This window comes from Physeter macrocephalus, chromosome 7 (genome assembly GCF_002837175.3).
Source record: "Physeter macrocephalus isolate SW-GA chromosome 7, ASM283717v5, whole genome shotgun sequence".
Classification (NCBI taxonomy): Eukaryota; Metazoa; Chordata; class Mammalia; order Artiodactyla; family Physeteridae; genus Physeter; species Physeter macrocephalus.
In genome coordinates, this window is record NC_041220.1 from 136026470 (window position 1) to 136098558 (window position 72089).

Here is a 72089-nt window from a genome sequence, read left to right on the forward strand (position 1 = left end):
ATACAATATGCAATGAACAAAATGTTCAACAAATTGGATAAAGAACTGAGGTACAATCTTCAACATATTATTAGGTATTCATACATAACTATCTTTTTAAAAATAAACCAAATAATCACTAATGCAAATCATCAATTCTAAGTCCTTTTTTACTAAAAAGTTTTTTGAAAAGGCAGCATGTAAATTAAGAAATAATATATTTCTAACCCAATAGATTTCAAAATGATTGAGAATTATCACTATTTCTTCTTTGTTAATAATTATTTTTGTTCTATCAAATCTCATTTAAAGTTACTATACTGTTTTTCTACTGGATTCATTCCATATGTTTAACAAATAACTTATTTTAATATAGAGCAAGATTTCCACAAACAAACCAATGAATTTATTTTGATAACTTTCTTTGTCAGAAACATCATAATGAAAAAATGTGAATATCATGAATGAAATGGAAGTGCATTTTATGAAGTCAAAGTCAAAATGGAAGGATACTGTGATGGTTAGTTTTGTGTGTCAACTTGTCTGGATTGGTAATTATTTATTTGGTCAAACAATAGTCTAGATGTTCCTGTAAAGATACCTTTTAGATACGATTAGCATTTTCAATCAGTTGACTTGAGTAAAGCAGATTATCCTCCATAATGTGGATGAGCCTTATTCAATCAGTGAAGAACTTACGAACAAAGAATGAGGTTTCTCAAGGAAGGAATTCTGCTTCTAGACTGCAGCACAGAAATCCTGAGTTTTCAGTTTTCAGACTTAGGACTGCAAGCTCTTACCTGAATCTGTACCCTGTCAACTTGCCATATAAACTTTAGACTTGCCAGCCTCCATATTTGCATGCACCAATTCCTTAAAACAAACCTCTCCTATATAAATATATGTATTATATATAATGTAGACATAATGTAATATATGCATATGTCAAATATATGCATATAATATATACTATTAATATACATATATATTAGATCTCCTATTGGTTCTCATTCTCTGAAGAACCCCAACATAAGAATTATGAAAAAGATATTTATCATTTCTTAAACACTAATACATACAGCTAAATTTCAGGGATGCCTTAGTGTAAAATTAAAAAGAAATCATAGTAACATCTTTTATCTTTTGCCTAGCTGTTTTCATGTATTTAATCCTAAATTAATAGAAGTTCACACTGATTTTGGCTACCAATACGTTCCCTGCCCTCTGCCTTCTTGTGAAACAAAGATCCCTCTCAGGAACTCCAAAAGGAACAGCTGATACTTAAGCATTTATATTTTATTACTTTGGTAATAAGCATGAATAAGTTATGAAAAAAGAATGGTCTTTTCTACAATGCTTAGATAATGCCAAAGCAAGATCTTTTGAGTAAATTTCTCAGAGGAAGGTCATTGCATGAAGGGAGAAGCATGAGGCCTACCTGTATGTTGCTTTGCTAACTGTGAGGTAAAAGAGTCTGAATGGAGAATTCAGGACAGAAACACCAAACTCTCAGGGTGGGTACCCACCAAATGGCAGCATCACAAGCCTGTTTCACCTGTCAAAGAAAAGAGAATGAAAGAGAGAATGGAAGAAATGTCCAGAGGTAGAAAGAGACAGCATCCAAGTTGTTTACTCCTTCTCCATTTCATCATACAAGGAAAGTCCAAAGACAGGAAATAAGAGGAAAAGAAAGAAAGAAAGAAAGAAAGAAAGAAAGAAAGAAAGAGAGAAAGGAAGAAAAAGAAAGGAAGGAAGGAAGGGAGGGAGGGAGGAAGGAAGGAAGAAGAAAGAAAGAAAAGAAAGAAAAGAAAGAAAGAAAGAAAAGGGGGGAGGGAGGGAGGGAGGGAGGAAGGAAGGGAGAAAGAAAGAAAGTGTGTGGGCCAAGGTCTCCTCTACAGAAGCAACAAATAAGCTCATTTATATATCCAGGCCCATTTGAAGAAATAAGTCTTAAGAAACAAATTCCATACAGAAAAACAGACCACATTGCAAAAGCTACAGTACAGTGAAGGACTTTGTTCTTGATTAAATGTACAATAAGGGTTTGAAGAAAAGTAGGGAAAGCCTTGCAATTCCTCAAGAGGCTCTCAGAGGGAAAAAAAAAATCAAGTTCCTTGACTTTCCCAATTAAACATCTTCTGAATCCACAACCTCATGCTTATAAAATATTTATCAATTTGTAAACACAGAAGAACACAAATCATAACAATTGCTTAGTTTCTTGCTACTAACCTGAGTTTTTAATGCTGTAGTACATATCATTATTTGAAAGCCAATATATTTCAGAAGAATGATGTTTGGCAACATTTCCCACAATGTATTCTGAGATGCTCTATCATGATAATAGATAGTCTGTGGTAAAAGAAGAAAAAGAAGGAGAAGACGAAGAGTAAGGGAAGGGAGAGGACAAAGAGGAGAAGGAGGAGGAGGAGGGAGAGGACCATTTCTGTTCCAAAATATATTCTTAAACTAAATGCAACGATGAAAGTGATATTCATTCATCCATCCAACAGATATGTGCCAGTTACAATGTGACAGCACTGTTCTAGACCCTGGAGAATATATAAGAGTGAAAGACAATTATTTCTATCTCTGTACAAATATGCTTCTTCTGAACACAAAGTGGCTTCTATGTCCACTACCCATGATTGGGTTGGCCTTATGACTTGCTGAGCCAATAGAATAAAATCAAAGTGGTACTATGTGGTTCCAGACTGAGGCAGCTTATGATTTTTTCTCTTGGAAGCCAGCTGCCATTTAAAAAAAGCCCACTCCTCTGTTGGAGAAAGATGCCAGGTGGCTACAGAGAGGCTTTGCTTTGGAAAATAAGAGACAAGAGGGGAGATGAGAAGTCCGACCAGCTCTCTGTCATTCTACTACTGTCACCAGATGAGGCACTGGATATGCAAGTGAAGCCATCTTGGTTTCTCACATCCCATTCAAATTGCCTAAGCCAACACAAAGTAATCCCAGAGAAGGTGGGAAAAATTCAGAATAAATTTTCCCATGTCATCCAAAAGTAAGCATAATATCTAGACAAATTTATCCACATTAGGTTAAATTAAAATGAAATAAATGGCCTGAAAATTGTTCTATTGTGCAAAGACAATAGGAAAACCACCAAAAGATAATAAATAGCATGCAAAAGGCAGATGAAAAATTCAGGTTGGAAGAGAACATTTTCTAAAGGATTGAAATTGATTACCTATTCATGCTTTGAAGAATTTAGTACTAATAGTAGTCCTATCATACATAAGCTCAACAAGGAGATGATAAAACAGTAGAATGAGATAATAAAGTAGTTGAAATAGAGAAATAGACTGAGAACAATATACTGAATCATTGCTTACCTTCTAAACAAATTTGATAAATAACAATAATATCTAATATTTATTAACTACTATATGCCAGAAACTCATAATCCCATTACTTGTGTTATCTCTTTTAATACTCACAAAAACATTTTTAGGTAGAAAATTCAAGTTTCTACATTTAAAAAGTAATAAACTTTAGACAGATTGGCTAAGCAACTTGTCTAAGGTCACAAGGCTAGTACCCTGTAAAGCTAGGATGCAGACACTTGCTATGTGTCTCCAGAGAGCCTGCTTAACAAAATATCACCATGCCACCCAGCCTCAAAAGAATAAAATCAAATTAATGTCATGGAGAAAACAGAGGAAAATTCCCCAAAATTATTAAAGTTGAGAAAAAATTATATATAAGGAGAATAGATATCACTGGTTCAACATAAAGATAATTAGTAACTAGTGGTTAAAAAAAATCAATAAATGGAATAGAAATTCAAACACATAAGAGCAAGCTTTCTATAAAATGAAAGATTAAAGGATATTTTGATTGAAATGAAAATTATAAGGGAAGAATTTGATACAAAATTACTAGCATCAAGGCACATTTTTTTTGTTTGTTTTTGTTTTTGTTTTGTCTTTTGTGGTACGCAGGCCTCTCACTGTTGTGGCCTCTCCTTTTGCAGAGCACAGGCTCCGGATGCACAGGCTCAGCGGCCATGGCTCACGGGCCCAGCCGCTCCACAGCATGTGGGATCTTCCCGGACCGGGGCACGAACCCGCGTCCCCTGCATCAGCAAGCGGACTCTCAACCACTGCACCACCAGGGAAGCCCAAGGCACATTTTTATTACATTATTCAACTGTAAAGATAATTCTTTTAAGGGGCCCAAATAAGAAAAAAAAAAAAAGCATATAGAAACTAACATTAGAATCAGAGGACAAATGCAAACTGGCCATGAAATACTATAAGGAAATATAGTATAAGAATAAGGAAAAGATCCAGAGTATTAAAATCATGTAATTTGTCCTTCTAAAATAAAGATAAAAGGCAGAAATTCTCAAAAATCAATGAATCAAGGAAATGCATCCTCCACAAGAATTTCTCTTAAAAGCTAAATGATTAAGGTTGAAAAAGATGTGTTGAAATACCAACTCTAAGTTACAGAAGGCATGGTAAAAGGACTGGTTTGGGACAATGAGTTTATTTATTATAAAACTCGAGACAAAAGAGTGAGAAGACTTATGGTTAAAGAACAATATATAAAACAATGAAAATTGAGATAGAGGAGAGACGAAAAGTGCAAATCAGCTCCTCTTTTTAACTGTCTAACCTGTGGCTTATAAAATAACAACTACAACTTCTTGATGATTTTTAATGACCTTCTTATCATACTTAAAGTGATCTTTTAGTCACTAATATATCACGTTGAAGGTATAATTATTGGAAATATAGGAATTTCTTCCATTTCACATGATTGTTTCTCCTTCTCCTAAATTAAAATTAAAAAAAGTTATTTGTCTTTAAATAATACAACTTTATTCTTATAAAGCTATGTGGACTATTTATGTAAAATATAAGTGTGTATGTATTTACTTATCAAGACATGGATGTCTGCAAGCCTATTAACTAAATCTTAACACTCTTACCGAGTGGTGGACTATGTTCTTTTTCTTTATTTTTATTGCTCGAAAATAGGCATAAAATAGCACAGCAAGCAAACCTATAATATTAGTACATAAAATAACAACATTAACTGAATACATATATATGCGTAGTGTGTATTAAATAACTGCACATACTGTGTACCTCTTAATTCTGAAGTACGCTCAAGGTGTTTTTTACTATTTATTTTACATTAAGTATTTAAAACTGCAGAAAATCATTCATAATGCACCTGTGGCTGGAAGAGGTAAAATTTTAAAAGGGAGAAACAAAGCAGAGCTGTGTTGTTCTCCCAGAGTCTCAGAAACATACAAGAAACATGTAAGAATAACTCATATTTTAATTTTTAAAAACAGTATTTAATTTCTTAGGAGTTGATATTGTTCCAAATAGTCATGAATTTTCCTTCCCAAATACCTATAACTATTTGACATTCAACCCAAACTAGAAATTCTCTCTCTAGGAATTGGAATTTGAAACTGTTAATCAGGGAAGCTGGGAGCGTGTGGGCTAATTTTCAGAATCAGCAGTGTTTCCATAGAGAAAATCCAAAAAATTCCTATTATTGAGGTTCTTGTCTGGAGCTCTGCTCCTTAAATTCTGTTCCTTAAATTCTGTCATTTTTACAATATCCTGCCAATCCTTTCCCTTGTTTGGCTTAAGCTAAAAACGATGGTTTCTATCACTTACTTCAAACAGAATCTAAATTATCGTACTGGGACTTTCCTAAAACACTGCAAATAATACAAGCTTTAGTAGACCAGATGCTGCACTTGGTAGGATTCCCTTCTACAAGATCAGTCCTAATATTAAGGAGATAGGGCTTCCCTGGTGGTGCAGTGGTTGAGAGTCCGCCTGCCGATGCAGGAGACACGGGTTCGTGCCCCGGTCCGGGAAGATCCCACATGCTGCGGAGCGGCTGGGCCCGTGAGCCATGGCCGCTGAGCCTGCGCGTCGTACCTCAAAAAAAAAAAAAAAAAAAAAAAAAAGGAGATAGTCATTTTATTGAATATATTATGCTTATTTAAAATTGTTGACTGCAGAACATAGAGAAAAATGGAAAATATTTTTAAAGCAGATGTAATGACAGAATAAAGTAGTGTTATTGAAACAATTACACTGAAAGAAGCCATTCAGTGGGTATATTCCCCACAACAAGGAATTCTTACTGGCATATCATCTACAATCTTTACAGTATAGTCTAATCCAATTTTGTTTCTCAGTAGGAATTATAAGCAGGTGGTATCACTTACTGTTACAGAAGGACATAAAGTGTCCTCTTATTCATCTCTAGATTACATAATTCCAAATGTAGAGTTGCTCTAGTTATTCTATATTTCCTCTTAAATGAAAATACTTATGATTTTTATATTTCTTAATTCATTCCCCATTGCAATTGCCTGTCTGCTTATTTGTTTAGGCTTTTTGAAAAGCCAGTATTACTAACTGTATTTTTAAAAATACAAAAAAAAAAAAAAAACCTGAAAATTAAGAAACATAAGAGGAAGTTTGGTTTAGAGGATTGGATTTGTTTTGCTTTTTAACATGCTGAATGATGCATTGTTTTGTTTCATCCTTACCCCAGATAACAAGTGTAGTGAAGAATAGTTTTTTAGAAAAATGGTGAGAATTCATAAATACTCCTGTAAACTTTGTGCTTGTATGAATAAATGAATTATTTTTCAAATTTATATTTCACTTGCATTAAGTAGCAGAAGGAACTTTTGATGCACATTTCAGAAGTTCTAAAAAGGACTCATAAAAAAATAAAAAGGACTCATCAATCTAAAAAATCTCATAAATTAAAAAAATATTAATTTCAACACAATTCTGATCAATAATAAAGACATATTATATTGAAGATTACATCATATCTGAATGTTTACATATGGTATCAATTCTCTCTGGAAAGCTCTCCCTAAACACCACAACATAACCCATGTGTCTTCATTTATATCCTTTTTGTTTTAATTTTCAGATTAAACTATCATTTTTTGAAACTTAGATACATTTTAATAAATTCTCGTATTTGTAATAGGTCAGCTTTCTGTTTTTTTAACATACAATATAACAGCAGATCATCATTTATTAACAGCAGATCATCCTCGTGGGCCAAGTGGTCGACCCAGACATCCAGGACACAGTCACTTGTTCCGCGCAGCCTCTGAGCCTCTGGCTCTGACACCAGCTGGGTGAGCACGTTGCCCTCGCGCCCGGGGCTTTTCACGTTTCCCAACAGGGAGCGGCTCCTGTGGTCCATGAATTCTACGTGCACCTGAGTGCACTGTCCCTGCGAACCAGTCCTGCGCGGCACCTTGGTGACCTTGGCAAAGATGGGCTGCACACAGCTCGTGTCTGTGATGGCGGCCTGGCAGCGGTTGGGTGGAGAGCTGGGCTAGCTTTTTGATATGTGCCTTCCCAATAGAAAATCCACTCCAAGAAGGGAGGATATGCCTATTTTGTTCAGTGTTAGAGCACCAGTTTCTAGCGCAAGAATTGTATATTGTAAGTCATCAGTGTATAGTTCTCTAATACATTGAATTAAATCATACTAACAAAAATAAAAGCAAAAAATAAAATTATTTTCAGTAATATGAGTTGGAGGATTATGTTTCTTCTATTTCTTTCCTTAAAGAAAATGATTAATTCTCACTTAATCATATGCACCCCAACTAAATTAAATATATATTTTAAAACATCTTTTGTACAAGTAAAAGTTTTGAGTTTTTAGTCAGAATGTCTCTTTTTTAAAAAATTTCAAGTGATTGAGAGTAAAAATTTATTGTAGTAACATATTCCTGAATTTTACTACATCATGAAAACTGTGACATTGAAGTCTTGTAAAGGATAAGAGGATATTTTTCCTAATTTATTTATCATTCTAACAATAATTTTGCATCTGCATCTGAAGTAAAACTATAGGAGGACATGATATTTGAGAACCAATTGGGAAAGAAGATATTTTAACCATAATTGTATAGAATTAAAAGCAATAAATTCTGTCCTCTATTTATTTCAATTTTAATAGGTGATAATGCCAATTTTAATAGTTGATAATGTTAATTGTATACAATTAAAAGCAATAAATTCTGTCCTCTATTTCAATTTTAATAGTTGATAAATAATTCAGTGGTGGATTTTTTAAAGATTAAAGTTCATATTTTTCCTTTCAATGTAGAACAAAACAGTCTTTTGTTGTGTTAGTCACCTGGCATTTGACTATTCTTGGCAGTAAATATTACTTGACTATGAAAAGAAGAATGAATGAATGAATGAGGTTAATACAGGAATAGTGGAAGCATTTACTATCTATATTTTTAAAAAATTGGCAGTTTCTTACATACTTCCGTTACCTGGTATTTTCTCAAAATAAGGAAATATGGAAATAATATGCAAATCCAGCCCAATAGATGAACCAAAACTGCCAGTATCCACACCCTCCTAGAGTCCCTCCCTTTGAATCAGGGCTACTCTTATGTTATGGGTTGAAATTATGTTTTCCACCCCTCCAGTTCAAATGTTAATGTTCTAACCCCCAGTATTTCAGAATGTGTCTTTATTTGGAGATAAGATCTTTACCGAGATAATTAAGTTAAAATGTGATCATTAGGGTGGGTTCTAATCCCATATGACTAGTGTACTTTTAAAATGGGGAAATTTGAAGGAAAGATACATCCTGAAAGAGTGAAAGCAGACATCTACAAGCCAAGGGACTCCAAAGATTGCCAAAAACTACCAGAAGCAGAGAACAGATTCTTCCCGCAGCCCTCAAGAGGAAGCAACCCAGTCAAGCTTATCAACCCACAGAGCCATAAAATCTTATTAAAAAATTGTTTTAGGTCACTAAGTTTTGAAGGGTTTGTTATGTAGCAATAGATAAGTGGGATACTACAGTTCTTCAGTTATTTTTGAGTTTTGGTGATTCTCAAAGTGTTCTCACCAGATCAGCAGCATGGACATCACCAGGAACTTTTAAAAAATGCAAATTCTCAGGCCTGAATCATAAAGTCCAGGGCTAATTCTCCACAGTTTATGTTTAAACAGACCAAAGGTGATTCTGATGCACACACCAGTTTGAGAAGCACTTTAAATGCTTTCTCAGTAAATCCTCTACACTTTTAGTTTTATGGAGACTAACCACAGGCAAGCAATAGACTTTAACGTGGCCTACAGGTGCTTGTCTCAGCTGCCCAGTACCTGCCTTTCAGCGCCCCCCACTGCTAAATCTTGCCATGAGTCAAATGCTCCACCCATGGGCTTCCTTCAGCCTGTTTCCTACATGTTCTGCTCCCCACAAGTCCATGCAAAAGCCACTGCCTCCTCTGAATTTCTTTTCATTTTTCTTTTCCACTCTTTTTATTAACCTTTATATCTCAGCTAAACTTCACTTCCTCATGGGAGACTTTGCTGAGTTTCTTGACTAGGCCAACTTTCCTGTTAATAGAACTTCAGTGTGCTATGTACCTGTTTTGTAAATCACATCACAGTTGAAACTGTACACGTGTTTGTGTAATCATTTAGCATTATGCCTCTCCCCACAATAGACTGTAAACTCTATTAGAGTAGGAACATTATTAGTGAGTGTGCAAGATGAAGATTAGGAAACTGATTTTTCAATAAAGTAGTAATATTTGTGTAAACCCTTGTTAGGACTCTTTGTACAGGCATATATAATTAGCCAGTAATCTCATTTAATACAGCTTTGGAAATGACAGTGATAAGGTTAGTCCACAAGTTTTAGTTTAAAGCAAAATTTATTTTTGTCTCTATTTTATGCTTATCACACCTTTTCCAAAAGCAATGAAACCTGTTCAAACATGGAATGTATTTTGAACCTTCAAGCTGACATTTTTCTAATTACAAAGTAACAATATTTTACAAGAAGGGTGCTTTAAAAATTTTTGAGGAGGGCTCTTCCTATGTTTTCCTCTAAGAGTTTTATAGGATCCAGTCTTACATTATGTCTTTAATCCATTTTGAGTTTAATTTTGTGTATGATGTAAGAGAATGTTCTAGACTCATTCTTTTACATGCAGCTGTCCAGTTTTCCCAGCACCACTTATTGAAGAGACTGTTTTTTCTCCATTGTATATTCTTGTCTTCTTTGTCATTGATTAATTGACCATAGGTGTGTGTGTGTTTTTTTTTTCCTCCTCTGGGCTTTCTATCCTGTTCCATTGATGTATAAGTCTGTCTTTGTGCAAGTACCATACTGTTTTGATTACTGGAGCTTTATAGTATAGTCTGAAGTCAGGGAGCTTGATTCTTCCAGCTCTGTTTTTCTTTCTCCAGATTGCTTTGGCTATTCGAGGTTTTTGTGTTTCCAAACAAATTTTAAGATTTTTGTTTTAGATCCACAAAAAATGCCATTGGCAATTTGATAGAGATCACATTGAAACCGTATATTGCCATAAATTGCAGCAATATCTTTTTGAATCCCCCCTCCTATAGTAATGAAAATAAAAACAAAAATAAAGAAATGGGACCAACTTAAACTTAAAGCTTTTGAACAGCAAAGGAAACCATAAACCAAAATAAAAAAGATAACCCTCAGAATGGGAGAAAATATTTGCAAATGATGAAATCGACTAGGAATTAATCTCCAAAACATACAAACAGCTCATGCAGCTCAATATCAAAAAAACAAACAACCCAATAAAAAAAATGGGCAGAAGATCAAAAGAGACATTTCTCCAAAGAAGATGTACAGATGGCCAAAAAGCCCATGAAAAGATGCTCAACATCACTAATTATTGGAGAAATGCAAATCAAAACTACAATGAGTTATCACCTCACAGCAGTCAGAATGGCTGTCATCACAAAGTCTACAAACAATAAATGCTGGAGAGGGTGTGGAGAAAAGAGAACCCTCTTGCACTGTTGGTGGGAATGTAAATTGATACAGCCACTATGGAGAACAGTATGGAGGTTTCTTAAAAAAACTAAAAATAGTTTTAGTGTTCATTGCAGCACTATTTACAATAGCCAAGACATGGAAGCAACCTAAATGTCCATCGACAGATGAATGGATAAAGAAGGTGTGGTACATATATACAATGGAATGTTACTCAGCCATAAAAATGAACGAAAGTGGGTCATTTGTAGAGATATGGATGGACCTAGAGTGTGTCATACAGAGTGAAGTAAGTCAGAAATAGAAAAACATATATTGTATATTAACACATATATGTGGAATCTAGAAAAATGGTATAGATGATCTTATTTGCGAAGCAGAAATAGACACAGACATAGAGAACAAAGGTATGGATACCAAGGGGGAAAGGGGGTTTGGGAGGAATTGGGATATTGGGGTTGACATATATACACTATTGATACTATGTATAAAAGTGATAACGAATGAGAACATATTGTATAGTACAGGGAATTTTACTTAATGCACTGCCGTGACCTAAATGGGAAGGAAATCCAACAAAAAGGGGATATATGTATATGTATAGCTGATTCATTTTGTTGTACAGTAGAAACTAACACAACATTGTAAAGCAACTATACTCTGATAAAAATTAATTTTAAAAAATGCATACAGACTTTTAGCTATAAGATGGATAAGATCTGAGGAGCTAATGTATAACAAAAAAAAGAAGATAAATATGTGAGGTGATGGATGTGAGGAATGGAGAAAGAAGATGCGGTACATATATACAGTGAAATATTACTCAGCCATAAAAAAGAATGAAATAATACCATTTGCAGCAACATGGATGGACCTAGAGATTATCATACTAAGTAAAGTAAATCAGACAAAGATAAATATCATATGGTATCACTTACATGTGGAATCTAAAAAATGATACAAATGAACTTATTTATAAAACAGAAACAGACTCATAGAGTTAGAAAACAAACTGATGGTTACCAAAGGGGAAAGGTGGTGTGGGAGGATAAATTCGGATGTTGGGATTAACCAACACTACTATGTATAAATTATATAATCAACAAGGACCTACTGTATAGCACAGAGAACTCTACTCAATACTCTGTAATAACCTATATGGGAAAAGAATCTGAAAAAGAATAGATATATGTATATGTATAACTGAATCACTTTGCTGTACACCTGAAACTAACACAATATTGTAAATCAACTATACTCCAATATAAAATAAAAATTTTAAAATATATATGGAAGGCAAAATAGGAAATAAAAACGCTTAGAGATTTACCCATATTGATCCATATAGATATATTTCTTCTCATTCTTTTTAATGGCTGCATAGTACTACACTGTATGGCATAACTTATTAAATTGATTCCTTATAGATGGATTAAAAAATATTTGAGGATTTTTATTTAATAATAACTACATTCGCATGCTTTATACACAAATTTTATAATTATGTTAAGATAATTATATAGCACATATTTGAGCAACAATTATTTTCAATTATTAAAGTGGTCTTGTTTAAATTATACTGTCCCCTTAATTCCATAATATTATAATTATCTTCATTAATTCAATCTCTCCGTCAACTTGCTTGTGTTTATGAAGTTTGGCTACTAAAAACCCATTTAACTAACAGTGAGTTACAACTGTGCCTAGGAACAACTGCTTATTTCTCAGAATGTAAGCTCTTTGGTTTTATTCAGGATGAAGAAAATTATATGGAACAAGAAAAACTTTGTCCATGTAGCATTTTGCCTTTTGTCACTATTTCTTTTATTTTTTACATTGTTTAGTCTGCAAACTAATAAGCCTTTAGTTATATACTATTTACTTTGGCTAGTATCTTAAAGTTAGATTTAAGATATTTCCTCAAGAAATGACCTCCTCTACATTTATTTATTCACTCAAGATTTATTGACTGCAAATCACCTGTCAAAACTATGTTAAGTGCTTTGAGAACTAAAAATAAGCTGTGAGTTTCAAACAAAAGTGGCTTTAGGGTACTTTTAAACAGTGAATAAATAAGAGAAATTAAGAAAAGATATGATTTTATATTGTTGCATTCTTTTTTTTTTTTTTTTTTTTTTTTTTTGCTGCTTGGGTGCAGACCTGAAATAGTGGAGAGCTGGATGCAACCAACTTTGCATTCTTTTTTTTTTTTTTTTTGGCGGTACGCAGGCCTCTCACTGCTGTGGCCTCTCCCGTTGTGGAGCACAGGCTCCAGACGAGTATTTCCAGAGGCCATGGCTCACAGGCCCAGCCGCTCCGCGGCATGTGGGATCCTCCCGGACCAGGGCACAAACTCGTGTCCCCTGCATCGGCAGGCGGACTCTCAATCACTGCGCCACCAGGGAAGCCCAGTTGCATTCTTGAAGAATCTAATACTGGAAATACTTTTACATTTCTTACAAACTGTTCTTTATTTTTAAAAATTCAATTTTCTTAACTACATAAATTCAGATGAAGGGTATTTATATTCTATCAATAATCCCACAAAGTAAGGATGAAATCTTCTGTAGCTGGAGTGACACTGAATTTAGTGTCTAAATGAGTACAGTTTGAGACTGAAAAGAACATTATTAATAATTTTGCCAAAAGCGGGCTTGAACTGGGCTGCTCATGGTAAATCTGTACTTGTAGTCTCTATAAGTAGAGTATTTTCAGAGCTGGAATAGGGATTTTTAATTAGCTTTGTCTGATTCTAACCAACGCAAGACATACAGCCAAAGAGATACATAAAAACAAACAAGAGTGAAGACAAAATTATGTAGCTATTCATTTTGAAGTAAGTCAGGTGAAGGAGAGAAACAGAATAAAAGTCATTTTATAGTACTTAGAAGGAATGCAGTCTCATCTTGTCCTGGAGGATTCTAGGTACTACAGCCCACTTCCTATCTTTGCTGTCATTAAAATGGAAAGCTTGGACTTCTGTGACTCACGGACCTCTTTCAATCATCAATTATTCACCAGAAAATGATGGTTATTCCTCTTTTTCTTATAGATTGTTTGAAAACCTCTAGATCCTAGAATTTCTGTAAAATGTTCAGATTTATTGGTGTTAATTCCATGAAAACTTTTTTGTCTTCCTCCTCACCAAGGGGTGAAATGGCTTCCTTCCAGCTCTCACGGCCAAGGGAAAATGCTTCCTAAACCACTCTGCCACACCCTATCCCACATCACAGCACAAGCTCTATTTTATTTTCTGAAGTCATATTGTATTTTCTCCTTGGTAATAACCAGTAGATAAATTGATATTATTAATTTAATTTGATGTTTGTTTATTGATTCTTTTGTTTCTCTAAAATGTAAGCTATATGAGGGCTGGGGTTTTATCTGTCATTACTTTGTCCCTAGTGACTAGGAGAATGCCTGGAATAATAGGTGCTCAACAAATATTTGTAGGTTTAATAAAATATTTGTTTCTAAAATGAAACAATATTGGAAAGTTCACCAACTCAGTTGGTTTTGGAAAATTTTGTAAAACAAAGATTTTGACCAGAATACAGATGGGAAACAGGAGCCAAAGTTACTTTTACCAATCAAATATGTCATAGCTAGAAAATATTGGAGCATTAAAACTGGCCAGTAATGTACTTTTTTTTAAAAGAAAAAAATGAAATATAACAGATACATCTGTAAGTTAGGCAATTTTAATAACTATTAAAACTAATAAAGCACACTTGCTGTTTGTGAAAATCTGAAAAGTGTATATATATATATAAAATGCTGATTTCTGAATGAGAACAAAATTAAATGTAAATCTTAATTTACATAAATGACAAACATTATTAGGATTAAGGTGTTTTGATAGTCCCACCCAAATATACTATGTATGTATGTATCTCATTTAATATATTTTATAAATATTGAGATGAGTTTCACCAGCAGTAATTTTAGACACACTGCATGTCTTTCTTCAGTCATGCATGTCATATGTTAGACATGCAATACAACTAAATTCTAGAAAGTCAGAGTAAAGAATAGGGAGGTGTATAACGCTTATTAATGTGAACACTGAATGCTAGCAGGCATTCTCAACATACACTGATATCGTGCATTTATGCCTCAGCATTAGAATTATAAAAGTTATGTTTAATAGCGTATCATCTTCTAACTTTCTTCCATGCCTTATTGTTTGTATAGCATTTTGATTCTCACATAATATCATAGCATTTATTTTATTTTGACAGAAAGAACTAAAGTGATGAGATGATTCCTCATACAAGCCATCATGAGTAAAGCAATGTATCCTTCAAATAAAATATTGTCAACATTTAGTCTCTTCATAGTGAGTTTAAAGTTGGTATTTATAACTTTGTCTATGTTCCAAAAATGGTTTTATTTTATTCATTGATCACAAGAGGAAAATAAAAACAAAAAAGAAAGTATAAAGGAATACCTAACACCATATACAAAAATAAACTCAAAATGGATTAAAGACCTAAATGTAAGACCAGACACTATAAAACTCCTAGAGGAAAACACAGACGGAACACTCTTTGACATAAATCATAGCACTGTTTTTTGGATCTATCTCCTAAAACAAAGGAAATAAAAGCAAAAATAAACAAAGGGGACCTAATTAAACTTAAAAGCTTTTGCACAGCAAAGGAAACCATCAACAAAATGAAAAGACAACCCACTGAATGGGAGAAAATATTTGCAAATGGTATGACCGATAAGGGGTTAACATCCAACATATATAAACAGCTCACAGAACTCAACATCAAAAAAATAAACAACCTGATTAAAAGAGGGGCAGAAGAACTGAATAAAGATTTTTCCAAAGAGGAAATGCAGATGGCCAACAGGAACACGAAAAGATGCTCAACATCGCTAATCATCAGGGAAATGCAAATCAGAACCACAATGAGATATCACCTCACACTTGTCAGAATGGCTGTCATCAAAAAGAACACAAATAACAAATGTCAGCCATGATGTGGAGAAAGGCAAACCCTCATACACTGTTGGTGGGAATGAAAATTGGTGCAGCCACTGTGGAAAACTGTATGGAGGTTTCTCAAAAAACTAAAAATAGAACTACCATATGACATAGCAATTCCACTCCTGGGTATATATCTGAAGAAGAAACAAAAACTCAAATTCTAAAAGATATATGCACCCTAGTGTTCATAGCAGCATTATTTACAATTGCCAAGGTATGGAAGCAACCTAAGCATCCATCAATAGATGGGTGGATAAAAACATGGTATATATACTACTCAGCCATAAAAAAGGATGACATTTTGCATTTGCAGCCACATGGATGGATAGAGGACATTATGCTAAGTGAAATAAGTCAGACAGAGAAAGACAAATACTGTATGATATCGCTTGTATCTGAAATCTAAAAAATACAACAAACTAGTGAATATAATAAAACCAAGCTGACTCACAGATATAGAGAACAAACTAGTGGTTACCAGTGGGGAGAAGCAAGGTGGGAGGGGCAATATAGGGGTAGAGGAGTAAGAGGTACCGACTACTAAATAAGCTACAAAGATATTTTGTACAACATGGGTATTATAGTAAATATTTTATAATAAGTATAAATGGAGTATAATCTTTAAAAATTTTGAATCACTATATGGTATACCTGTAAATTACATAATATTGTATATCAACTATACTTTAGTAAAAAACAAAAATAAATAATATATTTTTTTAAAGTCAAACCAACAGTAAAAAAAAAAAAAGGTGTAAAGGAATAGCACATACGAACTTTACATTTTGTTAACATTATGCATTTTTATTATTGTTATCCTCTGAAATATTAAGCTGAAATTAAAAATTTACGTAAAAGTGAATAATTTTAAAATTTTCAGAAAAGTATCAATATTTCTGAATACTAATCCTGAAGGAAGCTTTCCCTTCCTCGTGCAAAACAGCCTTCATAGTTGTTTACAACCATAAACACTTTACTCATTACTTTTTTTTTTTTTTGTGTGTGGTACGCGGGCCTCTCACTGTTGTGGCCTCTCCCGTTGCGGAACACAGGCTCCGGACGCGCAGGCTCAGCGGCCATGGCTCACGGGCCCAGCCGCTCCGCGGCATGTGGGATCTTCCCGGACCGGGGCACGAACCCGTGTCCCCTGCATTGGCAGGCGGACTCTCAACCACTGCGCCACCAGGGAAGCCCTCATTACTTTTTCATAACTAGTTTTCTCATCTGTAAAGTGGGACTAGCAATGTCTCTTGGACCTAGAGATTGGTTTGGGTTTGTATAGGGTATAACTCAAGGATCTTTAGATCTTTTGCTGGGAAAATTAGAATACCAATGCTTTCTTTTCTTCTAGACTTAGTGGAATATAAATATGAGAATTAGAAATCTCCAAATAATACATGAATTTGAAACCATGAGGGAAGTGCATAGAGCTTCAGAACAGACAGGGACTAGATAGGCTCTGCTTGTCTTCTAGCCAGCACTGTGGGATTTACTCCCATTCCTGTAAGTTAGGTTTCCAGAAACTATGTCCTTTGCTAAAGTGTCCATGGTCCTGTGATCTTACTGCTGCTGTCTTAATTACTGCTCTGCTCTATCCTTTTGAACTTAACCCCACCCCCTTCCCTGATACTTTTCCCCTTCAACACAAGCATACTGTGTAGCTGGCATTGCTATTATGTAGATTACTGTCAATCTTTTCTGAGAGATCAGGATGGCATACAATTTTCATGCTATGTTCTCTATAAATCTAAAATTGTGTGTATCAGAGAACTTAATGAGAATCCAAACTCCCCTATGACGATTTTCACTAAATTCATAAATCTTTGTTATTTTTAACTCTTAAATATAAAAGCAAAATTGACTAGCTTCTAATTATGCGACAATCTGGGACAGAATTAAAAGCAGAGTCTCTGCCGACAAGCATGTCTTCCTTCGTTCCACCATCATTTGCTGTTTGGAATCAAAGTTGGCCAAAAGCATGACCATGCATCCTCTTGAGAGAGACAGAGGAGACTGGTAAATGAATGAAAGGTGAGATTAGGCTTTAAATTTGAGTTTCTTTCATATTGTAACCATAGCTCAGGAAAAGAAGAAAAGGTCACTGCTCGAGTTCCCAATTCAAGGTAAGCATCTTCCCCACAGAGTTGGAAGTGCTTTGGGTAATATCAGATCCCTTTCCAATCCCCAAGCCTACTGTCTCCAGCTGTGAACTAAAAACAAAGAGTGCAAATAACACAGAAAGAGAAGACAGAAAAGTGAGAGTTCCAGGTTACCACGGGGCCCTGCTCTGTTTACATCTGGAATGAAATTCCCATCGCTAGAGGCACTTCTCTCAATCAAGGTGAAATAATGATCTCCAGAAAATTACTATTAAAATATACAAATGGTTCAGCCCTCATTAACACACTGTCACAGTTTACATTATCAAATTTTAAAAAACGGTGCTCTCAGGGTTCTGCAAATAAAAGAAAAAAATGTCTGTTTTGCTTGAGGAAATTGAAAATATCCCAAACATGGTGCTGCATGGAAATGGAAGGTCTACGAAGGACTTCACGGTGAAGGCTGACCTTCTGAGGGCTGTGATTGAAGTTTGAGGAACGAAGGTGCCTGAGGTAGGCAGACTGCAGTGAGTCTGCATGCAATTCTGATTTGTTTCCCTACAGTTTCACCTGGGGTTGTTTCTGATACAGTGATGCTTAGGATGTGCCAGGATGTATAAAATGTCTCCTTCTGTATTTTAGGGGCTTGAGGAAGGAGATTAGATCTGCAGACTTTACTATGCTGCGAAATTGCTACATTAATTTTGAAATTTTCTGACAGCCATAGTTGGCTAAACCTTGAAATAAGCCTTCAGAAAACATTATAAATATGCTTTTTTCCAAAAGTTTCATTTAATTAAAAAATCAGGAACAACGACTCTATTTATAGGCCTTCCTGAAGGCAAGAGATAAGATTAACAACCTTTCAAGATTCTTTCTCTCTTTAAAATGATTTCATTAGACTTTGTAAACTTGAAGATATACATATATATTTTGTGTGTGTGTGTGTGTGTGTGTGTATTCTGTGTGTGTATATATTTATTTTACATTGATATATATATATATATATATATATATCAATGTAAAATAAACTAAGAATATCTCCTTAAAAGAATTCTTTGCAATCACCTAAATCTGAGGTTAAAGTTTAAGAACAGCCCAGGCATTTCTTTGGACCAGTAGAATCATAAGCATTATAAAAATACATGCCAGTTGAAATTCTGTTTCAACGTGTAATGCAGTAATATACCCAGACTATTTGAAGGTGTCTAAGAGAGACTGGATGAATTTTTATTTTTCATTTTAACCTACCTGAGTTGGAGAATCTCTGGTAATTAGAGCAATTACTGAGCTTGTACCTTTGAGGTCATTCTTCACAGGTGACAGTGGAAGAAACAGTACATTATATCGCATTTACCTAATTACTCTGGGTGTCAATTATACAACACTATTAAAATACAATTTTTATACTTGGGGTTCTTTATTTATTTCCTGCCTTTTCATTCTCTTTCTTATTTAGAGACATAATAATAATGCTGGGGCTATGGCTAAAGTAATATTTTACTGTTTTCATTTCCTTTTGATCTTGAATTGTTTACAATATGATTAAATAAAAATCAACAATTTGTATCAATGTTATCATCACAACCCTTTAATTATGTGAGATTCCACATGAATTATTTAATGCTGAGATAAGAATGTTAAATATTGTACCAGGGCGGGAGAGTGCACATTTTGAGGAAATAAATATTTCTATACCTCTCAAATTCCTAAATTTTAAAGCTTTTCCTGATTCTCTTTTTCCCCTGTGTGAACAATTATGTAAAAATATGGTTAAATTCTAGATTCAAGTATAACATAGAGCATTTAGGATTTCTAGGTCATAATCCCATTATCAAATGTTTCCACTGAAATAGAAAGGATTTACATCACAATCCAAGTCTACATGAAGAAATTATAACTAAGTAGCCACTAGTATCTGGTCCTAAACTCTCCAGTTACCCATTTGATAAGATATTAATTAATGATTTAAGAGTTGAACAACTAATGCTTTGGGATGAAAACAAAAAATTAGCATCAACATTACACTGAACCAAAGAGATTATTTTGAGGAAATGACAATGAGAGATTTTACAAATTATTTGAAAAAGTCACACTGTTCACAGTAACTTAGTGAATGACAAAAATAAACAAGTTTCAGAGATACATGTGCCTTTTCTCTCTTTTTTCTTAGGTCACTTAAATAGATATTACCATGGTAGCAGAAAAGAACAAAATTTTTTTTTTTGTAAAGTTTACAATCAAGAAAAAGTCTGGCTATGGGCAAACATAATACCTGGGTATCTCCCATTTTATTATTTGTGCTGAATTATCTTCTTACTGTGCCCAAACATACTAATACAATAAGGTTAAATTTAAGCAGTGATTATACGTACAACTTTGACAGTTTTAATACTTAAAGACCAATCTCCAGAGTAACTGGCAATTCAACACGTACCTGTTGAAAATAGCTACAGTGGAGCTGTCATAGTCCATTCCAGCTGCTATAACAAAAATACCATAGACTCCAACAATAAATTCTGGAGTCTGGGAAGTCCAAGATCAAGGTGTAGGCAGATTCAGTGTCTGGTGGAGGCCCACTTCCTGGTTCATAGATGGCCATTGTCCCCCTGAGTTCTCATTTGGCGGAAAGGGCAAGGGAGCACTCTGGGGCCTCTTTCGTAAGGATACTAACCCATTCATAGGGCTTTATCCTTATGACTTCATTACCCCCCGAAGTCTTCACCTCCTAACACTATCACATTGGGGTTTAGGTTTCAACATATGAATCTGGGGGGAAGAGAAAGATTCAGCCTATAGCAGGAGCTGCCTACCTGGTGGTGCTACTTGTTACTACCCGTGCTATTTGTTACATCTTACCTTACCTCTTATTGTCAGATCAGAATCATGTATCTCCTTAAGAATATTTGACATTGATTTTTTTAAAGATTTTGCTAATTTGCAAATTAATCAATATATTATACCATTACCAGGATTATCTGATATTCAGTTATCTAAACTGAAAATGGTAAATGAGTCTAACTCAGCTCTTCTCACCTATGACAATTTAAACTGTAAAATACAATAAATCTCATTTCATAATGGCAGAGAAGTCACCCTAATATTCTAAAAATTAGTGTAGTTGTAAGACGTCAGCATTTTGATCTCTGTTCACCAGTGGGATCAGGCTCATCTGATCTGTGTCTTGCAGATAAATTTAATTAAAGAGTTTGATATGTTGTGATTAAGTGATGTGCACTCTTAAGACTAGATGAAGTATAGCGCTAAAACTATTTTATAAGCGGAGAAGGTTAACAAAAATGTAGGAAATTAAAGGACATTAAGTTCTAAAACTTTTTTCAAAATCATAGGTTTGATATTTAAATAGGGAAAGTTAGGGACAGGTTGGAAGGTCATTTAATTAAGAGACCTCAGGAATGCTCATATATTTCTTACTTTAAGTATTGAATAACTTGACACAATCATAGGCTTTATTTGAAATCATTCCACATATTTTTTATGAATGAAAATGAAATAATATCATGACACATCAATTAATTCCTGCCATATTTAGAGCACTGAAGAATGCTACACAACCTACAAAAGAGGAAGACAATGTGTATGGATATACATATGAAACAAGTTCATAACTGTATTGTAAAAAAGCCCAGATATCAAGTTTTATTGAATTATAAGCTATGTGTAGAAAAATTACGGATGTGGGCTGCCAATTTACCTTAGAACAGCTCTACTGGCCCAATTTTTCCTCTATGTGCTCGTATTTGGAAAACAGTTTACAGGATAGCAATAACTGCTTCTCAGCCAGTGCTAGATGTTGTGTTGTTTAATATATTTTGATTAATTGTTTTATTTGGTATTCAAAACCATTTTGCTTTTTTGGATAACATATAATAAAAGCTATAATTGTAAAAGATTACCAATACAATATCATGAAATGTAATTATGAGAATGACAAATCCATACTTCCATGTTTTTGCTAAATCCTACTCTCAAAGTTCATAAAATAATAAATTATACATGAAGTATCAATATGGTATAAAACCCAAATTTGAAAATGCTATATCCATTTCTCTACATGGAGTATCTCTTTTATGAGTGGAATAAGAAGGAGAGTCAGAGACAAGGTGAAAAGTAGGACAAATATTACATCAAAATGTCAATAAAATGAAAATAATTGAAAGCCCTAATAGTTTATTTGCCCATCCACACTACTCCTGTCCATTTAAACTTAGGCTATAATTGTTCTGATCACACTGTATAGGAAGAGATTCTGGCAAAGCGATATGACTATCAGTTTTCAGAATCCTTTAGCTAACACTGTAACCGCAATATGAGTGAGGCCACAGTAGGTTTTCATCCAAGACAGGGTCAGCTTGCAATGCAGAGAGTTCCCACTGCCAGTCAGGGATTCTGGGTAAAAGTGCTTTAAATAATGGGTGTAGTCAAAACAATTTAGATACACTGATGATTTTAGCTTTAAGAGTAAGGAATTTTACTAGAAAATGTTCTTTTCAAGCACTGAAAAAAATCTTTAAAGTGTAAATAAGCCTTGGGGAGTTATTTCAACTAATGACACAGCCTGAAAAGAACTGAAGGAGCAAAATTCCCTGTCTGAAGTTTAGATTGTCACTATAGTATAGAATTTTATGGCCTCTCTGGAACAAAGGGAATATCACCTTTAAATGTGAAGTCATAATTTAATTTTCTTAGCTGATGTAAACGATTTTGCTGACTTTTCATGAACCCAGGGAAATGCTTAATGTTTATATATGTTTTCAGACGTTATATGTGTCCATAACCTGAGACAATAAAAATGGGTTTAAGAATTGGATATAAATTAATTGGCGCTAGTTTACCCTTTCATTTTATGTATTTTAGACAAGTTATAAGTAAGGCTTGTTACAGAAAAAAGAGAAGCAAGAGTCATTGCTATTTTCTTCCAGACTACACAGAAGATGCTTGGCTGTGGCACTGTGGATACTGGTACTAGCTGATGACAAGATGTGTCTGGAAGTGGCCACTGGAGACAAGGTACCTAAAGATCTTGAGAACCATGGACTATACCATCTCCTAGGGTTGATTTCAAAGTAGTCTGTTCATTGCCACAAATATTTATATTAAAATATGTGAATGGCATAATAACAGTAGCCTTCAGAATATTCTAAATTAAAGTTTTAATTTACCACTAAAACCTTTAATTATTTTTAGCACATTTGCATAAGGTTTGAATGTATATGCAGCAAAGATATATTTTTAATATTTTCTTCCTCATATTTAAAAAGTAATTTGATAGTATCAGTTAACCTGGTTTCATCAAATACTTCCTGTTAATATCATCTATTTTAATAAATTAATCTTTAGTTTTTACATACACATATAGTTAACTTTTATATTGTCTTCTCATATGCTATACTCACAAATAATTCAGTTTTTTGTGTTCTGGTGTAAAAACTATGCAGACACATAGTAATTGAATTATTTTAATTGCAACCATGGCAGTAATAATTTTCCTTTATTTTTTAAAACCCTGTTGCCTCAACAATCTAAAACCATACTCTGCAATAGCTAAATAATATATATTATGGACCCACCAATTAGGGCCATGTTTCCTTAAAACCCTAGTTGCAAATTAGAGCACGACCACACTAAATAGGAGCAATTGTGTTTCTCACTTAGTTCAACTTCAACAAATTCTTTCTTAAAGCCTCTAGAAAAAAAGACATACAATTTAATCAGCCTTGAATCTGTAATAGTTTTCAGAAATGAACTTGGTACATTTTTAAATTAGTTTTATATGCACAACCTCAAGCTATTGCTTTGATTACCCAAGTTGCCAAGAGCCACTGAGTGTGGATGGGTACCTTGTTTACTGGTAGAGAGTAGGGTCTTCTCACTGGGTAACATAAGTGAATCATTACCTGTGGGCCATTAATACTTCAGTAGTCACAATACCTCCTTTACAAGCATGCAAAGTAAGGTAGGTAAAATCAACAAATACAGGGCTAAGTCCATAGCAACTACCCAGCAGAGAACAGAGATAATTATTTGGAAAAAGCAGTGTAACACATAAAATATTTAGGAAAAATTTGGGATTAAAAAACACACACACACACACACAGTAAATTCACCCAGTTCCCAATATTTGTCCCAAACTGTAATTAAATTACATCTACTCTTCATCCCACCATCCTTGCCTTAAAGACAGGGATATTATTTCAAATTATGATTTGTGTATATATACCCAGAACTTATTAAGAGAGAATTGGTAAAGAGCTTAGGTGAAATAAAGACTAGCCATTTTAAAAAATATTATTCACTTTTAATCACTAGAATAAAGGACTTGAAGTTCAGAATACTGTGTTTATTCTTGTTCTGTGATATATCAATATGAAAAATATGTGACAATATATTCATTAAGTGTCTGTACATCTATAAAACAGGCTCTGATGCTTCTATCTCACTCTTACATTTCTAGTAGAATGATTATACCCATGCAAAGAACCCAAAACACAAAATCCCAGTAGTGAACCCCAGAATTTCATAAAGAAAAAACAAAACAAAACTGTACATTAATTCCCTTTAGCTATCTATGACATATCTCTACAGTGACAAGCAAGCAGTGGATATAAATTAATTATGCATATAAATTAAGTGCTAGATTGACCTCTAAACAAGTAATATACTGTAAGAAAAATAAGAGAGCTGTTGCTCCAAAGAAATTTACAAGTTTAAACTGGTCATCTTAAAGCCTTGTTTCAACTATATTCCTTCATCCACAATATTGTCTTGGATTTTTTTTTTTTTTAAAAAGAGCCCCTTAACTGTCTACGTTAAATCTAAGACAATTATATCTATTCCTATCTCACTAAAAGTTAAAAGCCCTGTTGGCTAATAATGTGGAAGTTCTCATATAAGAAGGGGAAGAGACGCAAGAGAGCTCTCTCTCTGCAAGCACACAGAGGAAGGGCCATGTGAGGACATAAGGGTAAGGAGGCCATCTACAAGCCAGCAAGAGAGTCCTCACCAGAAACCAATCCTGACAGCACCTTGATATTAGACTTCTAGCCTCCAGAAATGTGAGAAAAAAATATATATATATTTTGTTATGGCAGCCCTAGGGGATTAATACATAACCTATTCAAATATATTCTTTAGTGAAATGTTTCTTCACATGTTCTTTCCATTTTCTAATTGGATTGATGATATTTTTAATGTTGAGTTTTGAGAGTTTTTATATACTCTAGATACTAGTGCTTTATTACATATGCGGTTTGCAATATTTTCTCCAAGTCTGTATCTTGTCTTTTCATTCTCTTAACAGTGTTTGGCAGAGAAAAGTTTAATATTAAGGTAGTCTAATTTATCAATTTTTCCTTGTATGGACCATGCTTTTAGTGTCAAATCTAAGTACTCTTTGCCTAAGCCCTAATTCTGAAGATTTTCCCCACGTTTTTCCTAAAAGTTTTATATCTGTGCATTTCATATGTAAGCCTGTGATCCATTTTTAGTTACTTTTTACATAACATATAAGACTTAGGTTGAGTTTCCTCTTTTTACCCATAGATGTCCAATTTTTTCTAGCACTATTTGTGGCAAAGGTTATATTACCCTCACTGGATTGCTTTTAAAGTTTTGTCAAACATCACTTGGGCATATTTATGTGGGCTTTTTCTGGGTTCTCTTATTGTTTCATTGATCTGTGTGCTCATCTGACCAATACTACACAGTATCTATATCAATAGTACAATCTTTGGTACACAATTATACCATTTTTATTCTTTATTTTTTCAAAATTGTTTTAGTGATTGAAGATCCTTTGCATTTCTATATAAATATTAGAATAATCTTGTCTGGATCTACAAAAATATTTCTGTGATTTTGATAGGAAAAATGTCAAACCTATTTTTTTTATACTCACCCTACTTCTGACACCAGATATATAGTTTTTCTATACCAAGCAATTGTCTTCTTGATGGAAATTGACTGGTGTCCTACAGTTTAACTCAATTCTGACACTATTTGCCCAGAGTTAGTGCAGATCCCACAGGTTAAGTGCTCAGTCCTACAAGACTGCCCCCAACTTCAGATGCCAATTACAAGTTCATGCCTCTGGTACTCCTAACTGGCTACAAATTGGATATTTTCATGACCCTCTTCTTGGGTTTGGTAATTTGCTAGGACTCACAAAAAACTCAGGAAAACACTTTACTTACTATTACTGGTTTATTATAAAGGATATAATTCAGGAACAGCCAAATGGAAGAGATGAATAGAGCAAGGTATGTAGGAAGGAGTGCAGAGGTCACATGCCCTCTTCAGATGCACTACGCTGCCAGCACTTCCATATGGTCACCAACCCAGAAGCCCTCCTAACCCTTTTTTTTAGGATTTTAATTAAGGTTCCATTCCACAGGCAAGGCTGAGTAAATCATTGGCCATTGGTGATTAAACTTAATTTCTAGTCCCAACTCTCTCCCAAGGTCATGAGGATAGGGCTGAAATTTCCAACCCTCTAATTACATGGTTGGCTCCCATGGCAACCAGGCCCCAACCTCCAAAAGTCACCTCATTAATATAAAGTCAGGTGTGGCTGAAAGGAGCTTATTGTGAATAACAAAAGATGCTCCTCAAACCCCTACCACTTAGGAGGTTCCAAGGGTTTATGAGCTCTGTGCCAGGAACCAGGGATGGAGACCAAATATTTATTTGTTATTATGTCACACCTCCATATCAGTTTGAGGAGAACTGATATTCTGTACTATGTTGTGTCTTGCAATCCATGAGCATGGTATTTCTCTCCATGAATTTATGTCTTCTTTGATTTTTTCATCAATGGTTTCTCATTTTCAGCATACAAGTCTTATACATTTTTGTTAGATTTATATCTAAGTATCTTTTTGAATGATAGTATTACATTTTTAATTTTGGAATTCATGTGCTCATTGCTAGTATATAGAAATACAGTTGATTTTTGAACTTTTATCTTGCATCCTGCAAAGTTGTTGAACTTGCTTGTCAGTTCTAGGAGTTTTTAAATAGGTTTCTTGGTATTTCCTACATGCACAATCATGTCATCTGCAATAAGGATAGTTTTGTTCTTTCCTTTCTTATCTTTATGACTTTTATATTTTCCTTCCTTGCATTATTGGATTGGCAAAAACTTCCAACCTAATGTTGAGTAAGAGTGATGAGAGCTGTTATTCTGGCCTTTTGCTCAGTCTTAGAGAAAAGGCATCAAATCTTTCATCATTTGTATATGTAATATTAACTTTAGTTTTTTTAAATAGATTTTCTTTATCAAAATGAGTTAGTTGCCCTCTTTTCTTATTTTTCTGAGAGTTTTTATTATGCGTAGGTATTGAATGCATGTCAAGTGCTTTTTTTCTGCATTGAGTGATATGGTCATGTAAATTTTCTTTCTGCTCTCTTTCTCTTCTTCCTCTGTGACTATAATGATACTAACGTGAGAACTTTTGTTATAGTAACAAAGGCCCCTGAGGCTTCTTTTTTTTCAGTTTATTTTTTGGTCTCTGAAATTTAAATGGTAATTTCTATCATTCTATCTTCTGACTCATTAATTCTTCCTCAGTCCTTTCCATTCTACTGACCTCATCCACTGGGTTTCTTATATCAGTTATTGTACTTTTTAGTTCTTAAGCTTCCATTGGGTTCTTCTTCATATCTTTTATTTTATTACTAATAGTTTCTATTTTTTACTGAGATTTTATATTTTTGTGTTTTAAATGTGTTGGTAATTGCTCATTTTTTGGTTTTGTTTTGTTTTTTTAACATCTTTATTGGAGTATAATTGCTTTACAATGTTGTGTTAGTTTCTGCTGTATAACAAAGTGAATCAGATATATGCATACATATATCCCCATATCCCCTCCCTTCCCTCTTGTGTCTCCCTCCCACCCTCCCTATCCCACCCCTCTAGGTGGTCACAAAGCACTGAGCTGATCTCCCTGTGCTATGCAGCTGCTTCCCACTAGCTATCTATTTTACATTTGGTAGTATATATATATGTCAGAGCTACTCTCTCACTTCGTCCCAGCTTACCCTTCCCACCCGCTGTGTCCTCAAGTCCATTCTCTATGTCTGCGTTTTTATTGCTGTCCTGCCCCTTTATTATGTCTGTCATCCCAGTTTGGCATCTACTGATTATATTTTTTCATTGGGTTTGAAATCTTCCTGGCTCTTGGTATAACGAGTGATTTTCTATTGAAATCTGCATATTTTGTGTATTATATTATCATACTCTGGATCTTGTTTAAACGTTTTTTATTATTTTGGTTGAACTGCTTCAGCAGGGTGAGGAGTGGTGCCACCTCCTCAATGGCATATGGTGTAAAAGTCCACCTTCCCCATCTGTCACTTTTAACAGCTTAAGGAGTGGGCTCCTTGTCAGTGTTAGGTAGAGGCGAGAGTGCTGACTCTCCACTAAGTCTTCATTGTCAGTTGATGGGAAGGAGTAGGAGGGTCTTATTACTGTTCTCCATATGGTTTCCACTGACACCAGGGGGAAGAGATGCTGATGGCATCTTTATTATTGGGCTATGATGAAAGTCTTATCTACCTGCTAGACCTCCTTTAACCAGTGGTAAGGGAGAGGAGCACCTTGTCTCTGCCAGTTGAGGATGGAAGTCCAGCCTCCTTACTCAGCCTTCTCTGATACTACCTTAGGACATTAGAGGTGACGTGGCACAATTTGGCAACGTTGGATGTCTGCCCTTCCAACTTGGCCTATGCTGGCACGGGTGGGTTGTGTCACAGTCTCTTCTGCTGTGTTTTTCTGGAGTATAGTGGTTATTATCTAAAAGTTTATGTTTTGCTAGGAGGCCCCTTTCATGGTCCTTTGGCTAAAAAAGAGGGTTCAGTTTAATTTCTTTTTGTCTACATCTGCTGACATTTTTGGGTTGCTGGCTTCTTTAGCCACAAGCCTGAGATATATGAAGCAAAAGTAAAACTTGTGGAACTCCTTGTTCCCTATGTCATTTCTTATATCACAAGATCTCTAGCCCAACTGTCCTCTCTCCACCTTTTAGCGTCTTCTAATGTTTGTTTTATATATTAGGATTACACTTGTTTAGTTATACTTTGCTTACACTTTTTGAGAGGAATTGGGAAAAGTATGCCTACTCTATATTCCTGGAAGCAGAAAAACTGAGTTTCCTTTTTGGGGAGTAAATTCAAGCTCCTTTATGAGACACAGAAGATAGTATCTCATTATTTATAATCACATCCAGCTTGTGAAAAAATAGCATTTTCTGATATAAGATGAGGTGATGAAAAATATTAGGATCCAAGTATGTAGCAAGGAATAGATAAGTAATTATGCTGCTCAGACAAAGGAACTGGACTGGGCATTTTAATCTGAAAGCTATTTGCATACTGTTAATTGGTCAACTGTAGAAATGACAAGAGATTGGCTAAGAAAAAAACAGACAGCAAGAAAGGGAAGACAAAATACAGAACTTTGAAGATAGCAGTGAAATGAATTGAGAAAAACAGTAAGCAAAAGAGATTTGCTATTTTTCCAAAATCTATGCAAAAATAGAAAATCTTATTATTTTAGTTTTATATTCTTCTCTAAACACAGTTTTGCAAATACATACTGAAAAATTAATAAGCACTCCTTATGATAAACTAGGATATTTGCTTCAAAAGGTATCTGTCATATTTCAGTACGTTAAAAAAAAAAGGTGTACCTTGAGCTTTAAAGAAGTTAGAGATAGGAAACATACATGCACACACGTGCACACACACAGAATTTGAGTTACTGAAACAACTCAATGAATGTATAGCCTATTTCTCAGGCTCTTTATATTATGGTGCATCATTTAAGGAGTTTGGTAATATGACATCCTGTGAAACCAGGATAGATTTATTCATTTAGGCTTAAAATCTACTTCTTTATATTCTGAAAAATGAAATGGTTACTCCTCACATCAATAGCAGATAAACACCTTTGTTCTTGAAATCAAATGTAATTCTCCTGATAGACAAATATATTGAATTGAGAGACATGTTTACTTGTTTTCTTTGTGAACTCCAGCATATTGGCACTAAAGACACACTGTTTTTTAAACCAAAAAAGACAAAAAGAATAGGAGAGAGGATGACAGTAGAAGGGAGATGTCAGTGAAATTATAGTAAAGAAGTTTAGAATGGTAAGTAATTTAGAAGAACAGGGAATGTTGAAACCTAAGTGCTAAAGGTGAAGCCAGAAAGAGTCAAGCTGAACTGCCCTGTGAAAAGCCAGAAAGGTTCAGTTCTTGGAGAAAACAAACACTTCAAGAGAAAGGGGTAAATGGTAGGGTTGGAAGCAGGACAGTTAGCCAGGACATGGAAGCAACCTAAATGTCCATTGACGGATGAATGGTTAAAGAAGATGTGGTACATATATACAATGGAATATTACTCAGCCATAAAAAAGGGTGAAATTGGGTCATTTGTAGAGATGTGGAGGGACTAGAGACTGTCATACAGAGTGAAGTAAGTCAGAAAGAGAAAAACAAATACTGTATATTAATGCATATATGTGGAATCTAGAAAAATGGTACAGATGAACCTATTTGCAAAGCAGAAATAGAGACACAGACATAGAGAACAAATGTATGGACACCAAGGGGGGTGCAGTACGATGGACTGGGAGATTGGAATTGATGTACGTACACTACTGTGTATGAAATTGATGGCTGGTGAGGGCCTGCTGTATAGCACAGGAAAAAAAAAGTCTATACTAGTCTATTCTAGAATTCCTATTCTCTCCCAGAATATCCAAGCAATTGCCAGTCTCCAATCTAAGAGAATATTTTATGATTTACACAAACATTGTCATATTCCTACCAGATTGCCTAAAAGGAAGACTTATTTACATCTAGCCTTGTTCATGCATATAAAGCTCCAAATTATACTTAAAAACTCACAAGAAAATTGAGTAAAGCCTTTTATCATAAAAGTCAAGGAGGAAAGAAATAAACAAAAAGAAAAATAATAATCCGTAAAAGCAGAAACAATTCAGGGAGCAGAAACTATATACATATATATGCAAATACATATACATTGTATTATAATTATTATCAGAAAGAGAATGTATATGTACATTTATGTGTACATATTTAAATATTATTATCCTCAGAAAGATAATAGAACTTATTGTAGCCATGATATATGAACAAGATACCATAAAATTAAGAACAATCAACTAGAAAGAGTTCATGAAAATTAAAAAAAAAATGTGATAGGGAAATTTTAACAAAATCCAATAGAACAGTTCAAAGAGAAAATACAGGAAGTCAGCAGAAACATAGTGCAAATGAAAAAGAGATTAAAAAAAGAGAGAAAACAAAAGAAAATAAAATAATTTAAAAATAAGAGTTCTAATTTCTAATAGAAGTCTTAAAAAAGCACAAAAATGGAGGAAGAAATGATCAAAGAAATAATTCAAGAAAATTTCTCAGGACTCAAGATGCATTTTTATGCAAAAGGACTTACAGAATCAGCAGATCAATGAATTTCAAAGTTCACTCCAAAGTCACATCATAAACCATTATGAAATCAAAACCCTGGAATAAAGAGAAACTCTGGAATCCTAAAAGTTTACAGAAGAAAAAAATTTTAAAAAAATAAAGAGAAAAAGAAAGAAGTGAAGAGAGAAGGGTAGAAAGAGGAAAGGAAAAACATGTCCCGTAAGAAGAATAGCATCAATCAAAATTATCTATTTATAAGTGTATAAAGATATATCTATATCTATATCTATATGTCTTTGAAGACGTATAAAATTTTAATATATACTTATATATACATATAGATAGGGAAGGCTTTAAAAAATGTATCCTCCATATACTCTTCCTCAGGAAGTTCCTATAGAAAGTACTCACAAAGGTACTTCCCTGGTAGTGCAGTGGTTAAGAATCTGCCAGCCAATGCAGGGGACACGGGTTCAAGCCCTGGTCCGGGAAGATCCCACATGCCGTGGAGCAACTAAGCCTGCGAGCCACAGCTACTGAAGCCCACATGCCTAGAGCCTGTGCTCCGCAACAAGAGAAGCCACCGCAGTGAGAAGCCCGTGCACCGTAAAGAAGAGTAGCCCCTGCTTGCCTCAACTAGAGAAAGCCTGTGCACAGCAATGAAGACCCAGTGCAGCCAAAAACAGCTAATCAAATTAATTAATTTTAAAAAAAGTGTTCACCAAAAATATTGTGTGTTGCAGGCAGGAGGGTGGGGGGTGGGGTGTAGGGGGGCAAGAGATAAAAAGAGAGAGAAATATGAGATTGAGTTAACAGAGATCCAAAACAAGAGTGAAGCAAAAAGTGGCCATATCTTATTGGTTTTTAAATAGAGAATCAATAAAACACCTAAAATGAGAAATAAATAGGAGGGAAGAAAGGCAAGGAGGCAGTCAGAGAGAGAAGGAGACAGGAGGAAGGAAGGAAAGAAGGAAGGAAGGGAGGGAGGGAGGGAGGGAGGGAGAAAGAGGGAAAGAATGGATGAAGGGAAGGAGGGAAAGAGGGAGGATGGGAGAAACATGAGAGGAAAAGAAACAATGTTTTAAAATTTGTGAAATATATTGAAAATCAGCCCTCACAGGATGATAGCTGTGCATCAGGGGTTAAGGACAATAAACATGTAAGTTGTGAATGCAAGTCACAAAAAGTCATAACAGTAATCTTACATCTAATGGGATAGCATGTGAATATCTTTATGAGTTGTGTGGCTTAAAATATGAAGTGCATGAAAAAGAAAAGTCTTAGAAATTCTGCCTGTTTCAAAGGCATTTAGGCCTAACAAACCTATTTATATCCTTAGGTATAAAGTGCCTAGCCTGGATTGGAGCTGCTCACATCCAGGATATTGAGCTATGTCAGCTTTTTAAAAAATCAGATAACCATTACTCAGGGGAATGCATAACAATTTTCCATGGGATATCAGACATGAACACTTTTCAGGAAAACAGTTCCAGATCCTCAGTTTTCATACTTATTCTTTCCTAAATTGACCCTCCTAAAAGCTTGCAGTATTAGTTGTACTTTCCCATTTGCCCTACTGCAATCTTTCTACCTCCCTTTCAAAAAGAAAAGCAAACCCCTTATCCATCCTAAATCGAGCATTGTACTAAGGTATGAAAAACTTCAAGATACTAAAAATAAGAGACAATTACAACATTGATAATAGTAGAATTGTGAAAAGTAATGGCAGAGTAACAAATCCTACTACAATGCAAGAGGGTATTTCAACAAAATTGATTAAAATTTCATTAAGTTGACAGATGGTAAATCATGAAAACTATTTTTAGGACATTGTACTATGTTATTTTGACCATAAACCTGTATGTTATAAAAAAAATAACTGAATGACATTCCTGTAAGAAAATTCTAACCAGTCCTACCCAATTTTTTATGTGAAAAAATAGTTCTTAAAACTTTCACCAAAAAAACACTACAGGTAAGAAGAAAATTAATGGTAAAACCAAATCACTCTACTAAAAGTAATATATAATCCACAGATGATGTGTAACCTATTTAGAATAAAAAGGCATTCCACACAATGTTGTTGGTTCATGCTTAAAATTTATCTGTTATGTTTCTACTTCCGGTAATGGTTCAGTAGGTGGTTCAAACCAATCTTCCCTCATTAAACAACTAGACAAGTTGGACAAAATATTTAAAGTATCTTCTTGAAGACTTTGTTTGAAGGCTTTGGAGAGCAACTAAGTCTGAGGATTTATGAATCTGAAGTCCAAGGAGGGAGAAAAATCCAGAGAAGTGAGCTTAGCTTTAGGGGTAACTTTCAACTAGAGACACTTATCTGGTTGCCATAGTGAAAGGAAAGCTATGCAAGAATCTCTGAGAAGCAAAGCAAAACTTTTAATATCCTCCCTGCATTGAGGGGACAAAACTTAGATTCCAGGGTCTGATAAGGAGAAGGTTCATTATTAACAGCAATGTCTTGAATCTCATCTCCTCTCGAACTCTTAGTTCTCTTTTTAATTTTTTTATACAGTGCTATCAACATACAAGAGAGCAGCAAGATAGGGCAGACCAGGAGACCATGTGCTAAAGACAAATGGGAAAGGTAAATGCATGGGTACAGAAGACAAATGGGAAAGGTAAATGCATGGGTACATCTAAATTAATATGTGCTCTATAAAGAAATAACAACACAATGAGTGTGAAGAGAAAAGTTTAAAATCCAAGCCAACAATAACATAAAACACTGGCCAACACTGATCATATGTTGGGTCACAAAGCAGATCTCAACAATGCCAAAGTTACAGATTATAGTAAAAATGTACTTCACACATTTTTTAATAAGGAAATTGTGTGCTAATTTTCAAATACCTTACATTAAATCTTAATATTGTTTCAGATAAAAAATGAGTATAAAATCCTTTCATTCTAGTCAGTAAACATAAATATTATAACTTGGAAAATGAAAAGAAGGATGGAAATTTATCTTTATTCCTAATAAAGAAATACTACTGTATTTACTATTAGATATGGAATAAAAGTTTCTCTTGACAATATTTTCCTTATGCTTCAACCTGTTTATAAACAAAGTATAATATTTCTTCATGCTGGAGAAATTAATCAGGATATTACAAATCTAGATCAAAGGAAAAATCTCAAAATTATCCCTAAAAATATTTATGGTGGCAATTAGTAATTTGAAGCACCAATTCCCCTACTTTTTATCTTATTAGAAGACAAACCACACTCAGGAAAAATATAACAATAAGCAAGCAAACTTATGCTCTATGATAATTAGATATTTTATGTGTATTTAGAATTTGTAATACAAATTTTGGGAGAGATATTATCTAAATCTAATGAGTATTAGCTTGTCTAAATTAGAATTGGCCTTGTTTCCCATCAAAGACTTGGGGAAAACCGGTGGAGCTGAATGCCAAAAAGAAATTAGGTCAGTCAAATTCCAAAACAGGATTTATGAAATTTGAGATTAGTGTTCACAAAGAGTCTCAGGGCACTTTATTATTAAAGTCTTAATTTCTAAAATGTAATGAAACATATTCACATATTATATTAAGAAGGGAAAACAAGAAATTAAGGTGAGGACCACTTGCTTGTTATTAATTGATAAAGAGATGTAACTAACATAATGGGTTAGAGTTGCTTGGGGAAGAATAATACATCATTTAAATATGATCCCTTCATGAAGCCTACCTCTCTCACCTTTCTCATAGGATGTGACATCATTCATGCTTATGGAGTAACACTTGTTTTGACGTTATGCTAATTGGCCACGGGGCAGTTTGACAATTCTTATCACCCCCTCTCCAAACGCACCCATCACAGTCATTATTAAAATCCTTTGGTCTTTGTATTACTCTACTATCTAGAGTCCTGTGATTGCTCCTGTGCCTCTCACACCTCCCTGTGCCTTCTGGGAGAGACTGTTTTGCCTAGAACTGAGATGGAGGGTGTCTAAAGGCACATGGATAAGGTGAACTGCCACAAAATACCTGCTGAACAAGGGTGGTCTTTACTATAATGACTATCAAAAATAACCAAGTCCTTTCTTTTATGTGTTTTGACTTTTAAAAAATCCAATTCAGAGACTACAGCAGGAAGATTGTATATATATATGTGTGTGTGTGTATGTGTGTGTGTGTGTGTGTGTGTGTGTGTGTGCGTATTTGGTAGGAGGTGTTAAGGTAGTTTAAAATGGAGGTTTTTCATTTTCTTTGTAAATTAGGAAGCACAATAATTTGAAAAGAATAAGGACAAAGTGATTGGGTCAGATATTTGAAAAGAGTAAAATATTGTAAAATAGTCAGTACACAGAACCAGAGGATAAGCCAATTTAGAGAAATCTTGTGGAATTTCTGAGCAGTTTAGTGGGCCCTGTAAAAAATAATGAGGCTAACTTTATAGTTCCCTGATTAAGTGATAATCTTTAGTAATCCTTGTCAACCTAGATACAAGTGTAGACAAAGTGGAACTAGGGAATCCTCTAGAATTTAGGTTTTAACCATATTGGAAGGACAAATGCACTAATGAATACAAGGATTTGACACATTGACAAAATAATGAACCCATGGACAACTTAATATAAGCCTAATTCTATAGGACTTTGTTGTAGGACTTGAAAAATTAGATATTGTTTCCCTCTGGAAAAAATTGTGTTTGACTTCTTTTTGCCTGAAATGAGTAAGGAATTAGAGAGCACTGAATGACACAAATCATACAAATGTCTTCAGGCTTCCTTTGCTCCCATGGTTGCATAATTCCAAGGTATTATTCCCACCACCGGTTCCAGCACTTGCTATAAAAATGAGATTCTCCAAGTTTCTCAATATTTCTAGGCCCCAGAGTTGTCGTGAATCCATCAACCACATGGCCACATGGCAGCTCTCTTCCTAAGTCTTTCAGCTAATTCTGTGTCAGCTATTAGACTCTCAGCCAAGAACAAGCTGAGCGTTCACATCTGTTTTATAGTTTCCCTCAGGGTATAAAATGTGGCTCCATGGTGATATCCTTTCAAATGCTGCAGAGTTTTTATTTCCTTAGGACACTAAGGTGTACTTTCCCTGTATTTCATAGCAACTTGAAAAGTGGGGAAGCACAATTTGTAAAAGCAAAACTTTAGGCACTGAGAGTTAAAGAACTTAGATGTTTCCCAGAGATTTTCTCAGCAAAGAAATTCACATGTATTGGTTAACTTTGCTTAAAATATATTGACAATAACTGCAGCCAGTTAACCTCATTTGAATGAGAGAGAAAAAAAAACATTACATATTTATGTCAAGTGAGTGATATTAAACTCCATGTGAGAATTTGTTTAAGGGTGCCTCATGACAGAATTGAAGACAAAAAGTGTCTAATGTGTAGGAAAAGCACACCGAGGTTAATAGACTAGATGTTTCCAAAGTCATCCCAACAGGTGACGTTGGGGTTTTGGAGCAAATAGTCTACTGGGACCTGGGAACGTCTGATGTCAGAGCTGGTACACTTTAAAGTGGTTATTACAACTTAGAGGATAGGTATGTGGGAGTTGATGGCAGATATTGAAAAAGAAAAAGTCATTGATGATAAGGAAGTCAGAGCTGAGAGGCCAGGTTTTGAATGGGTCATCCACGTCTCGAACCAATCTAGACATACGGCAGTTCTTAAGAAGAAAAGTATCTAAGCCAAAATTTTCATTGAGTCATATTCTGAAACTTCAGCTGGAGTTTTCTACTTTTTTACTTATTGAGTAACAAGAATAATTAATTATATAAACAATTCTAATAAATGGACTGACTGCAGACTTTTACCTCTTTCCAACATATTCCCCAAGCTGGCTTCGTTATTTTCATGAGGTGCTTTCTTACAAGATGAATTCCTACTTTCAAAACATAAAACACAATGGCTTTCACAATCTAGTTCCACTTTAATTTTCCATTATCATAGTCTCCCTGTCCTATCTCTCTATTAAACATCCATTACTTCTTCTCTATTCTCAGTGGACCACATAACATTTAATGTATTTTACTGCATCTGCTTTTTTGGTCCTCCCTATATTCCTGGAATATCCCTCTACATGCATCCATCCACTCATTCAAAAATTAATATTGATTGTCTATGACATTCAAGTTCTCAACAATAAAGATACGTTGGTTAACAAGATAGATATTTCCCAAGAAGTAAAGAAACAAATGAACATAAAATCATTAATTATGATGGGCCTGATTAAAACAAAAAAGAACCATGACACATGCTATTTTTACTCTTTTGGGGGAGTAGAGACCTAATCTAATTTTGGTAGAATTTTAGGAACAACTTCTCATAGAAGATGACTTGGCTGAAATATGAAGTTAAGGATATTTAAAGAATGAAAATCAGAGTTGTGAAAGGCCAAAGAAGCCTTGAAGAAGAAGGATAATCTAAAAAGTCTCCGATGACCTGACTGCAAAAGATAAATTCAGGACATAGAATGGGTTAAGGTAAGGGAGCTGGGTTTTATTAAAACTGAAATAGGAAGTATGTGAAGTGTCTTAACAAGTGACATAATCTGATTTTTACTCTTTTGCTCACAGTCACACATACAGTCACATGGATTGACAGATGCAGGAGACTTAAGGCCAGCAGTGGTAGTGTAATGGGACCTCTTCATTGTGGAGAGAAGAGCCACACATTTGGAAGAGCTCATCAATAGTGCTTGCTGTTGTCTTAAGTGTAGTGGGTTAGGAACAAGAAAGAATCAGAGATACGTAGTTTCTGACTTGACCAGCTGAATAACTAGTAGTGCCATTTAGTGAGAAAATAAGACTGATGGAGGGGAATATGTTGGAGCCATAATCAATCAAAGGCTCAGCTTTGGACCTGCTAAATCTGAGATGTCTATGAGATAGCCAAGAAAATGTCTCATGTGAGCAAATCGGCATTGAGTGGGTCTTGAATTTAGAGGGAACTCTTGATATGGAGATAGATATGGGATATGAATATGTATATAGAACTAAATATAGCTAAGTACATAGATCTGGATATGTGTGTACATATTTATGTGTATATATACTTTCATATAAATGCATATACATGTGTGTGCATATACACTATATATGTGTATGTACAGGTGCATGTATATATGTAGGTCTATACATATATATGTATGCATATGTATGAATATATTACATATGTATAATATGTGTATGAATTTACTTTGCAAGCACAATGTTATCATTCAGATGTTATTTATATCCATGACAATGAATGAGTTTACCTGTCATAATTGTATATCTCCTCCAATATTTCCACCTCTGTGCTATTCCCCATTGTAACATTTTTATAACACTAATACTTTACATCATGTATAGTTTATCATATACATATTTGTTTTCTCACATGATAACAAACTTCTTTGGGGAAAGTTGAATGTGCTATTCTTTTCTGTATCTTCTATATTGCTTAAATAGTGTGTGTGTTTGCTATGCTACATATGATTAAGTTTCCTGAAATTTTCAGTCTCCAGCACTTCTGTTAAACAATGTATACCTTTTTGACTACTAAGGTGAACTGCCACAAAATACCTGCTGAACAAGGGTGGTCTTTACTGTAATGACTATCAAAAATAACCAAGCCCTTTCTTTTATGTGTTCTGATCTTTTAAAAATCCATTTCAGAGACTACAGCAGGAAGATTGTATATATATATGTGGCTTCGTTATTTTCATGAGGTGCTTTCTTACAAGATGCTTTCTTTATATTAATTTACCCGATGTAGCTATAAATGTGGGCAATCTGGATATACACTCTATTTTTTTCTCCCCAATAGTAAGATTTTTGGTGAAAGCCTAAAAAAGCATTTGTAATCTTTACAGCTATAATACAAACAAACAAAACAACAACAACAAGAATCACTGTTTCATTCAGTGTTTTAGCGTTTCAGAAGAGGAATAGAAAGTTTAACTAAACTGTGCAAATCAAAGAACCCTAGATAGAATTATTGGCCTGGGATATGGGAAGGTAAGACATGGGACACAGTGAGATAAACGAGATATATTTTTGGAGTGAGGTGATTAGCAATAAAACAGAAGCTGTAAGTGGTTTCTTTCTGAGTAGTGTGTACATGTTTTCATCTCCTGCTTAAAAGGTCTATTCCAAGGTCAAAAAAAGTCATGGAACCTTCTGGGTTTTTTAGTTGACATCCAACTGCCTTGATTTCCACCCTCCTCCTTCATCATTCAATTATTTTCTCTTATTTTCTCATACCTGTTTATTCCCTTGGAAGGCTGTTTTTAATATAAAATAGTCTATTTTCAAGGATTCTTCAATTTGTTTTTATCAGGTTTGTAATTATGTGACATGTAGAATTTGATCATGCTTTTTCAATCAATTAAATCTTCATCTTTAACTAAATTACACAGAATATCACTATCTAGATAAATGCTTATGAGGGAAAAGAGAAGAAAAGAAAAGAAAAAGAAAACAAAAAGAAAAATAGGTTCACACCTTCAAGACCAAAAAGGTATAACAAACTGTGACCAAGAAGCTACTTATCTAAAACCCAGTAAAAATGCAGTGATTTAAGATAGATGATAACCAATTTAAAACAACCCCTCCCACTTTAAATAAGTAACACTAAACTAAAAGCTTACACAAATATCTCTATGCTCATGCCAAGCACAGGAATTATTTGAATTAGTTCAGCCATGTTCATGTATCCTACTTTCCAAATCAAGGCATAACATATTCTCTGAACTTTTCCACAAATGGAATAATAAACACCAAATCATGTGAGTAAAAATAACAGATGCGGGTTGCTTTCTTTTCTGGTTAATACCACCTGTAGATGTGTCACACACTATGTATTTAAAAGGATTTAAAAAGAAAGTGATTATTTGAAAAGGAAATGAAATCACAGTTATTAAGACATAAGCTTCTCTAATACCATATACAAAAATAAACTCAAAATTGATTAAAAGCCTAAATATAATACCAGATACTGTAAAACTCCTAAAGAAAAACAAAGGCAGAACACTCTTTGACATAAATTGCAGCAATATTTTTTTGGATCATCCTTTTAAAGTAAAGGAGATAAAAGCAAAAATAAGCAAATGGGACCTAATTAAACTTAAAAGCTTTTACACAGCAAAGGAAACCACCAACAAAATCAAAAGACAACCTAATGAATGGGAGAAAATAGTTGCAGATAATATGACTGATAAGGGATTAATATCCAACATATATAAATAGCTCATACAACTTAACATCAAAAAAACAAACAACCCGATTAGGAAATGAGAAAAAGAACTAAATAGACATTTTTGCAAAGAGGAAGTGCAGACGGCCAACAGGCATATGAGAAGATGTTCAACATCGCTAATCATCAGGGAAACGCAAATCAAAACCACAATGGGGGGGCTTCCCTGGTGGCGCAGTGGTTGAGAGTCCACCTGCCGATGCAGGGGATATGGGTTCGTGCTCCGGTCCGGGAGGATCCCACAGGCCGCGGAGTGGCTGGGCCCGTGAGCCAAGGCCGCTGAGCCTGCGTGTCCGGATCCTGTGCTCCGCAACGGGAGAGGCCACAACAGTGAGAGGACCGCGTACCACAAAAAAAAAAACAAAAAAAACAAAAAAAACCCACAATGGGGTATCACCTCACATCTGTCAGAATGGTTATTATCAAAACAAAACACAAAAAACGAATGTTGGAGAGGATGTGGAGAAAGGGAGCCCCTTTACATTGCTGTGGGAATGTAAATTGCTGCAGCCACTGTGGAAAACAGTATGGAGATTTCTCAAAGAACTAAAAATGGAGCTTCCATATGAGCCAGCAATTCTATTCCTTGGTATATATCCAAAAAAGAACCACAAACAAAAACACTAATTAGAAAAGATACAGGTACCCCAATGTTTATAACAGCATTATTTACAATTGCCAAGATATGGAAGCAACCTAGGTGCCCATCAACAGGTGAATGGATAAAGAAGAGTGGTAAATATATGCAATGGAATACTATTCAGCCATAAAAAAGAATGAAATTTTGCCATTTGCAGCAACATGGATGGACTTGGAGGGCATTATGCTAAGTGAAATAAGTCAGACAGAGAAAGAGAAATACGGTATGATATCACTTATGTGTGGAATCTAAAATATACAACAAACCAGTGAATATAACAAAAAAGAAGCAGACTCACAGATATAGAGAACAAAATAATGGTTACCAGTGGGGAGAGGGAAGGCGGGAGGAGAAATATAGGGATGGGGAGAGTAGGAGGTACAGACTACTGTGTGTAAAATAGTCTTAAAGATATATTGTAAAACACAGGGAATAGAGCCAAAATTTTGTGAGCTTGCTCTATCACTCAGCATTAACATAAAAGAAGAAAGGTAAAGAGAAAATATTAGAAAGAATGCCATGGTGGGCTAATGTTTGTCAGTTTCCTGGAAAATAGAATTATTCATAGTTGTTTAATTCTAATAAAGACTCCAGTAACAGAAAAATACTCATTGCAGTCCCAGAAGTAGTAGGTTGAATTTGCTATATATAGACTTTGCAGCATTTACTTTGTTAAACAAATGTTTATTTACTTGTTAATTTATTTGGCTGCACTGGGTCTTAGTCGTGGCACGTGGGATCTTCACTGCAGCACATGGGATCTAGTTCCCTGATCCGGGATTGAACCCGTGCCCCCTGCATTGGGAGCGGGGAGTCTTAGCCACTGGACCACCAGGGAAGTCCTGCATTTACTTTTAAAAATTTGCACCTTCTAAAAGTGACAGAAACAATGCTTGAACATGTATGTGTGATATTTTTTCCCTTAATTCATAGAGACAGAGATGAAATATCACCCTATTGGGTTGCTAGATGTGAAAGCAGCTAAGATTCATGGAAAATCATAGTAATTCTAACATTTAATGTTAGACAGTTTTCATAAAATGATATATATGTGTGATAGCTATTCCAGTGACAGGTTTTCAATAAAGTTAAATTATAAGAAAATTTTATATTAGTGAAATGATTAGAAAGATATAATTAATCAAATGAATATAAAACCTGGTGTTAATTTTTTCACTTTTTTTTCATTAAAAGTTTTTAACCTGCAGACTTGTTATGCTTCAAATATTACAATGAGGTTATTTCATAGTGAACATTACTGGAAATAATATCTTCAACTATGAAGAAAAATACATGTGGTTCACTATGGTGTTTCAGAATACATGAGAAAATATTCTTTGTCTTTAAATTTGCATCTATTTTGAATTATGCAGTGTGAGTGTGTTAAAAATCAAGATTTGATTTCTTATTTCTACCTTAACTCCTTTTATCAGATGGCATACTTCAGAGGAGAATCTAAGAGGTGCCCTTCAAGAGTCTGGCACCTCTCAGATGTCACCTTATACAGTTTTGCTATTATACCCAGAGCAATGTTTCTCTTTCATTTAATTTGCATTTGGCCCTCTATCAGGCATTGATTTTCACTTCTGCTCCCAATACAGCAGTAAGACTTGGAATGCCTAAGTTGTGTTTGATATTTCATTTGGGAGTTCTATTCTTTCACTGCTACTAAAATCCATTTTTCAGAGGACTAGAGTTAATTCTTCAGAGTAAGTCTCAGATCTCTAATGCTTTAATTTAGAGATGGAAAGTACTGTGATAGTTAACTTGGCTTATGAAACGGAAAGGGGGTCACCCAATATTTTTGATTAATAAAACGTCATCATCCTACTTCACAGAAACCTTCAAAAATTATATTTACATAAAACTGTAGAAAGTTATATCACAAAGGGACAGAGATTAAATTCTGAAAACTTATTTTTCCTTTTAAGAATAGTTTTCTTAATTTGCAAGAGTTAATAGGAAGTCTAATACATTGAGTATTAGTATTAGTCCATGAGACAATGAGTATTAGTCCATGTTTAATCTGCGCAGGGCTACACATATTATGACTATTAGTCCATGTTTAATCTGTGCAGAACTACACATATTACGAGTATTAGTCCATGTTTAATCTGTGCAGAGCTACACATATTATGAGTATTAGTCCATGTTTAATCTGTGCAGAGCTACACATATTACGAGTATTAGTCCATGTTTAATCTGTACAGAGCTACACATATTACGAGTATTAGTCCATGTTTAATCTGCGCAGAGCTACACATGAGTATTAGTCCATGTTTAATCTGCACAGAGCTACACATATTATGCAAGCACACCTAATAAGTTTCCATAAGGATGTCAGTGGTCTCCACACACGATGTATCACATAGGAGGCTGAGAAATGCTACAGCATATATCTCCATAACTTCTGCAAAAAGACGTATATGCTAATTTCTAAGGCAAAAACAAGGGACTACTCATTTTATGAGTCAGACTTTAAAGCAAGTCTTTTTCCTTTCTATTATAGATCATTTAATTTATTCTGATTTAAGTGTACAGATGTCCACTTAAACATGTATATTTCATAAAGGCTCAGACTAGATTTATAAGAAAAAACTTGCTTCTAGATTTAGAAGCAAAAATAGGTATTAGGAAGGACCATTACTCTACTCTTGAAGGCTGCTGAAAATAAGACAATAAAATAGACAGGATTAGAAACAGAGTATTTTTAAATAGATGTTTTAGAATGGTGTTTCTATATGTACTTCTAAAATCACAATGCTACTCTACTCCCACCTGCTTGGTAGAAACGTTTTAAAAGATTTATAAAACACAAATAAACTTTAAAAAAAACCTGAATAAAGTGACATACAGTTCTGATCCCCATTAGAGTCCCTAATGATCCTCATTACAACCCAAACTACATTTTAATGCTGAAATATAATGCCTCTATTCATCATCAGAATGGAATACGGATGCTGACAATTGACGAAACTTAATAATAGAAGAGTTCACAAAATTCAAAACTCTCTGTATATATTTTCAGCTTGAAATGAAATGTGTGATGGATGTTGATCAGCTCCAAGAAAAGAGAAATGACACTTCTGAAAGAGGAAATAAAGATAAAGTGCTCTGAAAAAGTTAAGCGACATCACTCACTTTATCAAATAGGCATAAGACAGAGCGAAAACCTTTCCAACAAAATTAAAAAGGAATATGAGGAATTTCTTATTAGATTCCTTTTCATTTTAAGGAGGTCATTATAAACCAGGTTTTAATAGTCCTAAATTCTCATTTTCGATCTCTTTTAGAAGCCGGCTTTGTTTATAATTTTGCGTCTCTGTGTGTCCATGTGTGTGGTTCTTTTCTTTTTTGAGAACAAAGAGCTAATTTGTTTTTTTATAGGATGTTGAGTTTTGAGACAGGATGAAGACATGTGGGTCAGTATTAGCCTCAAGCCAAGAGAAATCAAAAGGTTAGTAAAGATCAGCTATTCCATAGGGATAATTTATTTGTATTCTCTGTTCTAACAATTGAAGAATTGTTTTGAGATCCTATAACTAGGCAGAAAGCTATCACATTTTGATTCTTTCACAATTAAAAAGTGAAAATATTCAAGTTTTGTTGCTAAGTTATAATTGATAAATGTTCTTTAGAGACAATTTTGTAAATATAGAAGCTATTAAAAACAAAATAAATATCACTGGTGATCTCATGTGCAGTGATAATCCTTGCTGAGATCTAGAAGGTCTTCCCAACCTCCTTTTGGTTTGCATTGGGCTGACCTTTCTAGTCTGTCCTGTAGTGTGTTTTCCTCAACATTACAGTGTGAGCATATTTTTTCTGTTAATATGCAAATTTCACAAAAGCCTTGTAAGTTATTTGATAAGATCCTACTGAAACTAATATTAACATTCAAAATATAAAAATCCAATCCTAAATTTGTTTTTGTCAGAGCAATGTGACTGATATGTCACAGAGCCTACAGGAACTTTCTTTGGTCTTTGGAGTTTTACCAAATTCCCTCGTGAAAATATCTTGGCTTTATCCTTTATTGTGGGGCAATTTCTTCATTATTCTATTTCTTTTCCTGTGCAAATTTGCCTGCATAAGCTTTTTATGGGATAATTTTGATAAACTCTATTTCTCTAGGGAATTATTCATTTCATCTAAGTTTTCAAAACTATTTGTATAGGCCTGCAAAGTAGCATCTTGTGATTTAAAAAAAATGTTCTCTGCTTAAATGGTCATTTTCCCTTTACCATCTATTTATTCTGTCTCTCTGTCTCTATGTCTCTGTCTCTGTCCCTCTTTCTCTCTTTTCATGAACAAATTAAATAGTGATTTGGTAAAAAAAGGAAAAAAAAAAGGATTCTAAAATATAGATTTATTCGTTTTCCTTTCTCTAACTTATTAATTTCTGCTTTTTTATTATTTCCTTTCTTGTACATTCTTTCCATGTACTTTGCTGTTCTATTTCTGGTTTTTTGGAGCTGAGAATTTAACTCACTTATTTTCATTCTTTCATTTTTAATAACAAAAATACACAGAACTATAAAATACTCCTCTGTTCATTGTTTGAAATCCCATAAATTCTATTGTTTTCATAGAATTCATTAATCTAATATTTCAGTTGTATTTTTTCTTTCATCCAAGACTTTTTAATAGAATCCATTTCCATTTTTGACCTGTTTTTTTTTCCAAATATTATTTTTTCACAGTTTATCTATATTTTGTAATTCTTCCAGTGACATATTAAGGTTATCAAAGACCAAGACCCTTCATATCTAATAATTTATGAGACCAACACCACTATCATGGGAAATTCAAATAGCTTGGCTCTTGAAGTAATTTTGAATAATTCCAATGATAAAATGCTTGACTTGCTTTGGAAGGGGGTTGCTATTTTGCTTTCCATTAAATATGTTTTCTATATAAGCTGACGATTTGGGTCTAATATCTATTTTCTGTTTCTGTTGTTCTTCTATATAAAGTATTTATTAATTCCTAATATTCTGAAAACTCCAGAAGTAGTTCTCTATTTATATATTTTATTTACATTTTATACTATATATTTATATTTTAAAAACTTTCTTGCTGTCTGACCTAGGGATTTCAATTGCTGCCTTTCTCCTTTTAATCTGTCACCATGCATGTTACCTCTTGGAATTCCATCCCTGAAGAGTATCTTCTGTTTTACGCCAGACACTAGGGCACACATTATTTCAATTTCAATGATTTTACTGGTAATAAATTTGGGGAAACTTAAGTTATAAAATAACAAATCTTGGTGTATAATCAAGCTTGAAGAAATGTTATAAATGTCTTTTTTCCCTTTTTCCATATCTGTATTACTTCAGTTTTTCCATGTTTTTATTAAAAGCCATTCTGAACCTAGGTATCGGCTCACACTTATACTTGCCTCATTTCATGCAGTGAAAGGGGATTTTTTTTTAATTGGAGTATAATTGCTTTACAATGGTGTGTTAGTTTCTGCTTTATAACAAAGTGAATCAGCTATACTATATATATATCCCCATATCTCTTCCCTCTTGTGTCTCCCTCCCTCCCACCCTCCCTATCCCACCCCTCTAGGTGGTCACAAAGCACCAACCTGATCTCCCTGTGCTATGCGGCTGCTTCCCACTAGCTGTCGGTTTTACATTTGGTAGTGTATATATGTCCATGCCACCCTCTCACTTTGTCCCAGCTTACCCTTCCCCCTCCCCGTGTTCTCAAGTCCATTCTCTAGTAGGTCTGCGTCTTTATTCCCATCCTGCCCCTAGGTTCTTCATGACCCTTTTTCTTTTTAAATATTCCATATATGTGTGTTTTGAACTAATTCAGAAAGAGAAAAACAAATACCGTATGCTAACACATATATATGGAAAGGGGATTTGATACTATTAAATAGGTAGAATCAAACCTACAGAGTGTAAAATAAGATCTGATTTTAAAATTCTATATTTGTTGACTACTTTGTTTTTTACTTTGGTCTATAAAGATACTATAGCTCTGAATATCCATTCTATACCATTTTCTTAAGCAATAAATTCACTTACAATGAAAAGTAGTATAATATAGCAGTTGGAGGTACAAAACACTTCAGTTAAAGTGAAGATTTTAAATTAGTTTAAAAATATTGATTAAATTTTACTCAGCTATAGAAACATATAATTATAGTTTTTTTAGACTAAGTATGATATATGATATTGTAATAACAGATTTTTCCTCCATTTGCCAAGTTACAAAAAATAATTTGGATCACTGAAAAATACATAGGAGACATTTCAACATATAAATTACTATTAATAAATGATATTAGAGGCAGCGTTTTTTTAAAAAAAATGTTACCTGTAAATTAACGTAGCAGGTCTTGAAGTAACAGCCAAGAAGGTAAATGATTCTGTTAATCTCAATAGGAAAATATGAAATATAAATTGCTTATGAGAAAACAGAACATTGTAATTTTTCTTCTGTATGTTCTTTTGTTTCCTAGACACGAAAATGCTACCCTCTTAAAAAAACTGCTAGGTAAAAGAATTGGGGAATTATATATAACTACATACAGTAAAACTATATATAAAAACTAAGTTAGCATTTTGCATTAGAATCACCATTATTTAAGAAAAGTCCATTAAAATTCACAACCCATTAAAGTTTATTTCAAGGTAACACGTTTTTTCCAGAACAGATTGTTTTCCCAATTTTATCCATATTCTTGGTAAATTTATTACAATAAACATGCTTCTACTTCTTTACCTTCTTTGCCTAATTACCTTCAGATTTTAAGAGAGATCTGTAATATAGAGCTTGATAATATACTCCAGATGTCTTCCATCTGACGATATTATTCTGAATGTATAACAGACTTAACAGTTCTCTGTTACCTCTCAAAGAGAAGTTTCATAAAGTGACGTACTACTCCCTCTGGTATTATACAATAGCCATAGATTGGAAGGAACTGAAAAATATTCATAATAATATGTTATCTGCATACAAATATGTTTTATATTTGTACCTATTTATTTATTTCTATGGTCATGTAAAACTCTTCTCTGAAGAAAATAACATGAAAATAAAATAATCATGTTCAGATAGCAGATAGAACATTATGCAGATCATAAACATGTTCAATTAGTTACACAAGGAGGCCGTTAGACTCACGTGGCTCTAATGCTGTGGCAGCCCACAAGAACTAACCAAAATCTATGACTGCTTCAAAGTTGTGAAACTGAAACCTAAGGACAACCAACCACAAGCAGCCAGCTGGGCTTTAAGCTATAGCCAATCACTAATTTCCTTACTTTGCTTCAGCCTTTTCTCTATAAAATTCTCTCCTTGAGCTCCTGTTGGTGGAGCATTCCTAGCCACTTCAGTATGGTGATTAGAATAGACTTTTCTCAAACTCTTACAATTTTCAGTATGCCTCAGTTTATGTTTAAAAACGTCAATCCGTATATTCCCTACACCTACTGCTAGTGGTCACATACTGCATCCTTGGCCGACTATAACTCTGAGGTCCAAATCACCAACTTCTAAGCACGTCAGTAGTTTGTCATCATTTTGATAGATCTGCAATTTTGGGGACTCATCCCTTCAATACTAAGTTTATCTTAATTACCTTATTTCATTATGTGACATTTTCAGTAAATCATCATCATCTTCATCTTGCCAATCTCTGTGTTATGTACAGAGAATACAAAATGAAAAGGCTCTTCTTAATCTAGTTGAGGTTGAAAAGTTCTACAGCAATGAATAAACCAGATGTGTTTGGGGAGCAGCAAAACAATGAATTTAAAAGTTGGGATCATATCTTTCCACTTCTAAAATCCCTGAAAAACCAATGAAAGCATTCAAATCCTTACCACATCCTGGGCCACAAAACACTATATGATTATCTCATTGTCTACCACCTCCATTGCTATCTCTCCTTCGGCCACACTGGATTCCTTGTTCTTTCTTAAACACCCAAGCATAAACCCATATCAAGGTGTTTGCATTTGCTCTTTCCTCTAGGAGAGGTTTTCTTCTTCCACATAACCCTTGGCCAGCTCCCAAACTTCAGTCAGGATTCTGCTTAAAATTTTCCCTTCCTCACAGAGACCTCCTTCCAGATCACCCTGTCTAAAACAGCACTCCTCTTCGCTCCTTATCCTTTCATTCTACTTATTTTTATTCAGAGCATTTATTATTAATTGACATTCTTTTACAGTGTTTTTTAATAGTCTGCCCTGTGAGAATGTAAGCTCCAAGAAGACAAGGATTTTGTCAGTTTTCTTATTGTGTCCCCAGGGCCTAAAACTTTTCTTCCCAAAATGTCAGTATTCATACACTTTCTGAATAAACAAATGAGTTATTCATTACTTATTTATTTTATTGACCTTCTTGGTATCAAATACGATAAAATAATTTGAAAAAAATAGTTGGGTATCTTCAGAGTAAGTCAGAAGATCAAACTGGATTGAAGGGTAAACATATAGAAGTGAGCTTCTTACATTGATGATTGGGGGGACGATATAGGTTTTCTATGGAAATGTAAAATTACAAAATTTATCTTGTAAAACTTTTACTTTGATGTATAGTAATTAAGCACGTATGCCGTAAGAACAACTCAGGCTTAAATTTTTCAACTTTCAATGAAGTAAAGATAAGCAAATTTCAGGGTCAAACTATAGAGGCTAAATCATTCACAAAAATGCATGGAAGTCTCCACATTATTTCTACACAATGTATACCCATATCATTTTCAGGTAATAAACCTCATTCTTGGTATTATACATTTTCAATGGTTTATTATTACATCAGAGAATGAGGGGAAAATGTCCACCATCTTCTAAAGTAGTATCTTTATCAACTAAACAAAGATATTTGCAATTTTACCTGAGATCATTAGGACTCCTTTTGGTAAACACCTCATATACACTTCATTATATTTGTAAGTAGGGACCCTGCTTGGCCTCAAAGTTTTTAGAAACTAAAGAAATAAAAGCCAAGTCAATAGAAAATATATGAAGCATATTTTTGTCAAATTGAGCTTGCATTTTTAATAACACATTTTAAATCACATTTGGTATCTAGCAATTTTAGTGAAGCTCTATATTCTTATGCAGATTATGTAAAAATGCTACTTGCATAACATTTTGGGAAGGAGATTTAGAAAGTGTTATCTTCTAAAGATCATTTAAATATAAGACTATGGAGCAATTATCCCTGGATGTTTAAAACATCAGATGGTGGAAAAATCACCTCATCCTGTTCAATGAGAGCAATCTGGAGGCATGCAGTGTGTATTATAATTGTTTTATTATATTTAGTTGAGGAGAAAATGCTTGTCAGAATTTGATTACCTGCCCAAGCCTATATAAGTGGTTACCAAGAAAAAAAATACACCTTGGCAAATGCTGCCTATTAGTCAAGGAAGTGCTTACATTCAGTTTGTGTATGATGTTTGAAGACAATTTAAATTTAGAATCTTGGTGATTCTTGACATACTTTTTAAGATTCGAAGATTACATGAAAGAAGACTCAAAAGAAATTCATGTTGCCTCTACGAAACAGCTGAGCATCAGAAAGAAAGGGAAAAAATAATTTTTATTCTCAAGCTGCTATATCTTTGAAATAACTTACAAACACCAAATGGAAATCATTTTTGCAGTATTTTACTTTTTGCAGACCAATCAATTACATCAAAATAGCAAAAAAGAAGAAAAAGAAAGGAGAAAAGGAAGGATGGAAGGAAGGAAGGAGAGAAGAATCCCTACTTTCTGAAAATGTGTCCTTTTTTTTTAAAAAAATAGATCTTTATTGGAGTATAATTACTTCACAATACTGTGTTAATATATTCATAATTCAGCTTTGGATTCTGCTCCCTGTCTTAGCCTCTCTAAAGGAATCTAGAATGATGGTGGAAATGTATTCCCAGGGGTTAGAAAAGGTCACTGCAATATTTATTCATTCAGCAAATACTTGGATGCCTACCTAGTGCCTGGCATCCTTCTTAGGCCTGTAGATACAGCAGAAAACACTTACACAGCTTACATTCTAAAGGGATCGGGTACTTCATCTTACTCTCTCCTCTTATTTTCCCAACTTCATAACTTCTCTTATTTCCATTTGATCCTGTTGTTTCTTTTTATACCATTGTTCCTAACTGAGAAACCAATTCAGACTTAATATCTTTGTTTTGTCATCAGCAATCTTGATGAAAATAATGACTAGACTGACTTCTTTTTAAGCTTCTGCCTGATGGGAAAAAGTTCAGAAGTGCATTTCATTATCCTAAATGGTGTTATATTTTCTTATCCTTTTTTGAGATCTGGAAAAAATACATGTGTTCATTAAATTCTGAGGCTCTTAACACTTTCAGCAGGCTTACATTCTCCATACTATTTAAAAAGGAGGTTTAAGAACAGCAATCTACTTGGAAGGGGAGGCTAGAGGATTTGCCTTTAACTTTAACTGCATTTGCCTCCTATCAAGTGAATACGCATGGACATATAGTACTAGAGAAATTGTATATAAATGTAATGTTTATTACAGAATTTACAGGCAAGCATAAAACTAGTATAATTTGCTGATGGATTACTGAGAGAAAGAAAGGAGAGGATGATTCCAAATTCAGGGGGTGGATGTCTAAAAGGCTGGAGTTGCCATTAACTGTGTTGGGGAAGATAGCATCAACATTGGAGAGAAGGAGAGAGAGATTAAGATTTTTGGCTTGGATTTTAACAATGTTAAGTTTGACTTACCTATTTAGAACTCAAAATAGAATTGTCTAGCAGGTAATTATATATACAAATCTGAAATTAATGGGAGATACCCAGGTTTTCGATAAAAAGTAAGGTCTCATCAACACATAGGTGACATTTAAAGTTATGAAAGAGGATCACTGCATAGAGGACGTGATAGCAATGGTCGTCAGACCACTCAACTGTTTACTGGGTGGGGAATGGAAGAGAAACTAGCATACGGAGAATGAGACCAAGTGCTTACTGTGATAGGAGGAAAACCAGGAGGTTGTGACATTCTAAAACACCAAGTGAAGAACTGTTCAAAGAAGGAAAGTGTGATTCACTGAGTCAAATACTGCTAAGTCAAGTAAGATGAGAACTTAGAACTGATCACTGGAGTTTGAAATGTGGAGCTTTTAGATAACCTTGCCAAGAATATTTATATATGTCTATGGATAAAAGCTTGATTTAAGTGAGTTTAAAAAGAAGAAAAAGAAAATTAAAAACAGCAAGTATTAGACAACTCACTGTAGAACGTTGCACTAAATGGGGGTTGGGGAAAAACAGGGCAGCTATTTACACACAATCTGATTTTTCTCTGAAAATGAAGATCAATAAGAGTTGTTTCGTTTCCCAGGCATAATATTCTTTAATAATTTAAAATATGTGTAGGATTAATATGTTGCATTTTTTACTACTGAACTCTCTATACCTTTTAATACAAAATATTTTTTTTTCTAAAACAAATATGACTATTTCATTTGGGGCTTAAGTGCAACATTCAGAGGCAGGTGGACTCTTGTCTCAAAAAAAATCACTATGTGTTATAACCTCAGGCTAACCAAGTATGTGAATCTTGGAAAAAATATACTTAACCTTTCTATGCTTCATTTTTCTCATTTACAAAAAACTGCTGACAAAATTACTTGCTCAAAACTAATATGTAAATACTGGTTATTTGGCATCTGTACAATCTTTTAAGCATTCTTAATGATACAAAAACACCTATTTTTTTTTCACCTGCTACTTTTTATTTCCTGTGAGTCTTTTTAATGCTTATTTTGAAGGAAGAGTTTCCTATTCAAAACTTTTAAAAATCAATTACATAACTGGGATTTCAATTTCTAAGTCAACCCTGCAATTGTAAAGGAGTTGAATTTGGAAATAAGCTTGACATTCAAACCTCATAGTATTAGTTCCATTGCTGTTTACCACAGGGATATAATCCTCACAAAAATACTCTTTGATCCCAGAAGGGGAAAAAAAAAGATAATGGATTGCCCCTCCACACGAAACGGTAAAACAGAGTTCTGGGTTGCTGCCATTCAAATGAATGGGAACCGGCAGCAATTCTAACACCTATCCAGTTTCAATTTTGTAACATCTGCAGGCATCATTCTGGAAATGGTAAACATTTTAATGGTCAGACCCTGTCCACTTATGCATTACTATTTCCAGCATTATTCCCTATTTCTAACTGGAAAGAGAAACTAAAAGGTGACAGATTGCTGTGAATGAAATGAACAGCGAGGGCGAAGCCATTTGCATTCATTTCTGCAGCAGCATACCGCTACTTTCCCATTCCTTTGTTGTCCTTCGGAGATCTCTTATTGCTTTGGAAAATTCAAGAGCCAGACACTACATTTTGACCATGTAGCTGGAACTCCAAGCATCAGCACATGAATTGATTTAAGAGCATCAAACAATTTTATAATTACAGTCCATCTCTTCCTTTTAAATACAAATCCATTCTGATTGAATGAAGATGGAAGCAGTACAGTCTCTGAAAATTGAATTTTTATAAATAGAAAAACTTTTGAGTGTCCAGTGCACACCCACTAAAATTCAGAAACTAAATAGCACATTATTTACTTTATATAAATTTGAAATTTGATTAACCAAAACCCTTGCATTTTGTTTGGATCCTGTGTATTAAAAAGATAAGTTGATTTTAGTCGGTAACCACCACTAGAAGTATCGTATTTGGAAGATAATTCAATGTGTGTGCTGAATGCATGAATATGATAATGCAGCCTAGAAGTATATGCAATTATTGTATCTGTTTTTGTAAAAGGGCTAAAAAGGAGCTTTTTCTTCCTTTTTTTTACTATTTCCAAATATACATTCAAACATATATCAAACTTTATGCTGGATTGTACAGGTCTAGGCACTTTGCTGATAGATCTCCCCTCATTTGGTTGACCAATTAAAGGCTAACCAAAGCCAAATATGAGACTTCTTATTGTAATGTCAGATTAGTAAGTTATGTAGTTCAAAGTGTTCACTGAAGGAAATTCCTTTACAATTTTAGAAAAGATTACTCTGAGGGCTACCTATATTCTAACAAGTTATCATTTAAGGAAGGAATAAACATATGTATAGAGCCTTACTTGGGAGTTTATTTATAACTATAATGAAGACATAAAATATGACTTCTAGTGACACATTTCCTTTTTTCTGCCTTTTGTCTTCTCAAGGAAATATGTGTTTCCTGTCAAAAATAAATTTATCCGAAGGAAATAGTAGAAAACTAATAGCAGCTAACATATGAATCAGCTCTGGAATCTCTATAATTTGCAAGTCTAAAGACCTAAATAAATAATTTTGTATTATACCTTTTATCATGATTAGTAAATTTGTTAACTGTACTTTAGTATTCCTGTTTATTTGTTAATGTATTTATGGAATCCAAAATTGGGGTATCCAGGTATAAGCAGAGGCTGTTCAACATAAAAGTAAAATACTGTGCCTCAAATATGTTGAATCTGTACTTGCATTTTGAAGTGCTGCAATATAGTAAACTTTAGCATTAAAGAAAGCTCAAAGCTGCTCCTACTGAAATATTTAATTTTGGTAATTAACACAGTTCAGACCAGAATTTTTTCTTTTGCATAAGATAAACTTGCTCAATGTTCTGCTTCCAAACATCACACATTCTGACTGATGAAAAACTTTTTTTTTTAATGAGCTTTTTCTTTGGGTTTATTTGAGGTATTTAACTTGAACAGGAAAAGTTGAAAATTGTAGAGAGGAAAGGAATTTTCTCTACCTTTCTGCAAAAAACAATAACAACAAAAAAGACAAAAAGCAAAACAAAAAACCTCTCATGAAGCACTGAACTGTCAATTTCAGATTATAGGCAACATTTTTATTTTTATAAAACACCGGGAATTAACAACCAAATAAGTCAGAAAAAGGAAAAGCAGCAGTAGCCTCTTTCTGGCAGTTTTCAGTTATTTGAGGGTTTGATTGGTGGAATGCAATAGTATAATTTATTCAGTATATGTGTGTATAAAGTATGAAGCAAGATCAATAGATCCTGTCCCAAACAAATGTATGGTAAGGCTTCTATCTTAGCTAAAAATAAGCTATCCCTTCAATTCACATCTGACTTTAGGGTATATACAAAAATATGTATGTTTCACTCAATCCATGCTTTAACTTAGACTATGCCAACATTTGGTGTCCAAACTAGATGTTTTTTCATTTTATAAAATTAAAAATATTCCACTTCTCCAAAGCTGAGTTTAAATTGTTTTTAAATGATCCAGCCCATACAAACCTAATTTCACTTGAAAGATTTTATTGTTCCTGCAAATACTAAGTAATGCCATCCCTCTCCACCTAAGATATCCCTAGGTATTCAGACTTTTGCTCATAATTTGACAGACTATCTTTAACTAAGTAGTTAAATAAAATAATTCCTAGGGAAATCAATAGTTCCCAAGCCTGCTATATGATTTTCTGTAAAACATATTTTGCAGGCATACCTCTTTTCATTGTGCTGTGCTTTATTGCACTTTGCAGACACTATGTTTTTTACAAATTGGAGGTTTGTGGCAACCCTGAGTTGTCAGATGATGGTTAGCAATATTTAACAATAATGTTTTTGAAAATTAAGGTATGTACATTGCTTTTCTGGACATAATGCTATTGCACACTTAATAGATTACAGTATAGTATAAACATACTTTTATATGTGCTGAGAAACCAGAAAAATCATGTGATTCACATTATTGTGATATTGACTTAATTGCAGTGGTCTGGAGCTGAACCTGCTGTATCTCTGAGGTATGCCTGTATTTTACTTACATATAATGAAGTAAAATGATTTTCAAGATCAACAAAATGATGTTAATGATGTTATAAGTTGCTCCCTTAACTGAGAAGCTCATAAATGAAGTACGGAACAAAAGAAAATCCCAATTGTTTCTCAAGTTTTATAGAGCAGTAATTATTTTCCTTGGCTGACTGTGGGAATCACCTGGTACTAATGACCATCACCTACCCCCGAACAACTAAATAAAAATCTCTGGATACGTAGCCTGAGAATTAAAATATTTTAAAGGTTCCCAGGTAATTCTAATGTCCAGCCAGATTGGAAAACCAGTACCTCCAAGGAAAAGGAATGACATAGATTTGTTTTGCTACTCTGGACATCACTTGTATGAAGGCATGGTTTAATAGCCAATCATAGAAAAACTTGAATAATCAGTCAAGAAAATGAAGTTGTACTTGTAAGTACTATGTGTCCCATATTATAGAATTTCCAAATAATTTAATTATATAAAAATGGAAACAAAAAATATATAAACCAAATTATCATGTCCCCGGAAAAGCCAAAGGCAGAATTCAACATTAATATATGTATGTATGTAGGTCTATATATGTTTGTGAGTACATGTATCTATATCTACATAGATATTGATATATGAATATAGAATATATATGGAATATAAAAAAATATATATATGTAGATAAATAAAGAGACATATAGAACATATATGAAATATTTTTGGAAACATATTGAAACATTAGGTTTTTATTTCTACATTTTTTCTTTCTACAATTACATGTGGAAGGTTTGTAATAAACCTTGGAAACTGGCCTGCACATTTGATATTCCTCTAATCTGGGACATTCAGTCAGGTCTGGACCAATATTTAGGTCTTTAAAGTTCCACTGCCATGTTAAAAATATAGATCATGCTTTATAATATGGTATAATATGTTCCATATCACACTTACATCCCTCAAAATCAAATTTTCTGGTAATATTTTTTGTAGTGATGGGTAATGTATTGGGATAGGGCTGTCAAAATACGGAAGACTGGGTGGTTTAAAAGGCAGAAATTAATTTTCTCACAGTTCTAGAGGCTAGAAGTTCAAGGTCAAGGAGTCTGCAGACTTGGTTTCTTATGAGGCCTCTCTGGCCACCTTCTTGCTGTGTCTTCACATGGTTGCCCCTCTGTCTTTGCGTTATGTGTGTCCTAGTCTCCTCTTATAAAGACACCAGCCCATTTGGAATACTACATTCTTCCCCAGTGACCTCATTTGAACGTACTGTTTAAAGATTCCCAGTCTAAATACAGTCACATTCTGAGAAACTAAGGGTTAAGACACAGTATATGAATTCTGAGAAGATACAATTCAGTCCATGAGAGATAGATAAAGGAAAATAGATAATCAGATAGATAACCAGATAGACCAGTGGCCAAACATATTCAGGAAAAGAAAGCAATTGATATGTAAGACAGTAGTTGCCCAATATTTTTAAAAATAATTTCATAAGTAAAGTGAAGATGTGGAAAAGCCCAAATCAGTTCAGAGACCGATGAAAAAATAGTTTAGCTGTAGAGGAAATTCAGTGTAAAGAAATAATGGAGCATGTACCTTTAAAGGATGATTGAAACAAGATAATGGCACTTAGGGATAGTATCAGTAGGGTGGATTTTACTTTGTACAAATAATTATAGAACATGACCATGTGATGGGGTTCTGGATGTGCGACCCCAAAATACAGCACCTTGGTATATTGAATTTCTTAAGTTGAAGGAGTTTGAGAAAATGGCGGAAGCAGGAAGATCCCTCTGACTTCCCTCCACCTCACCCTTCTTCCCTGAAAACAGGAGATAAACCTCCCAGATGAAAGGAAATATACCTTCCCTGTACCAGGAACATAGGAGGCATCCTATCACCAGAGAAAGGGAATTTAGAGCCAAGACAGCTATAAACAAACTTAGTTAAACTAACCCATATCTGTGTAATTGGTTCTTTCCCATTTATTTTCCCTAGCCCAAATTCCTTTGTCTTGTCAATTCTTCAAAACTTTACTTAATTATTATTTTTTTGTCTAAAAGGTACAAAATTTCCATCTCTGGTCACTTCGTAGAGTCTCATATTTTGTGGGACTCCTGTACATAAATTTGTTTTTTAATTGTGTAAATTACAGTGGGGGAGCTCAGTCAAGAACCTAGAAGGGTAGAGAAAAAATTATTCTTCCTCCCCTATACATGTCTTGTCAGCATCAGGAAGAGAACTACTGGAGATTTCAGAATAAGAGGGTGGCATGCTCAATTTTGAGGAGATTTTGTATATACCTTTGTTGGCTCTGTGCATGAGTGGAGATCAACTGCATGCTGTAAAAATGATAAGAACCCTAACTGCATAATCATCACTTAAAATCTTAGTATCATAAAATTGTAATTTAGGAAAGAATTTTGAAATTTATCTATTTTATCTAAAACAGGAATACCTGTTTAAAATCTATAAAAGGTAGAGTGGCTCCACTGTTTTCAAAAGTTGCATTACATAATGTAAGACCAGCCACTATGATTTTTTTGTTGGTTTTGTTTTTAGGTATACTCATTATGTTTTGAGAAAATAATTCCTTACAGTGAGCTGAACTGACTTTCTTATATTTTTTTACCTATTAGTCCTAATTCTACTACTTCCATGACTTTAATGATATGTTCCAATATCAAGGCAATTATCAGTAGAATTCAACAACTAGAATTGGGCATTTAGGGGAGTGGAGAGTGTAGAATCAATTAATTTTGTCAGATGCTCCAAATTTTAGATCCTGCCATTTGTTTGTCATTAGGTGCATTTTGTCTCTGAGCTGCTTTCTGATCACTTTTTTTCCTATGCAATATTGATGCCACTTGACTTGTCCAAGATCACCTGTATGTTCCATTTGGTTTAGTCAGATGCTTTGGGCACTGCTGTTTTCTATATTTGCTTGGATATCTGGCTTCTTTGAACCAGTTTCATTCAAGGCTAAACTGCAGTTTCTGCTTACTCCCAAATAACCTTCATAAACTTGGATTCTAGTTACTCCTTCAATTTCACCAACTAGAATCAAAAAAGTTGTAACATCTAAGAGCTTACTAGAAATTCAGAATCTCAGGTCCCACCTAAGACCTACGGAGTCAGTTTTCATTTTAACAAGACATCCAGGTGATTTGTGTGCACATTAAAGTTTGAGGAGCTCTCATCTTTGGAGGTCAGCACCCCCTTGAGGCATCTCTCCAAACCCTGTTGGTTAACCCCTCGGTACCTACTTGGTTACAGTACATCTGTAACCACACACCAAAGACATGACACCCATTGTAAATTGCCGGTTCTCAAATATCTGAAAAAATGATCATGTCTCCTTTAACTATCTTCTCTGGTCAAGCTTCTTTGGTTCCTTCAGCCATTTCTCTCACATAAGTGTTTCCAGACATCTTCAAACCTCAGTCATCTAGAACATCTATCAGGTGATTTCTAACCTGTCAGTATCTACAGCAAATGCAGGTTTCTTTCCTGCCTATTGCACAGAGGAAAACAGTGAGAGGTAAATGAAAATGGGATTCAGGCATGACCAATTACGAATTACCAGTGCCCTCATGTCTCAATAAAGTTGAGAAATCAATTCAATTTTTAGCTTTCTCCAAGAAGTGTTGCCCAACATGATACAGAATGATGAATGCTGACCTCTTAAAATCACTAAGGTATAAAGTGTAACAAAAATTATTAATACAGCCATGTGATTAAGTAGGTCTCTATCAATGAATCACAGTGACGGGATTATCCTAGACTTTACCTGCAGGAGTGAAAAATGAGGTCGTTAGTGAAAACTAAATGCAAATATCATCAGATTCTGCAACATTTCTCTTTATACATTAAAAAAGACATTTCCAATTTGCAGAGATGTACATACTTCAATTTTAAAATATATCTCTATGGCAAAAAATTTTATTCCTTAAAAATAGTCCAGCATTTGAAATCCTGAAATTAAGTTTTTAAGCATTTGAAACATATATGGCTCTTTTGTAAAACAAGCGAAAATATCCTAAAATAAAACTTTAAAGTAAGAGGTATATTAATATGAAATTTTACAATTAAGTTTTTTTGTATATGTATTATAATTGATTAATCTTAACAGGCCAACAAAACTAAAATAGTCTAGATTCCAAGTACGCCTTTTTTACAAATGTTCATACTTTTAAATGGAAAGGCTTTGGATATTAAAAATTGAATTTACATTTTAAAGATATTTAGATACCTATGTGTCTCACACACACACACACACACACACACACACACACACACACACATCTTGAAAACCAAATAGGATAACTGAGTTGTTGGCTTCTGAAGTATGATTCGACTTCATCACTAGCAAAGTAGAGAGAAATGACAATACTAAATACTTGTCTAGTGGGTAAAATGATGTAATGTATTAGAACCAGAAACGTAGGCTATGGAAAGTCTTTAGTGGACTTTATTTTATAATCAATCTTGAGTCATAAGAAGTTACTGAGAAGAGAAATTATGTGACCTAGGTTTTGAAAAGTTAACTGTGAAGGAAAAAGTAGAGGGTTTTTTTGTAGGTTTGGGTTTCAGACTCAGGAAGACTTGTCACGAGAGAGCTGTAATTATCCAGAAGAAAAATTTATTGTTCTTTATAGTTCCCTGGTTATAAATTTTTCTAGATATTGATTAGATTCTTCTCCAAAGTCATGTTATTCCTATCCTGTTGCTTTTTTAGGTACATTCATTAACTAAGTCAGGTTAGAGATGATGATTGTCAAGAAATTATGAGATGTTGCTCTGCATTCTTAAAATTCTGTTTATGAACACGTGATTGTTGCTGTTTTGTTGGTTACTTGAACCAGTTGCATCAGAACTGATTTTTTCTTTCGCTTGAGCATAAATCTGAGTAATTTTTTAAAAGTTTTTGATTCACAGGAACAAGAGAAAAATGTGATCTACGACTCTTTATGTGGGTTTAGTCTCATATATATTAAAAAATAAAATGAAATGTTTACATCTTTAAATATTTTGTTAATCTAAAATTACAAGGTCTTTGTTTTTAAGTTTGGTCTTGTAGTGAATTCAAGGGATTTGGGGGCTGATCAAGGTAAAAGGTGAGGCAAGAGGTGGCAACAGCACATAATGGGCTTTATTTCGGTGCCACTTTGAAAGGTTGCTCATGAAAGGCAATCCTTGACAGGCTGTGACCTTCCAGAGGCAATAGTTTGGGCCACCAACAGGAAGGGGAAGAAGACAGGGAAACTCTGGGTTGGGGGGTGTGCAGAGTCACAGAGGGAACTTACACGCCCTGATGATGTTGCTTAACAGCACAAGGGAAACAAGGGAAATGTTCTGAGTCATAGAACTCTGAAGGCAGCAGTGGCATGGGGCCTTTCATGGTCCCAGGGTTTATCTTATCTAAGGCTAGCAGATCTTGGGTGTAGTTAGTGGAGTATGCAAAGCAGGAAGGGTTTAAATGTCTAAACGTCTGCTTACTTTAGCTATATTTAAAGCAATTGGATGTGTAAAACTGAGTTTGGGTGTTGAGCTAATGGTCCCAGCCTGCATTGAAGAAATGAACACTATAAGGCCAATATACAGTCTTTAACCCCTTTCTATAACAGGCATATAGAGTGTTGGTAAAGATTTAGTATTGCTTTTTTCAAGTGTAAGAAAGTAGCTTAGTTTATTAAACTAAGTAGAGAAATTACCTACTAGGAAAATATATCTTGACAATAATATATTCATTTTGTGACAAAATTTTAAAAGCACATTCAAGTACTGTACCCTTTGTTGAGCTTCACTGCAGTCTTACAAGTTAACTTTTTCTTTTTCTTTCCTTTTTATCTCAAAGAGTTGAAAAGATCTGCCTACAGTAAAAACAAAATTCATAAACACATATGAATGATTTAGTAAAATGATTTTGGGAAGATTATTTTCCCATTATTTCTTCATATGTAAAATAAAGTAGGTAGATACTTAATCTCGAAGGACCCTTCCAAAGTTAGGTACTATGATTAATATTTTAATATTTTCTTCACTAATATAAGAATCCTGCTACATTTACCTTATTAATTTGTTTAATAAACATTTTTATTCATAGGTAATAAAATAGTAAGTCTCAAGTTAGTTTAAGCTGGTTTAATCAAGGGAAATAATAGAAACATTTCTATAAAATGCCAGGTAAAAACTGGATGCACATTGTACACTAAAGTGTGGGTACTGCTACTGTTTGGAAAATGATACAGAGATAAGATCACTAATTGTATTGAGTATCTTCTGCTTGCCAAGCATTTTTCTACATTATTATCTTACAATAACCTTCTTCAGCAGATAGCACCTATGTAATGGCTGGGATGAGGAAAGAAAACCTCTAATTAATCAACAATTTACTCAAGGTGATTTAGTTTATAAATGGCATGGTCTGGATTCAAGTATCTCTTCTTTAAAACCTCTTAATTTGATACATTATTATGGATTCTCAATTCCAGATATTCAATTAATAAGATTTGTTACTTCATCATAAGTTTAAATATTCTTAACATTAAATGTTAACTGGTTTCTATTTAAATATAACCTCTAATGCTTTCTAAATTCTGCATAGACCCAAAACACATATATAATTTTATTCTACCCACTTTTGAAGCCACACATTATAATAGAAGAAATGTGATTCAGGGATTTATTACATTAAAGATTAAGTGAAGAGACTAATTTGGAAATTTCAAATAATAAAATAAAGACTATTTTCAAATATATTTCAGAATATTCAAGTCCAATTTAAAAAGTAAATGATAATTATTTTAATTTTAATTAGAAAAATAGCAAATGATATTATCCTTGTCCATATTTTTTATATCTTTTAATTATGAAACACAAGAAAAAGTAACATTACCCATGCAGACCAACGTATATGTATACAGACCTAGTCTCATATCTGTGATATTACTTTGTGGCTATTACAAAAATGTCTCATACTTTAGGTGACTAAAATTATGTGGCTGAAGTCAAAATAAAATTAGCATTACTTCTAATTTTGCATTGTGTTATGTTTAAGAAAGTTGAGAAACTTCCCCTATCTTGACAAGGAATTAGAAATTTATTCTACTGTAATTATTTCCTTTTTAAACAACCTAAATAAAAGTCTAACAAATATTAAGAAGAGACATTAAAATGAGATATTAGCAATAAACTATCAGCATTAAAACCGCCCACTATCCCTATTCAAAATGTTGCTGTAATAATTATGATGATCATATAATTTATTACCCAAACCAGGACATGTGTGAGAGGTAAAGGAGTGAGGTTATAGTTATTTTGGTTTAATGAACAAGGATCCTGCCAGGAAAACAGGGAAATATATTCACCCTGATTATTTTAGGATCCAATTTTTATATAGGAAATGTTTCTTGCCCATATGCACACAAAAAGTACACTTTATTCCTTTGCAATATCGTTTTCTACAAAGTCCACATGGAGAAGATAGACGTGAATATTGGAGCCGTCCTACTTCTATAAAGTCAGCTATTTGTAAAAGTCTGTTTGTTCAAATATAACGAACTATTTATATGGACTCTTAAAATGTCTTATTTCAATAAAAACTGTATGAATCCCTGGGTGATTTTTTTTTCTTACAATATGAGTCAGAAATGTGCTTCTCTTTTTTTGTTGTTTATACAGGAGCTATTCATGAGAGACGTATGTAGTAAACCTTGCAAAACATAGAGAAACACGCTCTGTTTCCCAGTTCTGATGTTTTCTTAAGTACTTTTTTTATTTTTATTTTTGTAATATTCATTAATCACACTTATCTAATCTCTTATACTAGATGTAAGAGGTAAAGGAACTATGTTTATTCTCCACAGGTTCTTCTAGTGTCCTTCATAAGACAGTCATTGGATAAATGTTTTCTCATTTGAAATAAATGGATTGATTGAAGCATTATTGCCCAGGTTCTATTAAGATCATAAGTTATAATCAATATACAGGTTTAAAATAAAATTCCTGTTTATAGCTTATTCTATTACCTAGTTTGCTTTGAAAATCTGCACTTTCTATACATATAATTTTTCCTCCACCTAGTCATTTTGAATTTAATATTGAAAGAAAAAAGGAATTGTAAAACAGGGTTAATTGTTAGCAAAATATATTCAAATGGAAGCTTATACCTTAAATATAATTCCAGTTTTAACAAGTATATGTTGTATCTTGTGTCACAAGGGTCAATAAAGTTTTTCTGAAAAGAGTCAGATAGTAAGTGTTCGTGGGTTTGTAAGCTATGTACTCTGTTATAACTACTCAACTCTGTGGCTGTAACATGAAAGCAACCATAGAAAATATACAAATGAGTATGGCTGTGTTCCAGCAAATCTATATTTATGACCCTGAAATTTATGTTTCATATAATTTTAATTTTTTATGAAATAATATTCTTTTTATTTTTTTTCAACGACTTACACATGTGAAAATGAGCTTAGCTTGCAGGATATATGAAAATAGGCAGCCAGCAGGATTTGACCTGTGGGCCATAGATATAACCCCTGTTTTATCAGGGAATGTCATTCATTTTTAGTCATAACCACATTCACAACCAAAAATACCTATGATTCTCATTGGCTGATTTTCAATTATGAAGGACAAATATCAATATTGTATTTTTATTTTATTCTTAGTCACCGCAGGAAAGCTGAGATTGAACACAACTGAATTATGTTAAATAAGGACATGGAATTATAAACATCTGACATCAGCATGCAAAACATATGTGCATATACCTCAATGCAGGCTTGGTGGACAAAAATTGGAATACATATTATCACTAACTGAATTCAATCCAAAATGTAAATTTATCTTCCAATCCACAAAATTAATTTTATGAAAGAGTTTTTGTTCTAGCCCATTTGGGAATGACGTTAAAAAAACAACCTGCAAAGATTAGTTATCATATTATAACAGGATGCACTGATATTATTTTTTCCTTCTCAAAGATATTATTCATTTCATCTCACGAAAGGAAAAAGATAATTATTTTTATGCACAGAAGAAACAGAAAATTTTAACATAGATTCTTCTCTTAATATTACCTAAAATTTTCTTTTTCTCTTCTTCATGTTTGACACTGGCAAAAGCGTCTAGTCAAATTTAATAAATATTCACAACAAAATGATTAAAACTGAACAGAAAATTGAATACTTAGGTCTATCATTAACTACGCTAGTCTAGCAAAGCTGGCACCTGCCCACTTTAAGAATGGAAAAAGGAAGAATCCACAATTGACAACTATAAATATATCTAGTAATTCCCTTCAAGAACATATAAGCTGAGGCATTAGATAAATTTGCCCTTTTGTTTTGTGGGATCTTGATTACGAATGGCTTGAGATTTTAATCATGACTCCCATGTATGAATTTTGATGTTCATTGACTCCTGTTGTTTTCTAAGGAAAAAATCAAAACATGAGATTCAGAGAAAAAATAAGAGAAATGACAGATGAATCTAGGAAATGTAATATATGAATAACAGGAGGAGAAAAAGAAGTGAATGGAAGTGAGACAACAATTATTCCATCAAAAGAAAAATAACAATCCTAAGAAGAATAATGGTCTGAATATGTAAAAGGATGACATTTTGCTGGGTGACATTGATGACAAAACAGCATAAAATTTGAGAAATTCAAAAATTGAAAAACGATCATAAAGACTCCCACTCAGAAAGACAAGCTACTTAAGTAAATTAGATTTCTCTTCTACAACACTGGAACCTAAAATTAGCAAATGATAATTATAGCTACTGAAAGAAAAGAGCTGCCCCACTGAATCCTACACACAATGATGTCATTCATTAGACAAAGTGAAAGAAGTTAATTTGTTTATACAAAGAAAATATCACTCACTCTACTATCTGAAGAAAATACTGAAAAGGAATCTAGCAAACCAATAAAAGAACCAGAACAGAACCTCAAGAAAGGAGAACATACAGAGGAAATAAATCAATGGTGAGCAATAAACTTCAGCATATAAAAAATTAAGTCCAAATTAATAGAGTATGAACTATATTCCAGAAAAGTATTCTTGGAAAAGAAAATTCTTGCTACCAAAGAAACAGTAAAAGCTGTTAACTAAAAATGCTATTGTAACTAAAGAAAATGTAGGATACTTTGATAGGGTAGAGTTTGTTTTAAGGAAGTAAAATTGTTCTAAAAACTCCTCATAATTTTAGTAGAGAAAGGCAGTGGGGAACAGAGAACCCTAGTACGATTGAATGAATGAATAAATGAATAAATAAATGTTTATTTATACTACATATATATACTATTCATACTATATATACATATAGTATAAATATATATACACTATGTATAAATATATCTATATGTATATAAATACATATACATACAGTATAAACATATCAAGGAGAGAAGAAAAAGGATCTGGAATAAGAAATACAGCCCAGTCAGTAATGTAGAAAACAAAGTAATGAGTAAAATATGCCATAATACAAATGTCAGAAAGGTAAAATTTAAGAATACAAGCACTAAACAGAATAAACAAGAACTTATTATAAGAAAAACGTACAAAGTCATAAACAATAGAAACTATTCAAATAAAAATATTTTTAGGGCTTCCCTGGTGGCGCAGTGGTTGAGAGTCCACCTGCCGATGCAGGGGACATGGGTTCGTGCCCCTGTCTGGGAGGATCCCACATGCCGTGGAGCGGCTGGGCCCATGGGCCATGGTCACTGGGCCTGCACGACTGGAGCCTGCGCTCCACAATGGGAGGGGCCACAGCAGTGAGAGGCCCATGTACCGCAAAATATATATATGTATATATATATATATATATATATATAAATATTTTATCTGAGAGATGACATTTAATCTGAGAGAGAGAGAGAGAGAGAAATTTATTTTAAGGAATTGGCCCATGCAACTGGGTGTGGGGTGTGGGAGGGTGTCACTATGGCAGGCCGGCAGGCTGGAGACCCAGGAAAGAGTTGATATTACAGTCTCCAGTCCAAAGGCAGTCTGGAGGCAGAATTCTTTCTTCCTTGTGGGGCTTAGTCTTTTTTCTTAAAGCCTTCAACTGATTGGATAAGGCCTGCTTACATTACAGAGATTAATCTGTTTTACTCAAAGTCTTCATATTTAAGTGTTAATCACATCAATATTTATAGCAATATCTAGCTAGACTATACTTGACCAAAAACTGGGTACCATGTCCTAGTCAAGCTGACACATAAATTCAAAGATCGCAGGAGATCGGATCAAGATGGCAGAGGAGTAGGACATGGGATTCTCCTTCTCCCAAAGATATATCAAAAATACATCTACATGTGGAATATCTCTCACAGAACATCTACTGAATGCTGGCAGAAGACCTCAGACTTCCAAAAGGACAAGACAATCTCCACATAACTGGGTAGGGCAAACTAAAAAAGAAAAAAAGAGAGAAAGGAATAGGGATGGGACCTGCACATCTGGGAGAGAGCTGTGAAAGAGGAGAGGTTTCTGCACACTGGGAAATCCTCTCACTGGCAGGGAGATCAGTGAGGATAGAGGCGGAGCTTTGGAGCCTTGGAGGAGAGCACAGCAACAGGTGTGCAGAGGGTAAAGTGGAGAGAGACCTATACAGAGGTGTGGTGCCGACAAGCACTCCCCAGCCTGAGATGCTTGCCTGCTTGTCCGCTGGGGGCTGGGGTGGGTGGGGCTGGGTACTGAGGCTGGGGTTTCAGAGGTCAGACACTGGGGAGAGGACTGGGGTTGGCTGTGTGAAGACAGCTTGAGGGGGCTAGGATGTAGTGCACCACCACTGAGGGAGTCCGAGAAGAATCCTGGGCCTGCCAGAGAGGCAAGGCATCATTGTTGGGGGATGTACAAGGAGACAGGTGGGCCTGCCATAGGAGCTTCTATCTACACATGCTCACTGGCAGCAGTGCGCCGCCTACATGAGCTCCAGGTGCAGGCACGAGCTGAGGCTGCCATCTAGGACTCCAGAGGCACGTGCAGGTTGCTGCTGCTGTCACCACTGCTGAGGGTCCTTGAGCAGGTGCAGGTCACTGCCCTCACCTTCCCAGGAGCCTGTGCAGCACATAGCTGCTGCTGAGGGCCCTGCGATCCCAGGCCAACCACTGCCCCCACCTCCCCGGGGGCATATGTCCTCACCCACCACCACTGCTGTGGAGGGACCTGAGACCAGGAGCCCACCACTGCCCCCACCTTCCTGGAAGCCTATGTAAGCTGTGCACCTGCATAGCTGCACACCCCCTTTCAAGAGGATAACAGCCAGCACATGCTGAGGAAAGAGATGTCAAGCATCCAAGCCAAAAACAGCCCTCAAACCAAAAAATTATTAAACCCACACAAGCTACATAGGGACTCTCCCGCTTATAAATAGCCCTCCAAGACTACAGTAGATAATTGTTTGTCCTAAACTCATAGACTAAGAGAAATATAAGCAAAATGAAGAAGTAGAGGAACCACTCTCAGTTAAAGCACCAAGAAAATTCCCCTGAAGGAACAAACAATGAAACAGACCTCTTCACACCGAATTCCAAAAGGAGGTAATGAAAATACTGAAGGAATTAAGAAAGGCTATCAACAGAAATTCAGATTACTGTAAAAAGGAACTAGAAACTGTAAGGAGGAGCCAAGAAAAATTAGAAAATTCATTTACTTAGACAAAAGCGGAGCTCAAGGCAATGAATAGCAAGATGAATAATGTAGAAGAAAGAATAAATGACCTGAAAGATAGACCAATGGAAATGACCCAATCAAAACAGCAGACAGAAAGCCAAATGAAAAAAAAAGAAATGAAAGCAATATAAGAGAACTAAGGGATAATATAAATCAGGCCAATCTATGCATAATAGGGATTCCAAAGGGAGAAGAAAGAGAAAAGGGGATTGAAAATGTGTTTGAAGAAATTATGGCTGAAAATTTCCCAAACCTAAACAAGGAAACAGATATCCAGATACAGGAAGTACAGAGGGTCCCAAACAAGATGAACCCAAACAGACCTACACCAAGACATAATATAATAAATATGGCAAAAGTTAAAAGAGGATTCTAAAGGCAGCAAGAGAAAAACAAAGAGTTATTACAAGGGAACCCCCATATAGCTATCAGCTGATTTCTCTACAGAAACACTGCAGGCCAGAAGGGAGTGGCAAAATATATTCAAAGTCTTGAAAGAGAAAAATCTGCAACCTAGAATACTCTACCCAGCAAGATTATCATTTAGAATTGGAGGAGAAATAAAGAATTTCTCAGACAAGCAAAAACTAAAAGAATACAGCAATACTATACCTATTCTAAAAGAAATATTGAAAAGTCATCTCTAAATAGAAAAGAATCAAGAAGAAATAGGAAGGAGGAAATAACAATTGGAAAGTAAATCACTTAAATTAGCCAGTATACACATCAAAACGGGGAAAAAAAAACCTATTTGTGAAAGCAATGATAAAAACAGGAACAGCAAAAGGATAAACATGATGACGTAAAAAGGGACATCAAAATCATAAAATGTGGGGAAGGAGAGTAAGAAAATGCAGATTCTTTTTCTTTTTTTAAAGAATGTATTTGAGATCATATGACTATCAGTCTAAGGCAAGCAGATGTAGGAAGGGGTTAACATACTTGAAAAACAGGGCGACCACAAATCAAAAACATACAGTAGATTCACAAAAAACTAAAAGAAGAGAAAATGAGCATAAAATAAAAGGAAGTCATCAAACCACAAAAAGAAAAAGAAAGGAACAAAGAAGAAACAAAGAATCAACTGGTAAACAAGGTTTGAAATGGCAATAAATACATATGTATCAATAATTACCTTAAATGTCAATGGACTGAATGCTCCAATCAAAAGACATAGAGTAGCAGACTTGATAAAGAAAACAAGAGCCTACAATATGCTGCCTACAAGAGACCCACCTTAGGGCAAAGACACACATGGATTGAAAGTGAGAGGATGGAAAAAGATATTTCATGCAAAGGGAAATGACAAGAAAGCAGAAATTGCAATACTCATCTCAGACAAAATAGACTTTAAAGCAAAGGCTATAAAGAAAGATAAAGAAGGACACTATATAATGATAAAAGGATCAGTAGAAGAACAGGATTTTATACTCATCAACATATATGCACCTAATATAGGAGAACCCAAATACATAAAACAAATACTAGTAGACACAAAGGGAGAAATCAGTAGGAATACAATAATAGTAGGAGACTTTAACACCCCACTCGCATCCATGGACAGATCTACCAGACAAAGAATCAGTAAGGGAACAGAGGTCCTAAATGATACAATAGAACAGTTAGACTTAATTGACATTTTCAGGATACTACATCCCCAAAAAACCAGAATATACATTCTTTTCAAGTGCACACGAAACACTCTCTAGGACTAACCATATCCTAGGGCACAAAACTAACCTCAACAAATTTAAGAGTATAGAATTATTTCAAGCATCTTCTCTAACCACAATGGTATGAAACTAGAAATCAACCACAGGAAAAGAAACAAGAAAAAAATGATTACATGGAGACTACATAACATGCTACTAAAAAACCAATGGGTCAACGAGGAAATCAAAAAGGAAATTAAAAAATACCTTGAGACAAAAACAATGAAAACACAACCATACAAAATCTATGGGACACAGCAAAAACAGTTCTTAGAGGGAAGTTCATAGCAATACACGCCTTTATCAAAAAACAAGAAAAATCTAAAGAAAACAACCTAACCTACCAACTAAAAGAATTAAAAAAAGAAGAACAAACAAAACCTAAAGTCAGCAGAAGGAAGGAAATAATAAAGATCAGGGAGGAAATAAATAAAATAGAGATTTTAAAAAATAGAAAAAATCAACAAAACCAAGAGCTGGTTCTTTGAAAAGGTAAACAAAATTGACAAACCTCTGGCCAGGTTCACCAAAAAGAAAAGAGAGAGAACCCAAATAAACAAAATAAGAAATGAAAAAGGAGAAATCTCAACTGATATCACAGAAATACAACAAAAATAAGAGAATACTATGAACAATTATATGCCAACAAATTTGACAACCTAGAAGAAATGGACAACTTTCTAGAAACTTACAGCCCACTAAAACTGAATCAAGAAGAAATAGATAATTTGAACAGACTGATCACTAGAAGTGAACTAGAATCTATAATAATAATAATAATAAAATAACTTCCTATAAACAAAAGTCCAGGGCCAGATGGCTTCACAGGTGAGTTCTACCAAACATAGAAAGAAGAACTTAAACTGATTCTTCTCAAAATCTTCCAAAAGACTGAAGAGGAAGGAATGCTCCCAAAGACATCCTATGAAGCCACCTTCACCCTGATACCAAAAACAAGACATCAGCAAAAAAGAAAACTACAGGCCAATATTTTTGCTGAATATAGATGCAAAAATTCTCAATAAAATATTAGCAAACTGAATCCAACAACACATAAAGAAGGTCATACACCACAACCAGGTGGGATTCATCCCAGGTTCACAAGGATGGTTCAACATATGCAAATCAATCAATGTAATACACCACATTATCAAAAGAAAAGTCAAAAACCACATGATCATCTCAATAGATTCAGAAAAAGCATTTGACAAAATTCAACATCCATTCATGATAAAAACTCTTACCAAAGTGGGAATAGAGGGAACATATCTCAACAAAATAAAAGCCATTTATGACAAACCCACAGCCAATATAATACTCAATGGTGAAAAGCTGAAAGCCTTCCTTCTAAAATCTGGAACAAGACAAGGATGCCCACTCTCACCACTTCTCTTCAACATAGTATTGGCAGTCCTAGCCACAGCAATCAGAAAAGAAAAAGAAATAAAATGTATCCAGATTGGAAGGGAAGAGGTAAAATTGTCACTATATGCAGATGACATGATACACTGTAGAGAAAACCCTAAGGACTCCACACAAAAACTACTAGATCTAATAAATGAATTTAGCAAAGTAGCAGGATGCAAGATTAACATTCAAAAAATTGGTTGCATTCCTTTACACTAACAATGAAATATCAGAAAGGGA